This window comes from Mytilus trossulus, chromosome 4 (genome assembly GCF_036588685.1).
Source record: "Mytilus trossulus isolate FHL-02 chromosome 4, PNRI_Mtr1.1.1.hap1, whole genome shotgun sequence".
NCBI lineage: Eukaryota > Metazoa > Mollusca > Bivalvia > Mytilida > Mytilidae > Mytilus > Mytilus trossulus.
Genome location: NC_086376.1, coordinates 76,300,585 through 76,372,673, shown reverse-complemented (window position 1 = coordinate 76,372,673; position 72,089 = coordinate 76,300,585). Strand labels below are relative to the sequence as shown.

Below are 72,089 nucleotides of genomic sequence, written 5' to 3'. Positions count from 1 at the left end.
CGATATTTATTTCATTCTAAAGCAGTCGTGTATACGCAAATGACAGCTAAAACCAAAAAGATTATGATTCAAATGGAGGGGTCGATAATTACGATTTTGTTTTAATCTCTTTTTTATGAATTAGCCAAATACTAAAGTCTACACTTTGCATTGTTATTATCCAAATTTGTAAATACGGCAACTTTCTTAAGTTTTTACAAAGAAAATATACATACAAGGAAAATACAAATACATGTAGTTGAAATATGAAAAGTGAGTAGTTATACAGTGACTATTGACCGAATGATTTATATATATATATTTGTCAAAACCTTTCGGAATTTTGGTCCTCAATACTTTAGTAATTTATTGTTTTCCCTTTGTTTTTGCTTGTATTCCCTTTACATCAAACAAATTGAAGCCGTATTTTTATTTCTCAGATCAACCAAAATATACAAGGATAATTTTTACCGATTTGTTTTAATTCTTTTTCAGAAATCCTCAGGAATCACTAACAAAATTTGGCCGAATATTACAAAAGTCTGGTTTGGTAAACAAAACGTAAATAGATTGACTTTTATTGAAGTGGTTTGTCGGCAATACAGTTGAAGAGGATCATTCTAGCGCGTTGCTTTATAATATGGGTAATAATATCCCTTTACAAACTTCAGACAATAAAAACATACTTGAAAATGAAATCAGACTTAATAGAACAACGTACAATAAAACCGGCAATGGTGTCAAATGCTTCACAACTCTTTTCCGTTTTGATGCCAGGAAAAGCAGCACAGTTTTCACGCAGTAGATTTTTCGTTATAAATTTGTTTCAAATATACTACCGAAAAGTATGTCTTTTTCTGTTAATAGTATAATTGCCAAGAATAATTTGTCCCTGTAGTTGCTTGTTTTAATTTGACGGTACATGTATTTCTATAGCAAAGCATTTGTGTCATGTTGCTGAAATTCAAATGTGTTTCTGTATAGAGCTTTCTGCACTGTTCAAATGAGTCGTACGCAATCAACATTTTTATTACTGGAGATGTTCAACCCATGTTCTTTAATGTCCTGTCCAAAGGCATGAATATAGCAGTTGTTATAAGTCGGTTTCTATATATTAAGGCGGTTTTTTTTGTAGCAGTTCATTGTTTCTGTTATTCAATTGTTTTACTCTTAAGGTATATGTGTTTCCCTCGGATTTGGTTTGTGACTCATATTTGTTTTCCCTATAATCCAATTATGACTATTGAACAGCGGTTAACTACTGTTGCCTTTATTCAATTGCATGTTTTGAGTTTTGCAATTTCAATTTTTATCTTTTTCAAAGAGTTTTGATTTAATTTCCATTGACAGTTTTAGATGTGAGACAATAAAATTTTATCATCGATAACCTTTTTGTACTACATTTGTTCCCATGTAGTAACATTATTGTTCAAGTCATTATCAACTATTCATTTGTATTCATGACGTAGTAAACAACAAGTAGTTTAACAAGTAAAATGCTGTAATTAGTAAAGTACAAAACAATATATTTATTCGTCCTCAAACTGGTAGTTGCCAAGCAGCCAACAACATTTTATTCTCTATCAGGATGTTGATATCTGCCATACCGAATTGATTGGACAATAATAAATATAAGTTGATTTCACTGTTCAGATCATTTCCCATCATTTTATTTCAATTATGATTTCTCATTCATAAGATTTAACATAACCTAAATTACAGAAATGTAACATGAGGATAATTGAAACTGTGATGAACGACTTTTTATATAGTAAAGATGGTTAATATTAGGATAGTAATCAATTAGTCTTCATATCATTCTAGGCAGACTTGTAAAGACTGAGCTGTTGTTAGGTTTCACTGAAGAATCTTTGCATGCTCTTGATTCTGGTATCATATTTGCGCATGCTTATCTGATGAAAAGATTTGTTTTTTAAAACCAATTTGCTCGTTCTCCATGAACAGTGTTTGAAAAGCCATATAACCCAAACTTATTAAAGAACATTTAAGGGTGCGGGAATTTTACGTTGCATTGAAGACCTGTTGGTGACCTGCTGCTGTTGTTTTTTTCTATGGGCGGGTTGTTGTCTCTTTGATACATTCCCCATTTTCATTCTCAATTTTATTAGGTGAAGTTATATTGTTGCCTTAACATAATGGATGAGTATTGAAACAATTATATCCTTGAACAGATTTAGTGAAATTCTTTAAAATAAACTTTCTTTCTTACACTTTTTTTTCTATCTCCACCCTTCCTGAATAAAAGAACATATTGGTATGGGTTAACAAAAAAAGCCAGAAAATGACAAAGAAGAAATCCCAAATGAAAATCTAGAACTGAAAAATTAAAGACTTTCAACAACAAATATATCAAGATACGAGTCACCAAGGGTTTATAATTAAACTAGTATACAAATACGGATATATCTTTGATTGTCAACGCAACAAATACATATCTACCAGAGTAACAAAGAATGACATGGATTTGAGCAAGAATAACTAAACCGTACGGTCTTCTACCATGAGAAAAATCTATACACTATAATTAGCCAGAAAGACATCTACATGGCGATTGTTAAACAGTCCAAACTAGAAAACAAATAATGCTCTCAAAGGTGAAAGTAAGATCATAGTACTTTACCTGTTGATTTAGAAACCATGCCATCATACGATGTTTAAATTATTGGGGTCATCTGATAAAATGATCTCTAAGTTGACACAGAACCACTCTGCTCACATAAAATAAGTATTCCACATCTTCCTATATCTATTGATAAGATGAAGATAAAATCTAGTTACAAAGTAAAACATTGACAATACAAAACGGTTCTTCTAAATATTTGCTGTCACGAATTCTGATAAACTATTATTATTTGAGACCTCATACGAAAATCATTGAACGCATTGAAAACAGTCATTTTACGATTAGTGCAAACATAAGGGTACATTACGACGGTCCCAACTTACTAATTTTTCAAGTATTAAATATTCTTGGTAATATTTTCGTTACAATACAAAATTTTTGTTTTGTTTAAAAATATATACCAAGATTGCAATTTTGTGCACCATGATCTAATTAATTAAGTCTGACGCAAGTTTAGTCTACACCAGACATACCAGTGGCGCTGGAATATAAACAGTTGAAAGAAGGTACAATTTATAACGAAGTTGAAGATCATTGAAAAGTATAGATTTAAAAAAAGTTATCCAATTTGGCAAAGCGTCACCAACAAAGGAAGTTGAACAAGCGACATGAATATTTTCATTTTTGGTACCAACAATGCATTTATCATATGAGCCAGTCCATGCAAAAAGGTATAAAAAGTCCTTTTGATAAACTTTACAGGACACGTTATCAAAGTTTGTTATAATATTTTTGAAAAACAATTTTATCCGAAAAAATAATTACATAAAATTATAAACATTCTTTTTGGTTTTTGATCAAGTGTAAAATCATTTGTTGCCCGGACCATGCTATACTGACCAGAAACTTTAAAAAAAAAATACGATACTATAGAGACTAAAAAGTCAATTATTTTCATCAGCGCTACAGGTTTAAGGAAAGTAAGTTAACATTAAAACATGAGGTAATATACAAAAACTATGTCATCGTGTGTTTTCGAAATTTAAGTTAGGTTAAGATTAAGTTAAGTTAGGTTATTTAATATTATATAAATCAACCGTCGTTGCACGGATTCGAACCGTTTCCCAGTTTGATTTCAGCATCATCGTAAGCGAGAGCCTTATCCCCACTGCTTCCGGAGTAAACATTATCATTTAGCAAGTCAAGCCTTTAAACTGTACTTTGAAAATGATTGAAAGATATATAATACTTCATTAAAAATCCTAATGAAAATTAAGGGGGGCTCATCACTTGCAGGTGCGTATAGCTCACAGCTTTAGGATATGAGGAAAAGGAAATGTCTACCTACAATAATTATGCAAACACTTTTAAGAATTTCGTAATGTTGTTCGCTTTTGTACCTTTTCACATGGACTAGCTCATATACTAGTAGCTGATTTTGAAAAGACGAGCTGTGTTAAGGTTGATATTTCATAACTAAATTTTGTGCAACAGTTAATTTATGCAATTTATTGTGAATATATAGATATTCTTTCTCTCGTTCTTCTATCTTAAGTGAGCAGTCGTTACCTAAATAACTTCATAAAAGTTACACCAGAGTACTATAATAAAATAAATAAAATGGGTAATAATGGTATCTCAATGTGAATCTTCCATGACGTCTGCTAATAGAGATTGAAATATGTATATTTTTATTTCAAGCAGTTAAAAAGAGAATCTTATCTCAAGTTAATTTGGTAGGGTGGTAACAAAACGATATGGAAATTACTGAGGACGGAAGAAAAGAGTAAAACGTTGATTTTTCTATCACTGTTATCGCATCTTCAATTGCATTTAAATCAATATATCTGGAAAGTAAATGATAAAGTTTGCAGTTTAGATTAGACTAGATTTAGAACTAATTACACAAATGCCTATGTAAACAGTAATTTCCCTCATTAATCAGCGGCGCATCAATGTTCACACCTTGTTGCAACCACAGCATGTTCCTGACAGATTAATCTATCAACAAACATGCTTGGATCATTTATATTATCAACGACAAAACAGTCTATATTTTTTGCATTCACTTGTAATTTCATTACTAAGAGTTTAACTAACCACCCGCGTCGATCCAATCTTTTATCGTAACTTAATTTGCAACTGAAGAATTTTATTTCATTTATTATGTTTTGTATCTCAAATTGAATAAAAGAAAGTAATACACAACATTTTGAAACTTTGTTTTTATTATTATTTTAAATGAGAACATAAACACAACTTGATTGGTAAAGCAGATATCAAAATCCATGAAATGATTTCTTTTTGACATTGGAAACACTGTAAGTTAATCGCATTAGAGAAAACGTTTACATATTCGTGTTCATCTTTGTTGGTGCAGCAAGTTCAAGATTTTGTCAGATGAAGTAATCTTGATAACTGTATTAGCTAAATGGTAACATTGACTAATGCTAAGTCAATACAACATCTATTAAATAGAGGTGTTTGGGAGTGTCTTGTTTACCTGATTTTTCCTTATGAAGAAGCATTTACAACTGTACATAATAACTTCCTATTCAGCGTTTGAAAATGTGATCCCTCCTCCTCCTCGATCCCGAGCCTTGATCCCACATAAGTAAGTTACATTTACGAGAACGTATTTTAAGTGGCTGTTCACTATAGTTTTATGCTTTATTTGTAATGATGAACAAAAAAAGAAGTTAAATAAAAGTGAAATGTCAATGTGAAAGCAATTAAACAAAACACAAAAACAAAAAAAGTTGACAAGGGATCGACAATTTGAAGGGTGTTGAACGTGTCCATGGGGATGAACTTGGAATTATGTGAAGAGTCAAACTTGCAGAAACGGTGCCCACATTATCTTTTAGCAAACATAATTATTTCCATGAAAAATACTGTTTAGGCCACAACAATAAACTGTTTTAAAAGAACTAATATCTTAAGAAGACCAAACATCTTTGTATTAACCATAGCTGAGCCTGTAAAAAACCAGACTGCGCTGCAGTTTATTGAGAAGATATTTTGTGATCATAAAACTTCTGATTTCAAATTTGGTATGTAAACGTAGTGTTGATGTTGTTTGTTATATGTCACATCTAATGTATTTGAATATACTGATGAGTGATTAGGTTCAAAGTTTGAAAAAAACCTTGAATTTGAGTTTGACAGTTCCTTTAACAGTTAACGTTAACGTGGCTCCGACAGTCTTCGCTTCCAAGCTGTCTATTTCTACCTGAACTCGTGATATTTACACTTTCTGTATAATAAAGGTGCGTTATGGTTTGTATATTGCTTTTAATTAACAACCAGTTGAATAATAAACATGAGCAACATACCGAATTAAAAATAATTAAATGCCAATTGAACGGGTGCTCTTTTCATTTGTGTTACGTTTTACACGTTCTGAAGCGTGGTATAAACCAAATCTTCGGATTTCGGGCATTTGTTTACTTGCACTTAAAAATATTAACAATTAAATATATATTTGTAATTGTCTAAATGTAAAGCTATCCTACAGACAAATAAAACATCAAAGATGGAAAAGACAAAACATATTTTAAAATATATTCAATCAGAAAAATCAAAACCTTCTGATCCTCTTTTTTTATTCTGATATTACTGTTCCTCCACCTTATATAAATGTTCTGGATGATATATAATGGTTTTTTTTTTTTTACCGATTGTGGATTTAAAGTATACATAATGCTATATGCAATCTTAAGAAAATGTGATAACCAACCAATCAAAATAATTCTCTTGTAAAAGATTAAGATTTTAATTAAAACAAGTCATTATATTATAGATAATGCATATTTTAAGGTTTTCTTGTCGTAGAACATCCCGAGGGGTGTCCGGATTGATCAAATAAAAAACCGACCTTATAGAGGTATTTCTTTGGACAATCCTAACACCCCGATGTGTGTTCTGCGACAGGAAAACCATTAAAATATGCATTATCGAACTTATAAACCGTCAAAAAATATTAACTTTTTTAAAGATTTGCAAAATTTAGTATCTTATTTTACCGAACAGACTAAAGAGTGATATTCCTTTCTAATGGTTTAGGTTTAAATACGCCCTACGGCTCAGTTAGATTGTGAAAAAAAACATACTTAATCTAGATATAAATCATTTAAAAATTATTGTCCATACACAATAAAAAATACTACTGTAACTCCATAGAGAAAGAAAAATGAATTGTTACCATCGTATAACTGGGTATGTCAAATACCAGACATAGTGTTAGTAATTTATTGTACCAACTTAGATAAGGGTGTATGTTATTTTGTGAGTTACGTGAATTTAGTTCAATAGAATATGAAAATATCTTTTGATCGATTAAAAGGAATACATAAACTTAAAAAGGTTAAGAACTAACACGAAGACGAACTTAAATACATGTAGGTCACGGTATGATTTCCTATTCAGTCTGTATCGTCCTGAACATGCATGAAATATTTGCCACTGGACTTTTAGCAAGCAATCAACAATCAATAAACCAATTCAGTGTGACTCAATAAGATTTCAAAATCTTACATGCGAATATGTTAAACCTGGCTTTATTTTATGAAAGCCTACATTAAAATTCATCTCACATATATGATAATGTTTCTGCAATGTAGCAAGAAAGTAACAAAATTTCACGTTATATTTGTTCATAAAATTAAAATGGGGCAAAGACGATTTCTTATACACCTATCATCGTAAATAAATTCCCAAATCGGCAAGAAAAAACTATCAGACGTATATGATTTGAAGTGAATTATAGATTGCATTTTTATCAAGGAAAATAATGACCTCATACAGGTAATTTTTTATGCCCAAATTTCATTGAAACATGGTATCGTCCGGTTGGTTCTGTAAAAGAATAACCTATGGTTCTGAAAGAAAATAACTCCATATAGGTATATAAATTGATATTTCAGTCTTGATGAAGTAAAAATTGATGGTGCTACCGACGCAGAAACAATACTTAGTGCTATCTTCATTTTAGGGTTTCGTGCTGCCTACTCTAATTCTACATTCAAATGTTCAGTTTTTTAGATTTTCAGCGAAGAACGAAATCTAATATGTGTAATTTTCATGTATTGTTCGGAAACTTTTATAAGTGTGTATCAAATACATTACATACATTTACCCTCAGTTCAAGTAGAATTTATGTTGCATTCGATGCATGCATTCTGTGAAATTATTCAGAACGTTTATTCTGTCATAAAGTTAGTGGCCTTCTAAAAGAGGGACGAAAGTTACCGAAGGCACAGTCAAACTCATAAATCCAAAACAAACTGACAACGCCATGGCTAAAAATGAAAAAGACAAACAAACAGAAAAACAGAAAAACAATAGTACACATGACACAACATAGAAAACTAAAGAATAAACAACACGAACCCCACCAAAAACTAGGGGTGATCTCAGGTGCTCCGGAAGGGTAAGCAGATCCTGCTCCACACGTGGCACCCGTCGTGTTGCTTATGTGAATACAAATCCGGTAAATAGTCTAACTCGGTAGGTCACATTCATGAAAGGGAAGGGGATTATAGTTACGGCGTAAGGAACATATCCGATATCATTTGTGAAACGGTTATTCCATAACGGTCAACCAACTCGTGATGGCGTCCGTAAAATTTACGAAGGGATGATTTCAACTTCACCATTTGGAACTCTTGGTTTAATAGCTTCCTTGTGAGCAGTAACCCTCTATCAGGAAAATCATGATAGGAAATGCAAGCACGGGAATATCGTATCAATTGGGAGATATATACCCCGTATGCAGGTGCTGCTGGAATTTTGCTACTTAGAAATGAAAAGTTCACAATAACTTGTTGATCACTTGGATTTTCTGTTTTGCTGTCCTCTTATATTTCACACGCCCGTGATATTTATTATTTTAGTTACAATATACATAACAGGAAGAACTTATCCTACTGGAAAGAAATTCATTGATAGAAATTTTGCTGGTATCAAATTACCGTTTTTCTAATCATTACAATAGGGAACATCTTTGTTAGTGAAATGGTTCTCCGGAAATGATTGGAAATTTCAAAGTCGATGGTCTTTTTTACTGGTGCCGGTCAGTTGGAGGAGAAAATAAATAATTTGCTAGTACGTGTAACTGAGTGGGGTATAATTGGATTGGCTGATAAAGGTACATGAAGCTCACCATATGTTCTAGCTAATTCATGTATATTATCTCTAATTAACAATATGGAAGTATTAACCGGAACTCTAGTCAAAATAGAACATTCGCAACCCCGCTAATTTCACAAGAAAATAAAGCATTTCGCTTTATGATAAGACGTGTTTTATCGGATATACGAGTTGCCGCCTTCGCTTTTTGGATGTTCGAAACTAATTTATTCACATGATTTGATATTGAATGTCTTTATCTATCTACTAAAGTGCAGAAACACGGAAATTACCCTGATAGTTTTATATAGATCAATTTAAACATAGCGTCAACTGTGTCTATTTTTATAACAAAAAGAAGATAATTATAAAAAAAAGTTCGAAAAATTGTCAACAATAAAAATCCATTAGAGAAGAAAGAATATAATTGCTTTTAATGCGATACTTTTGTTTTAGTTAACACATATAACGCGTTTACAGATTGGATTGATAAATATAAAAAAAAAACGAAAAAATAAATCACCAACTATTTCAACATAAAGGTACTAAGAATGTTCATGTGCAGAAAAAGGATATTAATAAAAAGGTAACATGAATTGCTTCGTGTTTCTTACGTATTGGTGCTACATGTGGAGCAGTATATGCTTACTATTTACAAGCACTTGGGGTCACCTCTGATTTTTATGTGGAGGTGGTGTTGTACAGTTTTGGTACAGTCAGTTTGTTTTTGACTTATGTTTTTGAATGTATATGTAATACCTTTCGCCTCTCTATACTGCAATGTGGAAAAAGGTAAAATCCAAAAATACTGAACTCAGAGAAAAATTCAAAAAGGAAAGTCCCTTATTAAAAAGCAAAATCAAAACTCAGTCAAATCAAACGAATGAAAACAACTGTCATTTTCCTGTGTAAGAATTCTGGAATAAAGCTAGCTAAACCTCTCTCTTGTAAGACAGTCGCATCAAATTCAAAGTCAACTACAACAACCGTTATGAATGTCGAATACTTTTTTTTAGATTAAGATTACTTTTATTTCTATAAAAAGTAAAATCACAAAAATACTGAACTCCGAGGAAAATCAAATCGGAAAGTACTTAATCACATGTTTAAATCAAATGACAAAACACATAAAAAACGAATGGACAACAACTGTCATACTCCTGACTTCGTATAGGCATTTTCAAATGTAGAAATTGGTGGATTGAACCTGGTTTCAAAGCGCTAAACCTCTCATTTTGTATAACAGTCTCATTAAATTCCGAGAGAAGACTTTATAAGTTTGATTTACTTGTGTCTCATCCTTTTTGCACATTTACGCAAATAAAATATGTTTAAACTAAAAAAAAATCAAATTCCGTTATATTTACAACGATGCGTGAATTAACAGACATAATAAATAAAATAGTCAAAATATGGGTAAAGCAGTTATCACAGTGTAACAATTTTAAAAGAAACAATTTTACAAAAGAAATGAAAAGCTTCTATCAAAGAATGTAGCTATTATCTCTGTAAAATATTTTACAAAATTGTTCAGACTTGAAAAAAAAGATGCATGTTGGTGTTTAGGGACTGATTTGAAGATCCTTAAGTATTTCTAATTAAATCAATTAGAGAATGTATCAGATATGTTAATAGATACATTTTATTAAACTCTTTACTTTTTGTTTTCGCAAAAGAATAAAAGGTCACTTTTTTGCGCTCATATTGTAATTATGTCAAGACCTAACGCGTCGTTAATGATTCTTCCGCATGGATTCTTTGAAACCATACATGTGTGTGGTTTGTTTGTTCTTTAAGGCTGATCGAAAAGTTTTGATGTCGATAAATCATCGACAACTAAGTTTAAATCATACATAGTTATAATTGTGTAATTTATTGAATCCCATCCAAGTTCAGCAATTACGGAAACCCTCAAAGCCCAAATACTAACAAATTGTCAAGATAATCAATATAGTTCATATCTACTCTTATTTTCTGAGCACGATTTAAAAGAAATTGTGAAAAACACATTTTGATAAAACAAAATGTATACCAACAATTCTCAGATAAAAAGGCATGTTTACAAAAATGATATAAGAGTAAACAAGAACTGTATTTAAAAAAGATATTCGACGTATTTAAATTTGAGTATATGTTTAAAACTATCATTTCGATAATCTTCACAAGCACTAGAACTTAGTGATGACGGACCTCTTTAATTGAATTTTCAGTATTCTCGGTCCTCGTATCTTTCTGTTTACATTCACCAAAACCCCGCGGAAATCTCACATGCGTAGGTACGTTCTAAAAGTCATATACGTTTGTACAACAAATTTACATTAAAAATCATATACTTGTCCCGAATAAACAGCTGTCATGGATGCAAAGAGCTATCGGAGAAACAATTATTTTTTATATTTTTTGTAATGTGTTTATTGGCAAAGAACTTCATATATGCAATATAATTATAGTAAATAAGTTCATAGTACATCAGCAAAATCGAGACGAGTACATAAAGTTGATATTTTGAATCCTTCTATAAACGTATATTGATATTATTAATAATTTTAAAAAGGAATAGAAAATCTAAATCTAAGGTAGCATGGATTGGGTAGATATTTTTATTACATGAGAGTTAGCTTATAAAATCATTCTATTAGTAGGAGCCAGGGGTTCCAGCAGGTGTATGCTCTTTGCAATGGTTTATTTTTATAAAATATTATTTTTTCAATGAACAAATTTTCTTTAAGGTAATTTTTTAAGGCTACACTATTTACTTGTCCACATTGCATTTTTGTTTTGTATATATAATATTTGGTTAATAGTATTATGAGATTTCTTATGTAGTTTTTTTCTGCTTTTTCTAATATCACAAATAAGACAATATCTAAATTAAGTGGTAGTTCAATTTGGACTTTTGCAAATATCCATTTATTAAGTTCTTCCCAAACATCAAAAACTTTTGGACATGTCCAGAATATGTGTTCAATAGTTTCTATTGAGTCTGAACAGAAAGTGCATTTATTGTTTTGTGAGATTTTAATTTTGTAGAGAAATTTATTTGTTCCCAAAATTCTGTGATTAATCCTGCATTGGAGCCACTGTAATTTTGAATTTTTAGTAATGTAAAATGGAAGTCTGTATATTTTATTCCAAATAATATTATGTCTATTTAGGATTAAAGACCACTTTTCCTGTGATGTGATATTGGTTATTTTTTTATTTAAAACATTATACATGTCTTTTGATCCTTTTGTAGATTTCATAAATATAAAAATAGTAGTTGGTATAATTGGCCGATAAGGCTTCATAAGCTGATTATTTTTAATATTAAGACTTTTCATATAGAAATAAACAGCTGACATTACTCCTTGAAATATAAGAAAGTTGGTATCAACATCATATGCTTTTTTAAATTCCTGCCAATTCATTAAATGTCCATCATTATCAATTAAATCATTTATTAGCCAGACACCCTTTTCAGTCCATTTTTTATACAGAGGGGTTTGATTACCAATTTTAATTTCTTTATTATTCCAAAGATTAGATGCGATAAAATCATATTCGTTCTTAATAGCTACTTTGGTTTGTAGTTCAGTCCAAGCATTAAAAACCTCCAGCCAAAAAGGATTTTTAACTTGTGTTCTTGGACCTACCAAGAATAATTCATTTAATTCATTTTTTTCAGTACAAGTTAGTAATTTACAATAGTTATTAGTTTGTTTGATTATTCTTCTTATCCAAGTTAGTTTTAATCCTTTGATGTATTGTTTTAGATTTAACATGTTAAGTCCACCCAGTTCATATATTTGAGCAATTGTTTCCCTTTTAATTTTGTCTGGTTTACCATCCCAAATAAAATCAAGTAATTTTTTTTATGAATTGATTTAGTAATCCATTATTAAGATTTGGTAAAGTTAAAAATAGGTGATTGAGCTTTGAAATTATAAGACTTTTAATTATTGTAATTTTTCCAATTGGGGATGAGTATTTGTTAGACCAGCTTTTCATTGTTCTTTCTATCTCTTTAAATTTGGGTTCAAAATTTAGTGTTTCCATTTCTTGTAAGTCTACTGAATATTTAATACCCAAGAGCGTACATCTGTTGGAACCCCACTCCAATCCCCACTTTACACACATAGTATCTTGGCTATATTTCTTTTTCCCAATCCAGACTACCTTTGTTTTCTCTAAATTCATCTTGAGACCAGACCATTCAGCATATAGTTCTAAAACACAAAGAGATGCATCTAAGGATTCTGGTGAACCATCTAAAATAAGTGTGGTGTCATCAGCATATTGTGATATCAAAAATTCAGAGTCTTCAATAGTAAAACATTTTATGTTTTCGTTTTTCCTAAGTAATATTCCTAAAATTTCTGCACATAACAAGAAAATGTAAGGAGATAAAGTATCCCCTTGTCTGCAACCTCTTTCAATTGTAAAAAAATCTGATAGAAAATTATTCTGCGTTATTGCTGATTTAGTATTTGTAAAAAAAGTTTTAACCCAATGTTTTATGGAATTTCCAAAGTTGAAAAAGTCAAGAACTTGTTCTATATAAAAATCCAGGATATTGTATCAAAAGCATTTTCGAAGTCAATGAGGAGGAGAATGCCGGGGATATCATTTTCTTCAGTGTAGTGTAGTAAATCATATATTAATCTGGTGTTTTCACCAATAAATCTACCAGGTATAAATCCGGTCTGATCATTATTAATTAAAATTGTTAAAACTGACTTTATCCTTTCTGCAATGCAACTTGATGCTAATTTATATATATTATTTAAAAGACTGATTGGCCGCCAATTCTTCATGTATTGTTTTGGTTTGTCACCTTTTGGAATGCAAGTTATAATTCCTTGTTTTTGGGTAATAGACATTTCCCCTTGATTATAGCCATATTTGATTGATCTATGTATGAACTTACCTATATCAATTCTCAAAACTACTTAAAGTGGAATGGTGATGACCAACAATACGTGCAATTGTTACAGCGACATCCCTGCTTCTCTCATGCTGATAATCTGCCATCTTGCTGCAGTTAAGAGTTGTCGAGGACCCATTACAAGGTGCCAATCACATTACTTTAAAAACTTGGTGATATAAAGTTTTGAAAACAATGAGAATAAAAACATCTGTTTTGCTGTTTACGGGTACAGAAGCTGCATTGCAGATAAAAACTTATCGAGTCGATATTTTTTTTATTAAACTCAGTTGTTACTTAAATAATGTTTAACTAGTTATATTTTCCCAAATTATATCACAAAAAAATAAAGAGTGTTTTTTTAATTTCAATTTCAATTTGGTGTTGCAATACTTTTTTCCATGTGTATATATTACAACAGTGTTTATCTCAGTAAACTAATATACAATGTAATGCATAGTCCTCCAATAAAACAGATGATGTTTAATACACATAAATGACTAACATTTGAATAAGCACATGCAATAATAATATGTGTGTGGATATTTAAAGTTAAATGACTGACATATCAACTCTTTTACTTTGTAGTACTGACATTAGTTTTAACTATCTATCTAAAAGTGCCCGTTAATAAATAATGAAGTAATAAAGAAACTAAAATTTCAACTTCCTGCGGCAGGGTTTGCTTTAGATGGATTTGGTTAGTTGTCTAAGATATTCGGGCGCATGCATTTTATAACGTGTTGTTTTTATTATTTTTCTTTATTAATATTCATGTAGTCACAACTATAAACATTCACACACACACACACACACACACACACACACACACACACACACACGTGTACTTTCATTATTTTGAAGCCGACTACACAGAAACACACCCTGATCCTAATCGGTAAAACAAATACACATAAAAAACTAAAAAGATAATATATTTATCAAAGGTACCATGATTATAATTTAGTACGCCAGACACGCATTTCGTCTACATAAGACTCATCAGTGACGCTCATATCAAAATATTGATAAAGCCATACAAGTACAAAGTTGAAGAGCAATGAATATCAGTGCTCATGTCTCTTCGATCCATATGCTGAACAAACATATTTGATGTTTATATATCAGAATAACACGATGATCTTCAATGAGGTAGAAGTAAGTAACTAAAGGTCACTTGAGACTTCAAAAGTAAACACAAACGTAAACCCCATAGAAAACCATAATAGGCTCCACGACAACCTGATATATAAACAATGAAAAATTCGATACATGTAATGAAATCGAGTGGACATAAGGACAAAACTAGTTTATGTACTAAATATCACAAAGTTTTGTAACCATTTACTTTAGTTTTCGTATTAACTTTCAATTATATCTTTTATCATATTAAATAACGTATACATGTCTCAGACACGTCCTAAGACCATCCTAAATAATGTCCTAAGACCTATCTTAGGACATATCCTAGGATACTTTCATTGACACGGCCCCTGATTAGCTATTATACAACATATCCTTATTCTTAGAAGGTATGAAGGTTGTAAGGTGACCAAATGTTGTTTACATTCTCGATCTTTTGTCTATAGTTGGATAGTTATCTGATTAGCTATTATACAACATATCCTTATTCTTAGAAGGTATGAAGGTGTAAGGTGACCAAAAGTTGTTTACATTCTCGATCTTTTGTCTATAGTTGGATAGTTATCTGATTAGCTATTATACAACATATCCTTATTCTTAGAAGGTATGAAGATTGAATTTTCAATTTGTTTCTTTTGCAGTTTAGATATTATTTCAATAACCTCAAGGTCATGAGTCAAATAAAAGAGTGGAAAATACCGAGGTAAACTGATCGACCGGATATGACTTGTACCCGAATGATTAATTGATCTATTGAATGATTGATTGATTGATAGATTGCATGCTCTGAACTGCACTCTGTTTTCGTTATAGGCACACTCCGTACACTTCCATTATTTTTAAAAGATATTAAAATGAAAGGATAGCAGACGAGAAGACTAACGACAGGGGAAAAAGTCTGAGATGCTGTTTCAAATAAGAAACGACGTTTACAAATAATCAAGATGCGTGCATAGATGAGTGAGATAGCATTACAACACATCGTTCCTATTCATATTTGGACCCCGATTATTCCTTGATAACACAAGTAGATGTATTTTTTTTATAAGTTAAAGGTCATTCCAACGTTATAGTACCGCGAAATGATAGTTCGAACCAAAAAGTGGTTAATGTCTGAAGAGTGACTGATTTGTTATCGTTACAGAAAATGAGATTCAGATTGGATATTGAACATTCTTGTTATAGTCTCTGTCATGTGAGCCATGCTTGTAAGCGATTTTGTTGGCCAGAAATCATTGGGAACAGCGAAGTCAACAATGTGTTGCATATGATCAAGTAATGCAAGCTAGAGCAAACATTTTTTTAGCCAATTCCTGCATATTATCTCTAATTTGTAGTATAAAGTATAACAGGAACTCTGACAAAAAAAGCACAATCGCAACCCAATTATTTTCACAATGTAATGAAACATACCACCTAAAAGTATGATTACACGTGTTTTATCAGATCTGTGATAATCTGCCTTCGCTCTTTCAATGTTTGAAATTAATTTAATCGCATGATATCAACTGTCTTTATCTACCTACTAAAGTACAACAACACTGAAATGCCTCATAGATCAGTATGTATATAATTCGCGTTAACTGTTTGTATTTTATTGTAGCCGACCGTGCAAGGGCTGTATAGCCAGTCAAGGTCGTTAAAAACTTCCATTTGTTGTTTGTATTTTATTAAAAAAAATCTTTAAAAATTTTAAAAATAAGTTTAAAATCCATAAGAGATATGGTAGCCTAACAGGTGACACTTGTTTTAGTATTACACCTTTACAACCTCCGTTAATAAAGAACAAAAGATAAATGAAATCATGTCCTCAAACTGTCGTTTCTTGAAAGCATAAAGATACGAAGAATTTCCAAGTACTAGCGTCAACTGTTTCTATTTTTAAAGAATAAAAAATTGAAAAATCATCAATAATAAAAAAAAAATCATATTATAATAAGCAGAATTTGTTAACCCTTTCAAGGTATCTTGGGTCAGATGTGTTTGTTTTGCTCAGTCTTGCGTGTCTAATACTGTTAGTCTTTTGATAGTTTTGTTACTTTTATCAGTTTGTTTTCGACTTTAAATATTCATTAGGTATGGTTTCGATTCACTTTTCAATTTACATTCCAATAGCAGTTGAAATAGGAAACCAGAAAATAGAAACTTTCTGGAAATATAATTGTTAGATACTTTTTCAGTAGTTTTCATTTGAACTTATTAGTAGCACAAAGATTCAATTCATTCAGTTCTAAAAAAATATTGAAAAAACACGTTCAACGATTTCATGCGTCCGAAGCGCTTTTCTGGATTCTATAAATAAGCTTATCTGTACATCAATAAGAATGTTTGACGTCACTTTTCTTTCTGTATAAAATTTTCAAATTTTTTGAAACTATGAATCAATTTACGAAAGCAGTGATAGGTGTAAGTATTTTGAAAATTAATTTGTGAACCATTTGCGTAGGCAAAAGAAGAAAAAACATTTTTATTGGCGTGCAAGTTGTAATGATGTCGAGATCCAACGCTTCGTTAATGATTCTTTCATTTAAATTCTTCGAAACCTTACATGTTTGTTTCTTGTTTGAACGTTTAGCAACATCGATAAGTGTTGAGGTTTATAAATCATGGGCATCTAGGTTTAAAGCGTATATAGTAATACTTGTGTAAATGATTGAAACCGACCAAGTTCAATACTAACAGAAATCCGGTAAAGCCCAAGTACTAACAAATTATCAAGATAATCAATAGTTCATATTTATCCTTGTTTTATAAGTATGAATAAAAAGAAATTAGGAAGATCTATATTTTATCAAAAATGTATGTCTAAGCCTACTATGACAAAGTAATATTAACAAAAACGATAAAAATTTTTAGTGAAATGTTTTGTTTCAATTGTTTTGGCATTATAACTTATGTATTGAGCATTTACTCATATCTTAATCTATGGTATGCATTCTATGAAAAAGTGTATTATTCAATTCATAAAAGCAACGATTCAATCATTGAATGATTGTTGTTATCTTCGTCCAGTGGCAAATATTCCACGAGTTCAACTTTAATTTCAGACGTCCTTGTTGCAAAGATATATGTTTTAAAATATTTCGTTCAACCAATGCAAAAATTTGAGATTGTCGGATTTGATATGTCAATATAACTATATTTGTATTCCTTAGTTAGGACTTGGGTTGTTTAATTGGAGGGAAAAAAACGAGTACTTGTAAACAAAAAAAGACATTGTTTGCGATATTCTGCTATAGTTTTTCAAGAAAAGTTCCAACTTTGACATAATTATTTGCGGAAGTGATATAGTGAACTGAGGTAGTCAGACCCATGTCAGACAAGCTTATGATGGAGTTTTTTTGCATACATTTACAATGTTCTTTTATTCTATATATGATATTGTATTGCATTATATTGTATTGAATTGAAATGTATAAAAGTATTACTTGGTTGTATTGCTTGACCCTTATGGGTGTAATTTTGCTATAAAGATTATATAAATAACATGTGTTAGTTTTATTCTAGCAAAAATCACGGAAATTGTTGGTTTCAACAATATCCTAACAATTTTGATATTATATGTTGAAGTCGTTCTTCTTTACATCTATTACGATCATAAAAAGTCCAGACATTCTAGAAAATAATGCCTTATGCTAATCAAATAAACGACTATATGGAACCAGACAGTAATATCTTACTTTGAATATTGACTTTTATGACCAGTGATTTCTTTATGATAATTCTTTTATATATCCAGAAATCGGTTTCCATTACATAGGTTAGCTATATTTAGGTTGCGTGTATACGAATAATGTAAGATAAACACAAACTAAGTCTTCAAAATACTTTCCAAACAAACATTAGCTGAATTGAATTATTTTAATGTAATAAGAATATCATAAGATGCATCCTTCATTCATAAACTTGCTCAGACAAATTGTATGCTACTAAAATGCTTATCTCAGTAGTATACAATGTACATTGTAATATAAATATACAGTATTTCAATAAAACAGATGATGCAGAACCTACTAATAATCACACGCTTTAATATGTGTGGGCGTGGGTGAAGGGAAAACGGTACTATCTATTCTGCCATAGGCGACAATATTAACATTTTCTGAATTTACCACTTTTTAGGATAAAAACATGGATAAAACAGTTATATGTGGTGTTAGTACTTTTAATTATTATTCTGTTTTAAAAATTAAAGCCAATAGTATCATGACCAACTTCCAACGGAGCTTGTTTATGTTATCCATGCCCACCGTCATCTTCGTTTGCACCAAATTTATCAAACTTTAGAAGTCTTTCCGAATAATTCTCTAGAAAATATTTCAATAGGTTTCAAAATTTATATTGTAAATATACACACTGCAGTTATTCATGTTTTTCATAGATACATACAAATTTATTATATCCTTACATCTAATCTATTTCATTTCGCGTTTTCGCGTTTTTGCTTTCTTAATTTCTCGATTTCGCGTTTACCCTTCTCGATTTCTCGATTTCCCGATTTCCCGATTTCTCGATTTCTCGATTTCTCTATTTCGCTTTCTCGATTTCTCGATTTCCCGCTTTCCCGATTTCTCAATTTCTCGATTTCGCGTGAAAGTGAAAGGAGAAAACGCGAAATGGCCGCATCCGGCCACCATAGTGATTAGATGTAAGGGTATAATAAAAAAAATGTATTTATCTATATTTAAGGCCTTGTATTACATATTGGCTTAAATGGCAACACTCCGATTTAATAAACTTTCTAAAAGGTTTTATAAATATACTTGAGTACTTATATATACTAAGGTAATAAGGTAAAGAAAACGGACAAGAATACTTACAATATATAGACAGTCGAAGGATCTCACACAAGTAAAAGAAGATGGTTACGACCAGTCAACAAGCATCTACAGATCAGTGAGACTTCATTATAACGTGTCGTCTATTCCCATATTTACCAAGCAATTTAAACAAAATTTGACATAATTTGAAAACAAATGAAGAGTTATGACGCTAAAGCGAAACTCAAATGATATGTCATAAAGAAAAAAGAGACCCATGTTATATAATTTTGTTTTAAATAACTTAAACGTTCTATGGTCAACTCGTTTTGACGCGAACGGTAACCGAAAATGAATGACAACTAAATAAATAAACTCGTATGATGCTGCAGCGAAACGGATGAAGGCGTTCAAACGTTGGACGAGAAGGACCTTCACAACACTCCTTAATATCAAGATTTGCCGTGACATTGCCCTTATGCGGAAGGTGAACTTTATATTTTTGTCATTAGTTGATACCAAAATGGATTTGTAATTGTTTGTCTATTTTTTGTTTTGTTAATTTTTTTTCGAAAACTTCTGAAGAGTGTCTATTTTTGTTATGGATATTCAGATTTAAAAACAATTTTGTGATTACGGTTACGCAAAGTATAAATTCACATTCTAAGGAATTAGATGATTAAAATCCTTACATTATTATTGTATTGTGTTCTGACCGAGTAATACTTCGTATATAGAATTGATATTGTAGTATTTGTTCTTAGCAAACCCAGAAGTGATATTCAATATTATATAAAGCATTAAAACAACAAAAGGTAACGAGTAAGATGCCCCATTAGAACTAAGTTTTAACACTCTATACAAAAACCAAACAAAAAAGCAAATGTTTTGCAAAAATTAAATCGTTATTACAAACGAAAACACAAAAAGTATATGAAATAAAATGCAATAAAACATATTAGAAATAGATCTCTTAGTAAGGAATAACCGAATAACTGACGGCAATATATATATGTTGATATTGAAGTCACGCCTTCTAAAACTTCAATATACAAACTCTCATCATCTTTGAACATAATATCCGTACGCTATATATGAACAAAAAAATGAAACTATATCATGTTCATTGAGACGGTATTCTATCACGCTTCTAATTTTGAATGACACACTATAATAGTGCTACCCTCCCCAAACACTGACAGAAAACAGAAAATGTTATAAAGAAAAAAACATACAAGGTTTTAGGAGATAAGAAATAGAACAATTCGAAATTTGATAAAACGAGATTCATATTTGATAAAAAAAATTGAGATTGCGGTAGGGAAAAGTATATTTTTCCATTTTAAGATATGAGATGTTAAAAAAAACCTTACATTGCTATTGTAAATGCGTTACGACTGAGTATTCATTCTTATATAGAACTGCTTTTGTATGATTTATCCTTAACAATACAAGAAGCGCACCATTAGAATAAACACTCAATACAAAATATTTTTATTGTAGACGAGCAAACAAAGGCTCTACAAAAATGAAATCGTTATTACAGTCGATAAAATAAAAACAATATACGTTTAAAACGTTAACAAAAACTTATTAAAAATTTATCTCTTAGTAAGGATTGACTTCAATAAACAAACACTCATTTTATTCGTACAATATATGAAAGTGAAAAACAAACGATACACAATCTAAATGTTGATACTACATAGTTTTATCAAACTAACGAAACGAGATTGTATTCCATATAGCTTTTAATTGTGACGAACACAAAAGTCATCAGAATAGTGATACCCTCCCCCATGTGTACTGAAACAGTGAAACAACAATAAGTTTAACGAGCAAGATAAACCATTAAAAGTCACTTTAAAACAAAGTCTCAATCCAAAAATAACTTTATAACAGACGTAACAATGAAGGCTCTATTACATTAAATCTTTTTTACAAACGAAAACATAAAAATTGTATGAAATAGAATGCAATAAAAAAAAAAAAGAGTTTAAAATAATATACGAACACATATCTTCTTTAAACAAACAACATAGTCGTACATTTTGTGAAAATAAAACGACAAAAAACGACTAAAATTTTCAAAAATGATACCACATAATTTTGTCTGTGGGCGACCCATCAAAACAAGATGGTTTTGAATCACTCTAAGACTGACACATTACAATAATGCTCCCCTCCCTCTTACATTGGCAGACGATATGACGTGTTATACGGAAGATTTTTTTCGTACAAGATTTTACAAGAGTAGAAATTGTACAATTATTGCATTTCTCTAAATAAACGCCTTATCGACTTGATAAGCAAAACTTCAATGATATTACTATCTTAATTTGAAAATAATGGAAAGAGTTTATTCTATAACACGAACTAAATACTCAAGTGACAACTGTTAAAGAGTTATATGATTACTCAAATAATACATCCATTTATAGCATGTTATATTCTCAATTTAAATGCAAATTACAAAGTAAGGGTCTTCAAGGAACAGAAAATGTGGCAAACAGTATGTCATAGGCATCGTTGAAAAGATCAACGACATAAACACTTTCATTGGTTTTGGTTATTTTTCAATCGAAGACTTACAAAATATAGGTAAAATGCATGTACTAGTATTGGTTTTTCATTTTATCAAAACAGTAATATCTCACTTGGTATATTGACATTCATAAACAGTGATTTTCTTTATGATAGTTCTTTCATATCCATAAATCTTTATTCATTGCATATTTTAACTATATTTAGGTTGCGCTTTTCAAAAACTGAAAGATAAAAACAAAGTTAAGCGCTTCGCATTCAATTTTAGTCTTCGAAATACTATTCAAATTAAACGTTTCTGAACTAAGTTACTTAATCAAATGAAAATGATATCAGACGCATCCTTAATTCATACACATTGGATCTGTGCATTGTATAGACATATTGCTGCATTGCTTATCTCATGAAACTAATATACAATGTACTTTGTGATATATATATAATATATATATGGTATTTCCACGTTTGGATGACTATTAGAGGCATACAACTTTCATTGATCATTGTCGTTTCTTCATCAAAATACATGATTTGTTCTGTTTGAGACGAGGGCACTGATTCTATTCAATATTTAGCTAGAGATTAAAAGTTCAAAGTAAGCCCCCTAAAAAGTAACAATATATCATAACTTTAATTAGTACACCAGACGCGCGTTTCGTCTACAATAAGACTCATCAGTGACGCTCATAAATTTTTCAAAAAACTAAGGATTTTCTTATCCCAGGCATAGATTACCTTAGCCGTGTTTGGCACAACTGTTTGAAATTTTGGATCCTCAATGCTCTTCAACTTTGTACTTGTTTGGCTTTATAAATATTTTGATATGAGCGTCACTGATGAGTCTTATGTAGACGAAACGCTCGTCTGGCGTACTAAATTATAATCCTGGTACCTTTGATAACTATTTAACTCTTTTAATACGAAAGTGTCGATAACATAGGAAGTTCTAGAGAAGCAATACGTCGCTTTGGAATGTCTTTTTTTTTTTAATGAAGTTTCAATTTTCAAAACGCGCAGACATATAAGTATCAATGTTCAGTTCATGTGTGTATTTCAAAGATGACAATGGCATTCGCAAGTGTTACAACACACGCAACGTTATCAGGAAATATAAACGTGATGACACGTTGAAGACAAACAAATTGCTCATGAACATCCTCAATGGAGAAGACTATAACAATGTTTGACTGAAATGTTTATAATTACTCTTTATGTCGATGGAATTGATAGTTAAAATACAATTCTGTCACTCGATGCCACTTTAGAAGTTATCGTGTGTCAACACAATCTGATTGTATGCAGAGGTCAAACTTTGGTCACGGAATTACTGAGAATATTGATACAGAGTATACTTAATAAAGAATATTAAGCTTCGTTCAATTACAATTCCCAATGGTATTTATTTTGCAAATTCCAGAAGAATTACATTTTCTGTTTCTCGTTCTTTTCAGTATAAATACAAATTTTGTTACGCCAACTTTTGTTTGTTTTTACTTCCTGTTGGCTGGATGGAAATGGAATTGGAAATGTATTTTTGAATGTGCTTTCATTTGCACGAACTCGTTTTACTTTCAACAAAGGAAAGCACTCTAAAAATAAGAACAGGTGTGATTGGTATCTATTTTTACTTAAATCAAATGTTTGTAGTCTCACTGACTTAGTTTTGTTTTTACTTTTTTCTCTCGAAATGAACCGTATTTCAAAGACTAGTATCACGAAAACATAATTGATGAATAATTTTTATATTTGATTTATAATTTATAGCTTATTAACTGAAATTTAGATATAAAATATCTCACTTCCGATTGATCTACAGCTAAAATTATTTGATGCGTTGGTGGTTCCTATTTTGACTTATTCCTCGGAAATATGGGGGTTTGAAAATAAAAATAATACTGAAAAGTTACACCTACAGTTTTGTAAGCGCAGTTTGGGTGTGCGATCATCTACGCCAAATTTTATGGTATATGGGGAACTTGGAAGATTTCCACTTGAACTGCAGATCAAGTTAATAATGGTATTGTTTTGGCACAAGCTAGCAACAAATGATAAAAAAAACTATCGGATAAACTTTATAAGTTACTTTGGTACATGCATGAGCATGAAGGTTGTAATTTTAAGTGGTTTAACTATGTAAAATCTGTGTTTAATGATTGTGGCTATTGTGAACTATATAATTTTCCGGAGCAAGTTGATTATAATTATATTAAAATTAATGTAAGGCAGCGTCTCTAGGACCAGTTTATTCAAAAATGGTTCTCAGATATAAACAATTCATCAAGGGGGGGATTTTATCTACACTTTAAAGAAGAGTTTTGCTTGGAACCATATCTGTTAAAATAAAGACGGGGTCATAGAGTAAACATATGTAAATTAAGGGTATGTAATACAAAGTTTCCCATCGAAACAGGAAGATGGAGAAATGTACCACGAAATGAGAGGATTTGTCCACTTTGTAAAGCTGGTCTTGGAGATGTATACCACTATATATGTAAATGTACCAACTGTGAAGTTAAGGATTTAAGGGGAAAGTTCAGACCTCCATATTATTTAAAATATCCAAATGAAAAAAAAGTACTTGGCATGCCTTAATATAGTAATAGTAATGTGCTGTCTAAGCTGTCAATTTTTATTCAAAAGGTAGAAAAGATGCTTGTCTAATTTAAAACTGTTATAAACACAAACTTATTTTTGAAGATGTTTATATACATATAAATATGTTCCTGTAACGCAGTCTTCTGTGGCTGAGTTTTCTCTAATAAACTAGAAACTATAATGGTTTACTTTTTAAATTGTTACTTGGATGGAGAGTTGTCTCATTGGCACTCACACCACATCTTCCTATATCTAGAAACTAGAAATGTAAATTCGTAATTTGATACCTATTAAAAATATAATAATCACCTGAAATCGAATGAAACCTCACAGAATAACTGAAGTTCGCTCTAGCCCTGAATTATATAAAAAAAAATACTAACGTATTTGCCTTGCATTATCTTATTATAACTTCATTTAATACAAGAAAGTTGGAAATGAAAAGAATAAGAATTATAGTTTCAATGTTGCATGTATGTGTACTGATTGATACGTTAGTCTTGGGAAACATGCTTGATTTATGAGGTGTAATTGGCGTTGATCTAGCTTTCAGTAAATGAAAGTAATGTTATAATCTGTATTTGGCCCTTTTTTGTTTTTATATTATTTGATATTTGTGCTTTGTATCGATATTAAGAGTTATATCATTTCAAATTGATTTTTTATAATAGAATGAAATTCAAAACAGTGTGGCTGTCGCCATTGATTGACACATTTAATTCACCCATTGACTAGGACAATTTAGGTGAACGTTTGTATGTAACGACCACTGCTCACTGTGCACTTTTAAAAGACTCTTACACTATTGGGTCACCAAAGGTTCTCAACACCTAAATAAAGTAATTCGAAATATTAATCAGAAATAGCACGATCTTTTGATTTATATCAATTATATAAATCAAAACATAAAGATTATTCCTGATTAATTTTTGAATTATTGTATAATTAAAGGCGTTTAGAAACCTTTGGTGACCCCACATTTTAAATGTCTATCGTAGGTACGTCGTGAACAGTGGTCGTTTCAGACAAACGTTCACGTAAATAGACCACTTTCGAGTTCATCCGTCACCGGAAAAAACTCGTCAATTATACGCGCCTTTATCATCGTCACTTGTGCGTTTAGGGGCGTCGTCACTTCCTTCCAATGTTGAGCGAGTGGTTGGAAAACTATAATTCTATATTGTACGAATTATTCGGCAAATTGAATTCTCAAAATTGACAATCAACACTGCTGTCATTAGGGGAATGTCAGTAGGTACCTACAGAGCAACCATTATTTCTAGTTTATCCTGCACAAAGACGATCACTAAGACGCTTGATGAACGTAAATAGTGCAGGGATACAGGCGAGCCCCTCTATCTGGTAAATGACGTCATAAAGGCGTGTATAATTGACGAGTTTTTGCCGGTGACGGATGAACTCGAAAGTGGTCTATTGTCCCAGTCAATGGATGAATTTAATCTGTCAATCAATAGCCACAGCCACACTGTTTTGAATTTCATTCTATGTTATTATGTTGCACTGTGACACCATGGTTTCATTTTACTCTTAAACAAATTAACTTCAATTCAGCCTACATGTTATATGAGCCTGTAATGCAGTGGTTGGCGTTAGTTGTTGTCTGTCATTTTTGTTTTTTGTTGTTTTGTTGGGTTTTTGTTTTTTTTTGCTTTGCTGCGTAGACTGACTATAATAATAATTTCCTTCACTGTGGTGCACACAGAAGGATTACTGTAACAGAAAAATAAAATAAAAAGAATGAACTAAAAAGATTTCAATACAACTACGATCATAGAATATAAAATATGCGATCCGTCGAAACGAAAAAAGTACAAAGTCAGTTTTAATAAGTACAAAATCCGCATCTGTAAATCTTTTTGAAAAAGAAATCGAAATTTTGAGAAAACCGAAGTCTAGCGCACATGTATTTTTCCAGTTATTTTATATAAGGAATTCCTTACTTGTAGTCTTGTAAAAGCTGAAATATTTATTCAATAATAACTGGTTAACCATTTTCTCGTGTGAGACTTAGTCTATTGATCTAATAGGAATATACTTCTATAAAACCCATAGATAAACTGATTTGTAAATATTAGAATAAACTTTACTTACGGCTATTTTCTTTTTCCTCCTGGTTTATATAATTATACATTTATTCGAAATTATGTATTGAGCTACACCATCCAGCCAACTTCTGTCGTAGATGTGGCTATATTAGAACCCTGACAAGTTTTTTTTTTTTAGATATAATCAAACATATATTTACCCAGTAAATTGTTTGAGCACCAATTTATATAACATAATACTGTATGTTGTAATTATGGTCTGCTTTCTCGTGGACCTAGAAAGCTGCTTTGTAAAATGAATATGAAAGTTGCATTTAAAATAAAATTCACATGTCCCAATATAATTGGCATCTAGTTTAGATAATGTTGTTGCGAAGTGACAAAATGACATTTTTTGACTTTTTCGTTATAAATCACCAAAATTACAGAAGCCTAAAAGGCACGGAGCCAGAATATATATAAAAAATAGGAAATATTAAACACTAGATAATTGATTATTGCTGCTGTAATTTATGAAAAAGTAATATGACTTCTCAATAATTTTGGATAACAGTGCAAACGCAATAAGAAATCAATCTTAGGATAACATGACACAATTAACGATTAGTTCTCTCTCATTGGTTGCTTGGTAGTAACACAATTCTATTCCACTTTTCGTATTGATATACGGAAATCTCTTACTCAAAGGTTAAGCACCAATTTCTCCGCCTGGGAACTAATATGAAAATAAATGTTTCAAAGTAAATAATCTAACACTTGTATCTCTGTACTTATTGGTCATTATATCAGAAAGTGATTTTCTCTAACGTTCTGTGTAGAGAGTAACTATTATTACAATGAAATAAACGAACAATATGAAAATAAGAAGATGTGGTATGTTTCGTTTGAGAAAAGAGAAAAGGTTTGTATTGGTTGATTAATTCATGTTTTCATAACGTTTAATGGCATCCATACACTAAATTTTTGTTAAGAGTCCAGCCAGCGAAGCCCGACTCGGAGTGCAGGATTTTTTTGCTGTGTTAATGACCCATTGGTGGTCTTCGGCTAATTTTCTACACATTCCCCATTTCCATTCTCAATTTTAGTTTGCATGCATTTTCAGGAAGAGATAGAAAAAATAAAATAAAAAATAAACTGGCATACGGATATAGACTTTCTGAAAAGGACCAAAAGGACATGCGACTAATTCTAACTTCACGACATCATGTCATGTAGCAGCATTATGCTTTCCTAACAACAAGTCACATATCCCTAGTTATTGTAAGGGTAGTTAAACTTGCTGAGAAGTCTCAATCATCGGATATGATGCCCACGTCCGATCTTACATTGCTGCATATTAAAAAATGATTCTATTTTATTTCACGAGAAAATAACTCATGATTTTGCTAACTTGACAAAGAATATTCCGTGTTTTAACATTGATTAGTCGATACACCACTCTTTAATAAGGTTTATACAAGTACAACTTCACCATGACAGATAAGGTGTTCGTTCCTTCTACTCTTTTATTTTTTGTTTCGCTATGGCTCCTTACAACTTGAAGAAATTTTATAGTCTTATAATATGATTTATTTTTACTTCCCCTATTTCATTTCTTCAATAGAATGTTTTTATATGTTTACTTCGGCATGGCACTGACTTTGATTGATGTTCGCTTACACGTTGTATACAAACAGAATAATGTGCTATCTTACATTGTAAATAAAAAAAAACAATCTAATATTAATTGGGAGAATATGACAGTTGCTATCAATTCGTTTGATGTGTTTGAGCTTTTTGTTTTGCCATTGATTAAGGAATTTCCTTTTTGAGTATTCTTCGGAGATCGGTATTTTTGTCATTTTACTTTTTTCAAGTTACATCATAATAATTTAATTTTGGATGTAACACGTCTTCTGATTGACTGACGTTATTTTGTTGTCAGCCCATAGGCATAATTTAGTCATGTGATCGTGACGTATTAAATGTTTTTCATGGTTTTCTACGGTTTAAAATGGAATTAACATGATAAAAAAATGTTACGCGCGTTATTCAGTGTGCACCACATTTTTATGTTATTTAAGGAATGACTGTAATATTTTTTCTGTCTATTCGAAACAACATAAAAAAAATTGGTGCACACTGAATAACGCGCGAAGCTGGTTATTCAACAGTGTGCACCACATATTTTATGTTATTTCGAATAGACAGAAAAAATATTAAAGCCATTTCTTATAATTCACCGGTGTCAACTTACATGCAAGTGTCCACAATGTTATTCTCTTATGAGTACTTCAATTAACATTCAAAATGGATTTACTTTGATATGAAGTTGATATATAATCATTCTCCTGATACAGACCAAACCTTTCACTGAATAAAGCAAAGGAAGGTATGAAGTTACATTATTTTGATGACCTTTTATTGGTTTTAAATTGTTGCCTGGCCTTGTTTTTTCTTAATTAAACTATGACTATTAAACATTGCTAGACTACAGATGCGGACTTAGAAGGAGGGTCAAGTTGCTCGCATCACCTTTTTGTGGGGAAAATTTGGTCGATTGTATAGGGAATCAGTTAAGCATGACTGTAGCGGGCCTACTCTTAGGCAGCCAGTCTCCATCCTTTAATGAAAATCTCTGGATACGCAACTGGACAATTGTTGCCTATATTTACCATGGGTTGGCTATTTATGTAAAGAATGACAAGTTGAAATAGATGGAATACACGTTCACATTGAATTTTTCAAGCTACAAATCCTTACATTTCTACGGTATATGACATGTATTATTGAAGATAATCGAAGAAGTTGTTTTAAGCCAAACATATCAATAAGGGATCTACCATTTGATTTTTATAGGGGGGGATAAAAGGCCGAAAAGGCAGCACAGGAGATTTGAGTAAAAAATTGACGGATGAACATCTTGACCAAACAAAAAGGCAGGATGCAATAAAAGCAGGACCGAATAGAGTAAATATAATTACGCAGGATAGATTACAACATATAATATACAGGACAAAATTATTCATCCTAACCCCTCCCTTAAATAAAAATCAAATAGCTCCCTTCATTGACGATTTCATTGTTGTTGTTTTTTTCATTCAACAGATATGATTATACTTCTAAGTATTTTATTTTTTTCAACCTCTCCTTTAAAAATCGTAAATCTGTTAATAAAAGAAACTATAAAGTCTGAATTCCCCAAAATTAACAGATCCTCGAAAGGTACTACTGTCCATATAAAGTGTAGGGAAAAAATGAAAAAAATCTTCACTCTTAACAAACTTGTCATTTATAATATGAAATGTCCTATACCTTATTTATATAAAACATATGAAATCAATATAAAGTTGTAATCTCCAATGCATTCTAATATTGAACTAGATACGAAATAAATACGAAATCTCGCGAATTCATAACCATTTGTACACTTACCAATATGACGTTACCCTCCCCTCAGTGATCGTTCTTCATTATTATCACAATATCAGCTGATAACGTACATGTTTTCGCATACTAGACAGCTTAATGTGTCCTAATTTATCAGAAAATGCTTCGTTGGAACAGACAGTTACGATCATCTTAATTTAACGTTTTTTCACGGTTTTCTACGGTTTAAAATAAAATTTAGAATTAAATTATCACCGGTGTCAACGTGATGATCGTAACTGCAGTTACGATCATCCATATATGGCGGACACAAATATAGGGAAATTTTATAAGGCTGATTTCTCCACTTAAACAGCTAAGAAAAATCTTTACAAGCATTGCAATTGAAACATTTTTTCGGACCGGATGGAAAAGCAACAAGAAGAATGAAAATCGAGATACAAAAAATCACGATGATGATCGTAACTTGTATTTATTTTTATCAACGACGATCGTAACTCTTACTTATTACTATACAGATGTAAATTATAAAAATTAAAATGTAGCAAATCTAAGAAGAAATGAATTAAGATTTGAGGCAATATGAATTTAAAAAGAATCGGCATTTTAGCCAAGGGTTGCGATCAGGGGAGAAGAGGACTGTATTGTAATTCTTGGCTAGCGAAGATGAGTGAGACACAAATGTGTTCACCTGATCTTTCACTTCAAGATAACTCCAATCACCTACCTGCCTACGCTACTCATATATTATACTAGTTTTTATTATTAGCCTAACCAATGGAAAACGAGACACTTTTTTTTTTTTAATATTTTTTCAGTATTGCAGCGTAAATCTATCGTTTTATATATATCAAAATAAAACATTTCTGTTCACAACCTTTTTTGCATTTACCTTGTGTAACAGTGAAGAGGGATTAAAGTTCAGATCTAATTGACAAAATCAGGTTGTACTTTCAATCATGGCTGATCCTATACTAGTTTTCATACCTGCCCACTGTAACTATTTGCGGATGATTTCCCCCATGAAAGCTCCCACATGGAAATTTTAAAAGAACAATTCTGTCCACAATTATAACAAAACAGTTAATCTTACAATGGCTTTAGGCTTTTAAAAGTATGAAGAAGCAAAAAAAAAAAAACCAACATAAAAATACATTTGAAGGCCTCCTTGAAGGTTTTTCTGGAGTATGAAAGCCAACTTGCACGTAAAACCCCCATGGTCATATTGAAAAGTTGGCGCCGAGTTATGAGTTTTCCTACTCAGCTTCATTTATCACAGACAGTTGAGCACTGTCATAGACTGCAGCTCTGTCATGTTGAAGAACACTTGTTCGAAATAAAATTCCTGCACCCATTTAAGGTAAAATGTCTATATATATGTAAAATATATAAATCGTCATCAAAATACAGGTGAAAATAAAAATAAAAAATCGTTTCGTTTTTTTTTGGTCATAGATTCATAGATATCATGACCAAAGAGAAATAACTCTATATTTTCAAAATCCGGAAACAAGTCCGTCTTTTAATGAATTATAATCTTTTGTGTATTTCCGCCACCAACCAATGCGAGCTGAAAAATTGTGAACGTGACTGTGAAGGTTGAATTATTGAACATGGGACAGAATACCTCGACTATTACACAGACTTACGAAGTTGCACCAGGCACTCTGTCTAGATCCAAAGTTCCATATCCACCATTCGAGCTTGGAAAACCTCGGTTTGATCAGGTTTGCTTCAATTATGTAAAAAAATATATAGACTAGAGAAGTAGAGTACTTTTATGTGAGTTCGTGGTCTAGTGGTTAAGACCGATGGCTACAGTGCTGAAGGTCCCGAGTTCGATTCTCACTCGGGGTGCTAAAAATATCAGTACATTAGAAGGGTAATTTTCACCCTCTCACACACATCTCTGGTACCCAGACCGGAGTTTAAACTAGAATGGGTACGTTGGGGGCCTCGGTTGGTCAAAGTGTCCCTACTTTGACCTGGAGATCAATCTTCTGATATCTCTCTGGTTTGTCTGTTTCCACCGAGTGGCCCGGTGGTTCTCTCCGAGTACTTCGGCTTCCTCCACCACAATAACAGACTTCCCGGTGTCCTAGCACTCCCTGTGTGTTGAATTGGGTGGGGATTGATTGTCCTTGTAAAAATAATTGTCGTATAAATATACGTTAGTGACACATCTCCATTAATCCCGTTAGGGAGTGTACATGGATGCCACTGTACCCTCGCAGCTTTCGAGGGGTTCTTCGGATATCGGAGGCATTTACCAGTACATACATACATACTCCTGTAGTACTGGACATACTTATAGTCCTAGGTAAAAGTGAGTGTAATAAAAATATTTGGTAGGTACTGACCCTTCATATCAGAGTCACACAAAGACATCAGTTCTGATCATGGGCACATAGGTCAATGTGAAAGACTAAGTCCATATCCCCTGATTAAGTCATCATGGTCATCTAAAATTTATATTTTGCACTTGTGGATTTTATTTCAAGTTTAACATTTTGAGTTATAAGATGAATGTTGCATAATTTACTGTTGTGTAATGTTTGTTAGCAAGTATTGTCACCCTTATTAGTGTAGGTTTGAAACCACATCTGGATACATATAAATTTCAGGTCAAGTTTATTAAAAGCTATTTATAGATCTATCAAACATGATTGTCAAAGTTCACAGTGTTTATTATCATATTTAAACAAAAACCATTTGATAAGTCAAACAATAATTTTCACTGGCAACAAAACTTGTTTGATTTATGTACATGTATAACATGAATAATATTCTTTTATTATATTATTTACAAATCTAAGGATCATGTACCGGGTCATGCAGGTTGAGTGCTTGTTGAAGTTAGGAGCTAATTATATAAGTGTTTTGCATTTTGAACTTGGTTTTCCTAAACATAGCTACATGTAGGTAAAGTGCAAAACAGATATTTGCAACAGTCAAATCAAGTTTTACATGTTTTATGAAGGCCAAGCATTTATCTTTGTTTCTCTAATTCTATGGAAATTTATCCCTTTTCGAACCCATTGTATAAAAAAAATTAATCAACGTGTGGTTGCTGGTGATCTCAGAAGATCATTGGATGATTTTAAGGGTCATGACCTTTTTTGCTGACTGGATGAACCAAAATATGATAACAGGTGTTAATGAAATTGACAACTTCGTGCAATGTGAAAGGCACTCGAAGGGGATTTTCGGTAAACAAAAAAAGAAAATGTCTTTTTAATCATTAGAGAAACAGATTCTTACATAGTTACTCGTGGATTATCGGATTTATCCAATCTCGATAGTTAAATTATAAATTTTAAAGTACTCGCCGAGGCGGCTCGAACTTTAAAATTGATAATTTAACTATCTCGATTGGATAAATCCGATAATCCACTGGTATCAATGTAAGAATCTATATTTAATACATGTACATGTATATATAACTCCAATTAAGTAAATATTTTGTGTGAAAAATTCATAAATTAAAATGTCTGAAAAAACTGACATCTAAACAATGTGAAGCAATAAGAATATGATGTCAAACATAATTAATGTATTTATACTTTTCTGAACACTTCTGTCAGAATGGTTTTAGTATTGACCTTGTAGACAAAAAGAAGATATATATAGGGACAAAATGTGACTTGTTTGTTAATGTTTTGAGAAATTGCATATGTTTGTACATTGTACAGGTACGAAAAAATCCAAATTTTAAATGATGGCTTTCCTAGTCACTGACTGGTAGAATGTGGAATCTAAGTAAACCCTTCAAAATATTTGTAAGCGTCCATGACATCCAATGAAAATGATCATTTCAAACAGATTGCATTAAAATATTATTGTTACATGCATGATTGTTGAATTAATAGATATACATGTAGGAAGATGTGGTATGAATGCCAATGAGACAACTCTCAATTCAAATAACAATTTATAAAAGTAAACCATTATCATGATTATAGGTCAATGTATGGCCTTCATAGTCTGAATGACTTTCTGTTTGAATTTTAATTTGAACTACATGTATTATAAACAGCATTTCTGTAAATGCATCATTCATACTACACTGGTCTGCTGTGACATGTAACATCAATAAATCAAAAATTAATAAGTAAGAGCTACATGTATACCATTTATAAAAACAAATGGATAAAACTTATGTTAATCATGTTAAAAGCTTTAAAATATTAGGTCATCAACACTTTGTTTTGGTAATTGCAGTGGTTATACTTAATGGAAATGTATTTTAATTCACTGTAAGTTTTATTATTTGATGACGGCTATCTAATTATACCTATGTGAACAGTTAACTGTTGTTCTCCTTTTAATCCTTCCTTTTTTAGCTCACCTGGCCCGAAGGGCCAAGTGAGCTTTTCTCATCACTTGGCGTCCATCGTTCGTCGTCGTCCGTCGTCGTTAACTTTTACAAAAATCTTCTCCTCTGAAACTACTGGGCCAAATCAAACCAAACTTGGCCACAATCATCATTGGGGTATCTAGTTTAAAAAATGTGTGGCGTGACCCAGTCAACCAACCAAGATGGCCGCCACGGCTAAAAATAGAACATAGGGGTAAAATGCAGTTTTTTGCTTATAACTATGAAACCAAAGCATCTAGAGCAAATCTGACAAGAAGTTAAATTGTTAATCAAGTCAATATCTATCTGCCCTGAATTTTCAGATGAATTGGACAACTGGTTGTTGGGTTGCTGCCCTCCAATTGGTAATTTTTAAAGAAATTTTGCCGTTTTTGGTTATCTTGAATACTATTATAGATAGCGATAAACTGTAAACAGCAATAATGTTCAGCAAAGTAAGATCTACAAATAAGTCAACATGACCTAAATGGTCAATTGACCCCTTAAGGAGTTATTGCCCTTTATAGTCAATTTTTAACAATTTTCATTAATTTGGTAAATTTATGTAAATTTTTACCAAATATAGTTCTCTGTTACTAATGGGCAAAGTTCATGATAGATATAATTGTAAGAAGCAAAATCATTCAGTAAAGTAAGAACTTCAAACACATCACCATCACCAAAATACAATTTTGTCATGAATCTATTTGTGTCCTTTGTTTAATATGCACATAGACCAAGGTGAGCGACACAGGCTCTTTAGAGCCTCTAGTTTTAGATGGTAGTCTAGCTGACAATTATATCATTCATTGTCATATACAGGATATAATCTACATAATATGTTTATATTCCATTAAGTTTCATATCAGACTACAAGGATCGATGTAACAGCTCAGTCTCCCAAGCATATTAATGTTGATGAAGTATCTTTTTATATTTCAGAGTACATACCTTGGTCGCTTGACTCACATATTAGATACAACAGACCCAAAGCTTTTGCTGACTCCAAATGTAAGACTTAGCTAAGAACATATTTTTCCTATTGCATAGCAAATTTGCTTTCAATATAACAAAGAAGATGTGGTATGATAGCCAATTAGACAACTGTCCACAAGAGACCAAAATGACACAGACATTAACAACTGTACATGCTATAGGTACCGTCCTTTTCTAATCCTTTAAAATGAGTTTATGCAAGCATATCATGTAAATTACTTCTAAGAATTAAATATTTCTATCAAAACATATTGTATATATGTATATTGTATATTAATGAGATAATTTTTATTAATTTTTAAAAGCAAAAACTACATGCTACTGTAAATTGAATAAATTTTGATTTTTTTTTAGAAGCAAAAACTACATGCTACTGTAAATTGAATACATTTTGCTTTTTTTTTTTTACTGTAAAACTTCCTCAAGGTAAGATTTGAAAAAAATAAAACTTCAATTTTTGATTTCAATAGAATGTTTGTCTGCTGCATTTCAATTAATGTCACATTAAATTATCCATTTTTGACCACATACAATAGTTTCTGACATTATATTAGTCTAGTGGTAATTATAATGATTAGTAATACTGTTTACATGTACTGTTTTCAGGAGAAGGTAGAATGTGCTGTAGAATTTTTAGAAGATTATAAAAATGGAACAGCTCCTAAATATTCAGATGAGCAGTTGTGGCAGTGGCAGCGAATTAAAAATGTAAGATAAAATGGAGTACAATATGTTTGTCATCTGGTAACACACTTATCTTTTTTTATTTAAAAAAAAATATTGTTTTCAGTACTGCATTGATTTTTAAACATTGATTTATATGATCTTTCTACAGTTAGAACCCTGAATTCAAATCAGTAAATAAATCACGTCTTCAAAGCATGATATATTTGTGCAATAGAAGTAGTGGGTCGACCTATCCCTATATGAAATTTGCATGAAACATTAGCTGGTTAATAACACTTTTACAGTATAAACTGTTTTTTCTTGTATGAATATAGGATATATACGATGTGTTTACTCTTCTTTTGGGGGAGGATATGGGATTTTTGTTATACAGATATGTAAATTTATATACAAGTATCACTGTTAAAAATTGATTTTTGAAGACTTTAGATTTTGACTCCATCCTCTGTCTGTCCATCAGTCAGTCCGGCAAAACCGTTTTCCGTTTTTATTGCCCCATTTATGAGCCAGATGTTTTCTGGTCTGTGCTTCTGTCCATTTGTTTGTTCGTCTGTTCGTCTATTCGTCTGTCTGACACGCTTTAGGTTAAAGTTTTTGGTCGAGGTAAGTTGAAGTCCAATCAACTTGAATCTTAGTAAACATTTTCCTTATGATATGGTCTTTATAATTTTAATGCCAAATTAGAAATTTTATCCCATTTTCACGGTTCACTGAACAAAGAAAATGATAGTGCGGATAGGGCATCCGTGTACACATTCTTGTTGTCTTCATGCTTGAAGATATTGATTTGATGTTTGGTATATTTTAATCATGACAAGTTACAGATCAAATTCAAAGTTTGTTCCGGTGTGATAATTTGTGCAGAGTTATGGCCCTTTGAATTAGAAAATTCATTAAAATAATCAGTTTTCTGCACTTTTTTGTCATCCTTGAAGATATAATGCTTTTATAATTGTAAGTACAGCCCGTAACAGAGTAGTGATAGAATTCACGTTTCTTTACCGTCAGAATAAGTTACGTTATCGACAAACTTATTTCAGAAGTGATATAATTCAATTTTTCTTCATCAACAAAATATTTCATGTCCAACGTGTAAGTTTCATTGTTTAAGTCGAAGTTTTTTGTATCACAGTAAAACATTTTTTATAATCGACCGCTTTCATTGAATTGGCATTTTCGTTTTAACGGTAAAGGATCAAATACAGGATCTCCGAAATTATTTATGGGATTCAACACTGTAATAGTTTTTCTTTCGTCTGATACAGAATATCCCATATCTTTTTTTTCATACCTATCTGTTTATTATGTCCCCGGCATTATGTCAATCATTCATTGTTGCAATACCGACATGCTTGTACTTTGTCACAGAAAAAACTGAAATAAATTTCCTTCAAATCGAAGTAAAAAATACAAATGTACCCTTTAACATTTGAAATGTTGAAGACAAAATTGCTCTATATCTTAAGTTATTTCGGTGAAATTTAAACCTCTATAAGATGTGATGTACGGCATTTCATTTTATCATTGGTAATGATCCATATCTGTCAGAGAAGAAATATTCATAATTCTCAGAAAGTTTTCGTAAATATTGTTAGATACCACTTATCGTTCCAACAATCAAGACAACAGAGACAAACAGGGAAGAAATATGAAAATGAAAAGATATGACTGAAGTGTTAGTATGTTCAGGGAGACGGCACTCAATTTACCAAAAAATAATTGATGTTTTAAGGAACTGAAAAGGTCTCCACAGGTTTTCAACAAGGGTAGAATTCAAAACCTTGAATATAAAAGTCTCGAGATCCATGATACTTTTCTGTGCTGTAGTTATATCTACAAAATCCAATCATGTACACGACATATACATTCATACATGTAAATTTATATATTGGGAATTTATTTTTGTTTCCAAACAGAATTATAAAGTTATGTATAAGTGCCTTCGTTCACTGCACAATTGTAAATTATCTTCTTAAAGACCAGCAAAAATAAATGGCACAAGTTCACGTAGTCATAAAAAAAGTCGTAAAATTTACGTTATCGAACAAAAAATCAGAAATACGGAATATTATATGTGAATGGTTAGGAAATCTGTTTCCCCTACATGTTTTAAAGTCAAAGAAAAATGTTTTCCCTGATACTAACGTTTTAAGAACCAGCTTTTAGTAACCTATAGACAAATTCGACTGTACATAAGGAAGTTAATATTTTTACTCTGATTTGAAATTATCTTTTAGAACTTTTTTAGTAATTGAGAACCTATGTTGTTTATGGGTAATAGGTGAAATGTTGCATAATCCCTCAAAATGACAGCAAGCGCAGTTTTCCGGACGATTTTCATTTGTACACTGCTAAAAACTGTCAGGTCCTGGCCATGGTATATTTTGGAGAAACTTTTTTTTACTGATTTTTACTAAATAAAAATATTCTCTGTGTGTACTATTGCAAGACTTGAACGGTTTTGCTTGTTATTTTGTCATATTAAAAAAAATTCTCAACAAAATTTTCCCGTTTAAACTGTACTAGAAAAAAGTTTGGCATTTGAAACGGACGAAGACATATTCTAACAGAAGTACAAATACCAGTCCTCCCTCTTGTGTATACATATGAGGAAACATTTTAAAGTTATTGATTGAATTCAAATCCATCACACATACGGTACCCATTGTAGTCCAAAAAAATAAAGGACTTCAACCCTATCAAACACTTTTTTAATTGTTTACCAGTATATTTCTTTTTGTTTTTGGTAAAATTGTAAAGAAAATAATACTATCAAGACGTCCTTCCATAAATCTTTTTTTTTTCTGTTCTGACTTTGAAGAAATGACTACTTTTCCCCCCAATCGAAATGGTGCGTGGACATATTTTGTTTCATTTTATTAGAATTATTTTCAATATTATCGGTATAAACTTGATTATCGTCACATGAAAGTTTGTCAGCATTGTCAATCTTTTTAACGTTAAGGGCATACCATACAGTTTTGAACCTGTATTTATAAGTTCATGAAAATTTGCTTAAAGGCTATTTTCAACCTTATTAAATCAAATATGTAATAAAAAATATACCTTCATGTGCTACTTTTTTAGTAAAATGAGGTCGAAATTTTGTAAATTTGCTCAAAATTCAGATTTGTGGCCGTAATTTCTTTTTCAAAAGAAAGACATAACTTTTTTGTTATAAAAGTTAAACACAAATTGTTTTTGTTAAATAATCGGTAATTTCTGTATTTTATAAATATCCTAATAAATGCAATTTTTTATTCAGAAATAACTCACATTTATCAAATGTTCATGAATTGAGGAAAAAACGTAATTTTTTACTGCATGTTTAGCAAAATTAAAAAAAATCCTCTATTTACAGTTTTATGAAATTTGGGTCACATAATCTTCCTGCAAAATCAAACAAAATGCCATTTTGAAAAATAGGGGTCCATGAACTCGTTTTCAAATTAAATCAGTTTGAATGATAAAAATTAGTCGAAAAATGCATCTTTTCCCAATATGTCACAGTTTGACGTCGCGAAAATAACAAATTACTTTAGCAACGCCATTACCTTCCCTGTAATAATAATAATAATAATAATAATAGCTTTATTTAAAGAGAGTAACTTATTTGGATTAAACCAATTTTCAATAAGGCTCTCTATATATACATCACGGCTGGTAATCTACATACGCAGAACATTTGGTTCTGCAATGAAAATCGTGAGAGGAGCAATTGTCACCGCTTCAAAGGGTATAGACATTTCTAAATCGCAATTTTCTTATTCGACTGATCAAAATAATGAAAATCGGAGAATGCTATGCTGTGGTGAATACTTTAACGAAGAGATACATGTATCATTTACTGTTGTACGTGGAGTTGAACTCCTACAAAATCAGTTGCCGCACGAGAATTTGCCGAAAAAAGTGACATTTAGATTTTGAAATGGTTCTATTAACAGACCTACAAGTTCAAATTTACTTTTAATTCGGTCAATGGGTATGAATGTCGTTTTGGGCGGCGTGTACGCTGTCCGGTGTTGATCGACATCTTAATAAATCTAAAAACCTCATATTTTTATTATGTATTGCGTGAGTGGATCGGTTCTGATTGAGGACATCGTAAATGCGTGAGGGGACGTGAAATCATAATATTATTTCCAAACTATGAGTCTTTATAAGTTGCCTAAATGTGGTCAGATTGTTCATAAAAAAACACATTGGTGTGCATACAAAATTAATGAAATAGAATTTTGAAATACATGTTGGGAAGATATGTTTTACGAACAATAAAAGGAAAAAATATGTCAACGATTTGTTTCTAGCTACAAATAAAAGTTGAAAAATTTCATATCAGCCCATCAGCCCAGTATATATTTTTTACGAAAAGAGTTAACTCCCCTTTTATTGCGTATTTTAAAAAAAATGGATTGCTTAAACAAAAATTTTGATATTTGTTTGAATATTTTGATTCATACAATACATCACAAAGTTTTCTGTTTATGAATAAACAGTTTAACCAATAAATTGCAAATATATCTCAAATAAAGGCAACAGTAGTAAACCGCTGTTCGAAATTCATAAATTGATTGAGTAAAACAAATTCGGACTACAAACTAAAACTGAGGAAAAGACATCAAATATAAGAGGAAAACTACGACACAACAGAAACACAAGTTAACATTAAACTTTAACACACACACTTGGCACAGGACATTTTAAGAAAAATGGTGGGAGGAACCCGGTTTTGTAGCATGCCAAACCTCCCGCTTGTACGGCATTGGTAAATATATCATTTAAAGACAACATTACATGACAGGACTACAATTCAAATAAATGAGAGAACATATAGGAAAGAGAAACACGCCAATTACAGCTAACAAAGGGTAACAGGTTAAAAAAAAACTTATACGTCAGACGCGTCTTTCGTCCACACAAGGCTTACCAGTGACGCTCAGATGAAAAAAGTTCAAAAGCCAAGACAAGTACATTGAGGAACAAAAGTTCCAAAAAGTTGTGCCTAATACGGGTAGGGTTTCTGCCTGAAATAAGAACATCTTTGTTATTTCGAATAATTCATAATTTTGCAACCAGTGAAGTTTGATAAAATGACTATATAATAGATATACATGATAAAATCGAAGTGTTGACTAACTACACAATAAAAACGGATGCATAAAACAACCTAAACCATCACATCCGAGTTAGCCATACCATCAACGCACAAAGTGACATGAATTTCTTAAACAATATTCCAAAAATAGGATAGACGAAATTCAGGATTAGATTTGCAATACTGATATAACAATGAAAATTACAACATTAATTAATATCAAATTGTGGTAGTAAACTATACCGATTATTTGCCCAAATCCACGAATTTGGAGACATATATTTGAAATTTATTGGTTAGACTTTTATTCATATAAAGAAAACTTGGTGAGTTATTGTTATTTCAAAATTCTATCTCATAATTTTAATTAATGCACACAAAGGAGTAGGTCCAGTAAGACTTCTTTTTGGCCCCAAAATATAGCAGTTTTACAAAATTGTTAAAATGTAAACTTATAGTTATTTATTGGAAATGCTTCTGCTACTTGAATATGGGCTGTTTTTGACAATAAAATGCACATATATCGGGTAGTAGCACCATTAAGTCATGCTAAATTACTGAAATCTCCTCAATTTTAGTTAAATTTTTGACGGTTTCCGTGTAAAACGAAAGTGGCCGCATTCGTCTTTATCCTTAATATTGAAATGTAAGTTGTATTTGATGATAATACATAACATATATAAAGGTTGTGGATGAACACGGATGCAGCCAATTTCATTTTTCACATTTTTCGGACTATTTGGTAGTTTTTCATATTTGAGCTTAAATGGGATCGTTTCTTATGACTAAATCAGTTAAAATCTTTCACATTAACTAATTGAATCAAATGAAATAGACACTTAAGTGTTTAAAAAGCGGTCATAATCTTTCAAAAGATAAACCTGAAATTTGAGGCCAAAATCGTTCCTTACCGGACCTACTCCTTAAAATTGTTTTTTCATAAACAATCTAAACATATCAAGGCAACTTTCAACGACTGATAGCTTATATATAAAGATATAATTCCAAGTCCCCTCACGCATTCACGATGTCCTCAATCAGAACCGATCCACTCACGCATGACAAAATGAAAATATGAAGTTTTTAGATTTATTAAGATGTCGATCAACACCGGACAGCATACACGCCGCCCAAAACGACATTCATACCCATTGACCGAATTTAAAGTAAATTTGAACTTGTAGGTCTGTTAATAGAACCATTTCAAAATCTAAATGTCACTTTTTTCGGCAAATTCTCGTGCGGCAACTGATTTTGTAGGAGTTCAACTCCACGTACAACAGTAAATGATACATGTATCTCTTCGTTAAAGTATTCACCACAGCATAGCATTCTCCCATTTTCAATATTTTGATCAGTCGAATAAGAAAATTGCGATTTAGAAATGTCTATACCCTTTGAAGCGGTGACAATTGCTCCACTCAAGCACAACCGAAAAATCCTCTCACGGTTTTCATTGCAGAACCAAATGTTCTGCGTGTGTAGATTACCAGCCGTGTACATACAATGTTAACAATATAAATAAAACATAATTAATCTACTATTACACACATGTAAATAATAGACGTATAGAAAGTCAACAACACCTATATGGTATACATTGTGGCTTAACTTAAAATTTAACACTTTTCAAAATAAAATGACTTGTAAGAGTTTTTAAATGCAGATATACTTTTTGATTTTTTAATTTCACTGGACAATGAATTCCACACTTTTGGACCACTAAAAGAAAAACTTGATTTGTATAATTCTGTATTTGATTTAGGTAACTGTATCGTATGCCCTGAAAGTACATATAGTTCGGTTGACTATTCAATTAAGTTTGTCGATAACGTAGCTAATTTTGACGGTAAAGAAACATCAATTCGATCACTTCTCTGTTACGAGCTGTATATGTAAATAGTTTTATTGTAAAGCCTGCAACTTTTGTTGCAGAAAGCTCGACATAGGGATAGTGATCCGGCAGCGGCGGCCGTGGTGTTGTTAGCTCACTTCGTAAAAGCTTAATATTTTAGAAGGTAGAAGACCTGGATGCTTCATACTTTGTATATAGATGCCTCATGTTACGAACTTTTTGTCAGTCAACTGTCCAATGTCCTTGACCTCATTTTCATGGTTCAGTGACTACTTGAAAAAAAAGTTTAAATTTTTTGTAATGTTAAATTCTCTCTTATTATAAGTAATTGGATAACTATATTTGGTATGTGCGTACCTTTGCAAGGTCCTCATGCCTGTCAGACCATTTTCACTTGACCTCGACCTCATTTCATGGATCAGTGAACAAGATTAAGTTTTCGTGGTCAAGTCCATATCTCAGATACTATAAGCAATAGGTCTTGTATATTGGTGTATGGAAGGACTGTAAGGTGGACATGTCCAACTGGCAGGTGACATCTGACCTTGACCTCATTTTCATGGTTCAGTGGTTATAGTTAAGTTTTTGTGTTTTGGTCTGTTTTTCTTATACTATATGCAATAGGTCTACTATAACTAGTGTATGGAATGATTGTAAGGTGTACATGCCTAGCTGACAGGTGTCATCTGACCTTGACCTCATTTTCATGGTTCAGTGGTCAAAGTTAAATTTTTTAGTTTTGGTCTATTTTTGTAATACTTTATGCGTTAGTTCAACTATATTTAGTGTATGGAATTATTTTATGATCTATATGTTGGTTACGCAGGTTTTATTTGACCTTTACCTCAGTTTCACGGTCCATTGCTAAGTTTTAAGTGTTTGTGTTTTGGTCTGTTTTTCTTTATTTATAAGCAATAAGTCAACTATATTTGTTGTATTGAAGAATTGTTGGCTGTACATGTCTGCCTTGCATGGTTCATCTGATCTTGACCTCATTTTCATGGTTCATTGATCAATGTTTCATTTTCTTGGTTAATGTTGAGTTGATGTGACAGTTATAATAAAGCTTTATATTTAGGTTTATCAAGATAGTATCAAGGATTAGTAAAGAAGGCGAGACATTTCAGTGTGTGCACTCTTGTCATGACAAGTTACAGTTCCAATTTGCTTGATGATATTAACTTAATATTTGTTATATATAGTTTACACCATTACAATCTATAGCTCAAATTCAAATTTTGTTCCAATAAAAAGAATTTTTAACTGGTAGTGGACTAGCTGACTATGAATTGCCATGCAGTACTCACATAATGCTTGTTTATCCATATTTCCCTTTATACATTTGTGATAATTTTCAGTAATATAATCGTTATCTGTTTCAGTCATTCTTTCATCCAGACACAGGAGAAAAAATATATGCACCATTTAGAATGGCAGGTAAATATAGTTTTAAAACTTTAGATGTTGACAGTTATAATGGATATAGCTTTGCCTAAAACTAAGCATATATAAAATTTTGTTATTGGCATTGTCATTTGTATATTTGTGTTTATTGAAACATTGTTATAAAAAAAGAACTCATCAGTTGTTATAACCTTGCAAAGGAGGGACTCTCTTCCTGAATGCATAATGATTAAACTGTGTAAAAAGGGAGATGAGGGAAAACTTCATTGAGACAGCATCCAAACAACATAGTCAAAAGATGTCTAGAGGGCATCAATGGACAAACACAAACAAACAAAAAGATAAGAAATCAGTGACAAAATTGAATGGTTTCTGTATATTATTACATAAGTTCACAGTACCAAGAGTTCCAAATGGTGAAGTTGAAATCATCCCTTTGTAAATTTTACGGAAGCCATCACAAGTTGGTTGACCGTTATGGAATAACCGTTTCACAAAAGATATCGGATATGTTCCTTACGTCGTAACTACAATCCCCTTCCCTTTCATGAATTTGACCTACCGAATTAGACTATTTACCAGATTTGTAATCACATAAGCAACACGACGGGTGCCGCATGTGGAGCAGGATCTGCTTACCCTTCTGGAGCACCTGAGATCACCCCTAGTTTTTGGTGGGGTTCGTGTTGTTTATTCTTTAGTTTTCTATGTTGTGTCAAGTGTACTATTGTTTTTTCTGTTTGTCTTTTTCATTTTTAGCCATGGCGTTGTCAGTTTGTTTTAGATTTACTAGTTTGACTGTCCCTTTGGTATCTTTCGTCCCTCTTTTAAGTTATGTTGGTAGATTGTATCTGGACTGTACGGGGTATAACAGATACATTTAAGCATCCATTAAATTATGTAGGTATAATAGCCTAGAGATAACTATCTATTAGAGTATAATGATCTAGATGTTAGAAACTAAGGTCACTGTAAGGAATTTGTATATTAAAGAAATCAAAACATCCAGTTTCAGTTATACTGGTACCAACATTTGAGAAATGTTAATTGATACTATTAACTCAGAAATTATTGCAATGTTTTTATTATTGCAATTAAATGTGACTGGGTTATAATTGCAATTATCATGATTATTGAAAGTTGATTTTGGAATTTTTTATATGAATTATAAACATGATTTTTCTAAATATCGCAAAAATTCAAATCACATTTTGCTCTAAAATGACAAAATCGCAATAATAAAAACGTGCATTAATTTCTGAATTTTCAATAGCTTCACAATATTTTGGGATTTTTCTTCTGATTTGATGTAAAAAAAAAAAGAAAAGAAAAAAAGGCCTTTAATTACATACACTGTATTGAATATTATAGATTTGATTTAATTTTAAATTATGTCAGATATCATGTTTATTTTGTTAAATTAAAATTTGTCTTTATTTTTTTATGCTTCAGGTTTTGTTCCATTTGGATCACCAATTGTAAGTTATAATCCGAACATTTGGGTCACCTATTGTAAGTTATAATCCTAACATTTGGGTCACCAATTGTAAGTTATAATCCTAACATTTGGGTCACTAATTGTAAGTTATAATCCTAACATTTGGGTCACCAATTTTAAGTTATAATGCTAACATTTGGATCACCAATTGTAAGTTTTAATCCTAACATTTGGATCACCAATTGTAAGTCACCAATTGTTAGTTATAATCCTAGCATTTGGGTCACCAATTGTAAGTTATGATCCTAACATTTGGGTCACCAATTGTAAGCTATAATCCTAACATTTGGGTCACCAATTGTAAGTTATAATCCTAAAATTTGAATTAAACATTCATATTGTAGCGGGCAGGGGCTTGAAATGCTTCGACCCAAGAGTTTTTATTCAAATATTATGAGTAGTTTGTAGATAACAAAGTCAGTATGACAAGATATGAGCTGGTCAGTATAGGCAGTTACTAAAAGTCACATATACAAGTTTTCTATATTTTATTCATTTCAAGAATCATATATTTTCAGTTATATTCAAGATATGACAAGATTCTATTCAGTATAATACATCTAGTAATTTATCTCTAAACTCAAGAGATATATTCTTATTTATCTCTACACTCAAGAGATATTTATTAACTTATCTCTACACTCAAGAGATAATATTCAGAAAAATACATAAAAAGGCTGAGTTCTGCTATCTTACTAACAAAATAAATTACCTAAGAGAAAATCCTTACTTCAAGTGAATTTAGTCAGAAGACCTCTTTCTGACATTTTTGTAAGTGATACCTCATCAGTTACATAAAAAAATGTTTATTATTAGTTATATTCAGAACCTTTCCTGAATAAAAACTAACAATTAACTACAGTTTATAACCTTAAATAAACTGTTTTGTTTATCATAATTTCCAGACCTTTAGGAAATTATCCCTTAACTGCCTACTTTCCTATTAAATTCTATTTATTACAAAAATACAAACGTTAACAGTAAACATGAACTTCAATGAACAATTTCAATAATCCTAACTTGAACAAAATATAAACTAGAAATAATTAAAGCTTTAAAGAGTCGGCTAAAATGAAATATTCCTTTAAACTTTGAAAACGCTAACTTTACTATTTTCCTTTACAAATTTACCTTTAAAAAAATAAAGTTTCCAAGAAAAATTAACCATTTTGACTAAAATAAAATAAAGAGCAAATAAAAATACCAACTGTAAGAACCAAAAGTTTTAGCAGAACTGACGTCCAAGCGTCGAAATTTAGTCACTGTTGGATTGTTGGATCGCGTGCTTGCTGTCCAACTAAATATTGAAATTCTATAATAAATTACAAAAATCACAATAAAATACAATTTAAGTACGCTTTATATAATAAACATTTTATGCATGGTACTAAACAAATTTCTATGGTAACAAAAATACAACAATATATACAGCGCCACCGGAAGTCACAATACGTAAACAACACTGCGAAAAGTTTGAGTGTCACCAGCGGATCAAAATGTGAAATATCAAAGAAAATGAACATTAACATCAACAAAACATTGAAGACGTTGACTACAAATACTAAAAGGAATTACCAGGAGTATGTGAAAACAGTTGCCAATACGTGAAAATAGTGTTTTTATTGAACAATCGTCCCAAGTGACACATGGGTTCTACTGCGCATGTCAATACATTTCATTCATAAAATTCTAGCACAGGTGCGTGGAATTTACTACGATTTACTACAGTTTCTACAATTGGATCTTCACAAAAATACAAGACATACAGTTGGATTATTCAGTGGATTATTATTATGAACTGGTAAATTATAACATGAACTTCAATTTGTTTATCAAATATAGAAATGACAGTAATTCAATATTTCTAGAAAACTCGTAACATTGTAAATGTTCTTAATATTCTTATTAAATGTCAATCAAAACTTATTTGGTTCCAATTATCCTATGTTCCAGACTACAAGCATTACAAGAAGTATAATACAAGCTATTTCACACAGTTACTGTTTCGTACATAATAACTTTCATGAAAAATACAGAATATTAAACAGTATGCTTTATTAATACCATTTTAAAACATACATCAAAATATCTTACAAGTCTATGTACTAGACTTGCATGTCTATAACACGTCACATTAAAATACATGTACCCTAGTCTTCGTACTCTACAATATTATAAAATTGAGAAAGGAAATGGGGAATGTGTCAAAGCAACAGCAACCCAACCATAGAGCAGACAAAACCGTCTTCAATGTAGCGAGAAACTCCCCCAACCGTAGGCATCCTTCAGCTGGCCCCTTAAAAAATATGTATACTAGTACTGTGATAATGGACGTCATATTAAACTCTTAATTATACACAAGAAACTAAAAGTAAAAATATACATGGCTCTGATGATTCCAGGATAACATATGTTAAAAATATGAAGTTGGGTACATACTAAATTCTTAACAATCTTTTCTAGATAGGTCTGAACTATATTGTTGCTGATGTTATTGATAGGTTGGGGAAATCTAACAAAATGTTTGATAGTAAACTTCAGAAACATGGAACTGTTATAAGTTACAACCACCAAATTTAAAGAGTGAAAACAACAAAACACAAACAGTAAAAGTTTAAAAATAGGAAAAAAGTAGCCCAGTATTCCAACTTTAAAAGACTGTATTTAAAGTATCTTGAAAATACATATTTTGTAAGGATTCAGGTCATGAATGGACAGTGGTAACATCTACTACATCAAAAGCTTTCTTAAAATCCAACAGGACTGCTAAGTTGATATCACCATCATTCATATCCTGTATCCATTTATCTATGATATTGATAAGGACAGTTTGGCAAGAGTGTTCTTGTCGAAACCCAAACTGTGCTGGGTGTAAAAGATCTAATCTTTTTAGATAGTCAAACAAATGTTTTGAAACATGCTTTTCTAAAAGTTTTGATAAAACAGGAAGTACAGAAATTGGTCTATAATTTGTTGCCATGAATTTTTCACCAGCTAGATAATAACAATGGCAAGTACTCCAGCATTTATTGGGTAAACACAAATTTAGGGTCCTCGCATGAGGCAGCTTAAACTGCCTAAAAAAAAATCTACAATATACATAAATTAATGAAAAGGATTCTGACTGACTTACAAATGTGATGTTAATATTTTGATACATTAGACAAAGGATATCTCAAGGGAATATTATCTTTTTGTATTAACATAAGGGACGACATCAAAAGATCAATGTAAGATAAAAAAACTTAATTCAAATAGTTGGGGGTGGGGGGTTGAACTGCTGCATGATTTGGTTATCCGACATTGATTTTTACATATATCCATGTGGGTCAATTTTTTTCCCAAATTAAGTTTAGAAGGGGGTGGGGGGCTCACTAAAAAAACTATGTGAATTAAGTATTTTATCCTTCATTGAACTTTTGATGTTGTCCCCAACTCTGCACTGGTTATACATACACTTTGCATAAAATTAAATGCATTATAGACTTAAAGATGATTGTGTTTTAGAAGTAATTCAAGTTTTGACTGATCAGTTGTTTGACAAATAACTTGAAAAGGTTTTTCAAGATATAAATGAAATTCAGATAATTAGAGCCTTGTGATTTTATGTTTTTTCTCTCTCTCATATATCACTGAGTTGAGTAAACCACAAGTTGACATACAATGTATATGATTTGTCCAATATTGTTTATGGATTACTTCAGCATCCAGATATGTTTACTTTATATAGTTTGGCTTCCTTGGCAGTACTGTGTCCATATTTCGTACATCCTATATAGAGCTGTCCTGTTGGAGAGAAGACAAGAGAACATGGATGTTCTATTCCATTGTCTGTTGTCTTTATGTATGTAATGAGTTGTCCAGAGTTGTTCAGGATGTGGAGGGTATCAGAATCCATACCAACTACAATGACATTGTCTCTTGGTGTTGTCACTATTCCTACTGGTTCAAATGGTACCTTCTTGTTGATTTCTGTATTTCCTTCATATATGTTTATCACATCACCTCCCAGTCCTATCACTACCACTTTACCACTGTCTTCATCAGAATGATAGTCTGCCACATGTATGTTACCATTGATGGTTGTAGTAATACTGGTGGGATAAATAAATATTGGTTTATTATGTTGGTTATGTTCATATACCGCTTCTTGGTCTCCATTCTTATTTATTACAAACACTGCTCCTCTTCCTTCTTTATGATAACCTCCTACTATGACCTGATCATCACTGCTAACATGAATGTCTATAGGAAGGAAAGGGTTAATGTCATACACACTGTCTGTTACTTTACCAGTGGAACTGCTCATCATTTGTAGTCTAGAATCCCCTGTTGATACAAGTAGATCATCAGATGCAGTTATTGCCATACCAAAGACCGGGATGTTGAATGTAGATATTGTCTTCAGATTGGTTCCTTCAGGTTTTACTTTCTGTAATATCTCGTCAATGGGACAAGTTATCCACAGTGAACCATCAGGACATGGAGATAAATCACAAACCAAAGAAAGATTAGTTTGATATTGATTAACAACACTAAGAGAAACCTTTACTTCCGGTAATGGTATGTCTACACTTTGTAGAATTCCAATGTTAGACTGAGTTACCTCTCCAGGAATAAATTGTAGTTTTGTTCTGCCTGATATTTTAGGTTTTGTAACCCATACCTCTGTTGATTTCTCAATTCTGTTGACATTTTGGAAAAATTTAGAAATGTCAGTGGTATGAATGAAATCTTGAACATCACTATACTTTTCGTCTATTTGTCTCTCGCTTTTTGAAATGGCTTTGATACATTCTTCATTCACTTTTGAAGAAGCTTTGTGGTTCTGCTCTAACTCATTTCTAAGTTTTTCTATATGTTTTTCAACTGCTTGCTTTAAAAAATTCTCATGGTTAAGAATATCTGCGCTTACTTTGGTATAATTTGTATTCTCAGCATTTTGAAACTGGTTCAGTTGATCCTTGGTTGCAATGATTTCATATTTTTCCTTTTGCTGGTTACTTTGTCCTTTCTTTAGCTTTTCTATCTTCAAGGTATATGCATCACTTATTTCAGTTAGATCATGTTTCTTGTGAATCTTGGAAACACAAGTAGGGCAAACAAGTTTGTCACAATTTGTACAAAAAAGGCAAGAAGATTGTTCTGAATGATCTTGACATTTTATGTTTGTAAAATCCAATTCCTTGACAAGCAGCCCGACGTTCTTGATGTCTACCACCTTATGATCCTTAGCTATTCTCAGATGAATTTTATCTTTACATGTAATGCACATTAAAACTCCACAGGTCAGGCATTTCCATTTGATATTCTTCTCAGTTTCACATAAATTACAGTTTATAGGCATCTGGCTTCTAATTACTGATTTAGAAAACGCCATTTTTGAAACTATTCTACTTCCTGGTTCGTATCCAGGTGACTTCCAAATAAACCTGACCAGTATATAAAATATATAAATTTAAATGCACCTTAAACAATTTGAGGTTTTATTACAGTTGTGTAAACAGTTTAAAGTTCTTCTTAATAATAAAACTATTCTTCCTTAGCAAAAGAATTATTTATCCCATAATGTACTGCTTTTTAAAATATATATATATATATATATATTTAAAAAACAATTTCAATCCATTTATTTGAGGGACAAAGGGAATGAATCTTATATTTTTGTCTATTGAAGGGAAAAAAGATATTTTTAAAGTTAAACTCTGTAATATGATTATGATATTATCAGTACCTGTACAAATACAAAACAGTAGATGACTAGCATTTTTCAATGTTACTTGATAGAGTTATGTTTTGGTAGGACAACCCTTACAGCCAACCAACATGGCCCACATGGCCAAACAGTAGCAACAAAGGGTTAAAATACAAATTTTGTCTATAATTTTGAAAACTTCTATCAATAGTAAAAAAATTGAAAACTTATTCCTATAGAGTAAACAGCCTTTGTATTTAACAGCCAAATCAAAAGTGAGTAGCTGGAAGTTTGCAATTGTAACCTGAGAACCGAATCAGAGGCAGATTTAGGGGGGTGAGGGGCCGCCCCTCCCTTTTCAGGGAAAAACTTGGTTGGTTATATAGGGAATCACTGAAGCATGACTGCACCTGGGCCCCTCTTAGGCAGTCAATGGGCCCCACTTAAAAAAAAATCTGGATCTGCCACTGCTAATCCCTGATATCAGACAGACCAAATTAGGCACAACCTTTGACCTTACAACAGAATCAACTGCGCCATCTCATGGAAGAAACCATTCCATCTGAATAAACAACACAAAGGGTTCAAATACATTTTTTTTTTTCTATAATTTTGAAAACTTCTATCAATATTAAAAACAAAAAAGATATGAGGAAGCTAAATGTTGAAAATGTTGAAATTTATTATTTGTCCATTTTCATCAAAACTGTCAGAACACCTGTTATAATTGTACTCTTTAGTGACAATTTTTAGCCACTTTTAAGTGTTTTTGTCTTATAATTATTTTTAAAATTATAGAAGACATATAGACACTTCAAAAAAGCAAAAATTATCAGGTAGGCAAGATTTACTTATGAGTTAAACTTAGCCAAAATCATTAAAAGACTCTTAACAGGAGTTATTGCCCTAAAATAACTATTGTTCACCCTTTTATGTGTTCTTGGCTAAAACTATAGAAAAAAGATAAACTGAAAACAGAAAAAAATGATAGGCAATTCCAGATCAACAAAAGAGATATTTTTGTTATGAATTTATTTCTAGTCTGTAGTCCATTGTTAAAGATACAACTAGATAAAGGTAATCATGGTAATAGACCATCCTCCTAAGAATATCTGGGTTTTCTTATTTCTGCAGAACAGGGGTTGATTTTTGTTACATGACTGTAAGTTTGGCTAAGATGTTTATATGTTAACATTATCGTGTAAACCCATTTGATATAATGAACTATTTTCTAAGTATTTATTATAAGTCTGCACTGGATTTGAAATTGTATATGTTCTGAAACCAAAACAATTGAGTAAATATGTTATATTTTAATTGCAGGTAATAGATTCGTCATGCCATAAATGAAGACTAATCTGTAGATATTTTCTAATTTGATTACAGGTTATAGGTCTGTTATGGCCTAACCCCAGTTTTGCAGCCACCATATTTTGGCAGTGGTTGAATCAGACACATAATGCTTGTTTTAATTATTCCCACAGAAATGCTTCAAAGGTAAAGTATAATGGTGTCAATATTCTCCAACATCACACCCATGTTCCTGTCTTTTGCATAGAATTTACCTTACATTTCAATTCTACATATAAATAAGATGAGGTATGACATCTTCTCACAAAACACCAAATGACATAGAAATTAACATTGAGGTCAACATATGGCCTTCATCAAAGCCAAAAACACATAGTCAGCTATAAAAGGCTATGAAAAGACAAATGTTTAATGATACCAACTAGAAAACTGACGGCCTAATTTATTTAAGAAATAATGAACTAAAAACAAATTTTAAGATCTGGTTTAAATATTATTATGAATGCACTCTATTATAATTTATGTTTTGACTTGGATGGAGAGTAAAAGTTACCAATATTAAAAAGGACAGGGCAACCAAAACCTGTCACCTCATTTCTGTGCTTTCTACACAATATAAGGTATTGTAAGGTATTTTAAAGGTCTAGATCTTGCAAAGATGTTCCATTATAATTTTAAATGTTTTTTGCAAGCATTTCCAATCACAATCATGATTTGTCTTTTGTCACCAACTTTACCAAAAACATATTTCAAACTTAACATAATGTCATTTAAACTCTGGTGGATAGTTGTCTCATTGACAGTCATGCATTAAAGCACACATCTTTCAACAAATATGAACAAGTAAACTTTTTGTTTTACATTGCAGCACACCCCTTTTAACAAATATTTAGAGGGATATGCTGGGGCTGTAACCAGTGCTGTTACTATTGCTGTAAGTACAATACACATTTTAAGGTTTGTTTATTTATTTATTAAAGGAGGTTTCATAGTCATATTTTATTTTACTTCCCTTGATATTTTATTGCCTTAAAAATAGGCTCCTTGATATTTTATTGCCTTAAACATAGGCAGTGCATTTAAAACATGGTACAACAATTCATATAGTTGTGCCCTTATTGTCTTTAAACTTTTCTTTTTAAATCTTCACCTCACAAACCACAAATTGTAAATGAATTCAAGTCTTGGTGAATTGTCATTTTCTTTCATACTGATATCAAGTTTTGCTTTTTAGGTTAGTCTTCAGGCACTAATAAAGAGAGCTCATGTGTTTAGTCCAACAACCAGATTGTTAATACAGAGATTTATACCCTTTCCAGCTGTAGGTAGGTGATAGGAGTTAATATATCAACTTAAGGCATTTTAGCCTTAAATCCACTAGTTCATCCTTTTTTTAATAATTTTGTTTAGGAGAAGTTTCCAGAATGATTTGATGGTTAGCAGTTAATTCGGCAAGTATAACCAGAGTCTTAGAAGCAGACATTTTATATAGGTTCATAAAGTTAATATTTTGAAATAAAACTGTCTATTAAAAATATCTAGTCAGAATTATGTGTTTAGGTAGGGTGACATGTCTAAACTAGCATGTTCAAAATTTGGCTTAGCATGTTTATCTTGTACAAAGCAGGGTAGTATTTATAATATAAGTTATATGGTTCGCTACTGACCCCCTACTGATCCATAGAGGGTTAGTAAAATCCATAGGGGTTGAGGCCGAATGGATCCGTAAGGGATCAGTATTTAACCCTGTAACAAATTTATCGCACGCTAGACTTTTTGATTTTCTGTTGCATTTTGTTGGAAAATAAACAATGAAACACAACAACATTAATAGATGAAATCACCATTAAGGCGTTATGAACCCCCTAAGGAATTTACTAACCCCCTAGGGTCTCATTGGGGGTCACCACATGACGGCGTTAAACCAATCACAATGTGATAATTCACCCCCTGTGCGATAATGTATTAATATGCTCTTCTACTGAATATGCATTCAATTTGTGATTGTAATTTAATCAGCCATCTCTCATCACCATCTAGATATATATTAATCCCTATTTTCTCCAATGAATTGTCTCCTATTTGTGTAAGAATTTTTGTTCTTGAGTAAATTTCCAATGTACTATGTAGTTGATATGATAGATCATTTATGTTTGGATAAACATTTAAAAAAAAAAGGGAATCAAACATTAATGCCTTGTTCATGTGTACATTTTATTAGAATCGAACTCACTAAGTGAGTTCACAAACTCTGCTTTTTGTAATTCGAATTGAAACTCACATTATCCAATTTGCATAAAAAATGCAATTTCATTAATACAAATAAGAGAATTTGCATTATTTCATATTAAACTGTTGTGTAGACACTTTCTAAATTGTAATTGGAATAAATTATAATAAATTAATTGATATTGCGAATTAAATGTTGATGGACCAGTAAAGCGAATTTGACTCACATTGCAATTGGAATGAATAAGAATTAATTTTCAGATATAAAATGTTTAGAAGCGACTTAAACTTATTGGCAGTGATTGAAATTATTTAATGCAAATCAAAATTATGTTTAACTCAAACAGGTCACACAATTGAAACTTAGAAGTAGTTTGTCAATTACACACAATTTTTTAGAATTTCTTTGAAAAAACTTGCTGAAAACAAATTGAAGGTATATTTTCAAAACTAATTTCTATGTAAGTCAAGTATTTTATAGGTTGCACTTAGTTAAAACAGCTGTTTCATTAAACATGCCTCTTTTGGGGAGATCTTGAATATTCTTAGAAAATTAGTTTTGTTTACATACTGGTTCCCAGTTATGCTCTCTGTGTTCCATCTCACAGAGACATAACTTGGGAATGTTACCAGTAAATATACATATGCATATTGTTAAGGTAGCACAATACAAAGATTTTATAACTCCAACTCCCAAGTTTTAAAATGCTGTAACTTTCTTAATAATGCTTGAAAATTTATAAAAGTGGTGGTTTTGGATAGCTAACAGATTACTATTTTAAATTAATGCAATGTTAATATTATGCAACAATCATGTAATCAATTATAATGTAAACTGTGTCTAAAATATTTTTCACAAAATTTCCACTTTCAAATGAAATTAGCTTCTGCATAGATATCTCTATAGGGTTGATTTTATTATATGTTGTTCCTATGGCCATTATCTACAAAAGGGTGTCTCAGATTTCAGATAGAATGTATAGAACAAATTTTATACCTAATTAAACATTATCTTCTTTTATGTTGTTAGGATGTTTACACTAATTAGAGATTTATTAGAGAATGGAACACCATAGAGACAATCTGAGACACCCTTTTGAAGCCCATGATGTGTTGATTAAGATTTTGTCAAAATTTTCCATATAGTTAAATAGATGATAGAGCTAAATTCATTCGAGTGAACTAACCCAGATTTTGCCGCTAATTACATAATAATGGATTACATAATGATTGCATAATAAAAATATTGCATTCATTTAAAAGATTAATCTATTATCTATCTATAGATACCTCTTTTATTATTTACTATGCATTCATAAGAAAGTTATAGCATTTCAAAGGTTAGTGATTGGAAGTAAAAAAATCTTTGTATTGTGCTACCTTAACATTGAAATCTGTGATAACCTTTGATTAGGGGTAGTTAAGAAAACTAGTGTTAGTTTAAACTGTGAGAAGTTCCAGGCATATAAACGTTGAAAATATGCCGCACAGCCCTATATTTTGACCTTTGGAAAAATTGTGGTGCATATGAACTTTCAATTCTAGGATAAGATTTTTTTTCAAAACTTCATAGTAAAAGTGGTACAGTTTTAGCAGTAAAAGGAGTTCCTATGGGAAATTGCATTGTCAATATTTACAGAAATGCAAACTATAGTCTACAACAGTGCTTCCCTACATCAAGGAAATATATATGCGAATAATGAAGTGTCAAGAAAGTTTTTTTAAATTTTTGGACAACAGTTTTTAAAGGTATTCCTCTTAGTGAATAAACATTATCTTAAACCCCAAATAATTGACTACAATATTTCAGCTATATATTCAGTATTACACTAACAACAACAAATTCTTTTACAGCCTCAGCAAACATATGTAATGTAGTATTAATGAGAAAAAATGAACTTGAAGATGGGATAGAAGTTTTAGATGACCAGAATAATGTTGTTGGTACATCAAAAATTGCAGCTAAAAGGGTATGTAGTCCTTATGTACCATAGAACTGTATATCTGGGTATTTTTTTCAGTCTGTTTTTTTTATGGTTCAGTCATAAAAGGAGGGTAAGTGAAATTTTTGCTTTTTTCATTTTTTATGCTGTATGCATTGAATTTAAAGTGAAAGTAAAATGTTTGCTTCGGGAAAATGTCTAAGCATAAAGCTTATTGTGAGTATAGCAAAAATACATGTGCATCATATAACTTGTTTAATTGTGAATTTTGTGTGAAAGATAATTTTTTGTAGCTAAATTTAAAAAAAAATCCAAAATAGTATGACCATTTTGTTGATGGAATTTTGATGATAAGTCTCATATTAAATTTAATATATCCCCTTTTAAGTGGGCTGTATATTGTGATAGGGATCATGTTGCTTATTCCTTAGTTTTCTATGTTTTGTCATGTGTACTATTGTTTGTCTGTTTGTCCTTTTCATTTTTTAGCCATTGCGTGGTCAGTTTATTTTTGATTTATGGGTTTGACTGTCCCTCTGGTATCTTTCATCCCTCTTTTACTGTCATTTAGTCCATCTATTTTTTTTTTTGACTGATTTTTATTGGCTGTCCATTTGGAACATTGTTTTTAGCTCACCTGGCCTAAAAGGCCAAGTGAGCTTCTCTCATCACTTGGCGTCCGTCGTCTGTCGTCGTCCGTTGTCTGTCGTCCGTCGTCGTTAACTTTTACAAAAATCTTCTCCTCTGAAACTACTGGGCCAAATTTAACCAAACTTGGCCACAATCATCTTTGGGGTATTAAGTTTAAAAATGTGTTTTTTTACCCCGCCAACCAACCAAGATGGCGGCCACAGCTAAAAATAGAACATGGAGGTTAAATGTACTTTTTGGTTATTACTCAAAAACCAAAGCATTTAGAGAAAATCTGACAAGGGGTAAAATTGTTTATCTGGTCAAGATCTATCTGCCCTGAAATTTTAAGATGAATGGGACAACCCGTTGTTGGGTTGCTGCCCCTGAATTGGTTATTTAAAGGAAATTTTGCTGTTTTTGGATATTATCTTGAATATTATTATGGATAGAGATAAAACAGCTGTAAACTGCAAAAATGTTCAAGTAAGATTTACAAATAAGTCAACATGACCATTTTGGTCAGTTGACCCCTTTAGGAATTATTGCCCTTTATAGTCAATTTTTAACCATTTTTCGTAAATCTTAGTTAACTTTTACAAAAATCTTCTACTCTGAAACTACCGGGCCAAACATAGCCAGAATCATTATTAGGCTATTTAGTTTAAAAATTGTGTTTTGTGACCTGGCAAACCAACCAAGATGGCGGCTACGGCTAAAAATAGAACATAGGGGTAAAATGCAGTTTTTGGCTGATAACTCAAAAACCAAAGCATTTAGAGCAAATCTGACAAGGGGTAAAATTGTTTATCTGGTCAAGATCTATCTGCCCTGACATTTTTAGATGAATTGGACAACTTGTTGTTAGGTTGCTGCCCCTAAATTGGTAATTCTAAGGAAATTTTGCTGTTTTGGGTTATTATCTTGAATATTATTATAGATAGAGATAAACTGTAAACAGCAATAATGTACAGTAATTTAAGACTCAAAAATAAGTCAAAATGACCAAAATGGACAATTGACCACCTAAGAAGTTATTGTCCTTTATAATCAATTTTTAACAATTTTCATAAAATCTGTAAAGGAGTAGGTCCGGTAAGGACCGATTTTAGCCTCAAATTTCAGGTTCATCTGACGAAAGATTTTGACCACTTTTTAAACACTTAAATGTCTATTTTATTTGAATCTATTAGTTTATGTGTAAGATTTTCACTGATTTTGTCATTAAAAACGATCCGATTCAAGCTCAAATATGAACAATCCACCAAATATGCCGAAAAATGTCACTTTTCAGATGGTTTTTGTCAAAAAATGAAAGTGGCCGCATCCGTGTTCATCCTCAACCTTTATATATGTTATGTATTATTATCAAATACAACTTACATTTTAATATTAAGGATGAACACGAATGCGGCCACTTTCGATTTACACGAAAACCGTCTAAAATTATACTAAAATGCTAGAATTGTGAAGATTTCAGTGATTTAGCATGACTTTATGGTGCTAGTACCCAATATATGTGCCATGTTTTGTAAAAAAAAAACGCCCATATTTATGTAGCAGAAGCATTCTACTGTCCAAATAATAACTAAAAGTTTACATTTTAACAATTTTGTAAAACTGCTATATTTTGGGGCCAAAAAGGTGTCTTACCGGACCTTCTCCTTTTTATACCCCTGCTGTTATACCCCAGCTTTAAAAAAGGGGGGGTACACTGTTTTACCTCTGTCTGTCGGTCAGTCCGTCCGTCAGTCCTTCAGTCCGCCCGTCAGTCCTTCAGTCCGTCCGTCAGTCAGTCCGTCCCATGAAACTTTCGTCACATTTTTCTCAGGAACTACAATACAAGGATTTCTGAAATTTGGTTTCATGGTTTATCTAAGTCAGCTATACCGTGTGATGCGTTTTCAGATTGATCACTTGACAACTTCCTGTTTACCGAACACTTGTATGATTTTACACATGATAGCCAAGTTGAAAATTTTCGTCACATTTTTCTCAGGAACTACAATACAAGGATTTCTGAAATTTGGTTTCAGGGTTTATCTAAGTCAGCTTTATGGTGTGATGCGTTTTCAGATTGATCACTTGACAACTTCCTGTTTACCGAACACTTGTACAATTTTACACATGATAGCCAAGTTGAAAATTTTTGTCACATTTTTCTCAGGAACTACAATACAAGGATTTCTGAAATTTTGTTTCAGGATTTATATAAGTCAGCTATACCGTGTGATGCGTTTTCAGATTGATCACTTGACAACTTCCTGTTTACCGAACACTTGCATATTTTTACACTATTAATATTATCCACTTGCGGCGGGGGTATCATCAGTGAGCAGTAGCTCGCAGTTTACTTGTTACTAACATTTTCCACTGAAACTACACGGACAAGTTCATTATAGATAGAGATAATTGTAAGCAGCAAGAATGTTCAGTAAAGTAAGATGTACAAACACATCACAATCACCTAAACACAATTTTGTCATGAACTGTCTGCTTCCTTTGTTTAATTCACATATACTAAGGTGAGCGACACAGGCTCTTTAGAGCCTCTAGAGCCTCTAGTTTTATTTTATTGATAATTAGTCTAGTCTGTCTACCATTGTCTACAGAATCAATCTAAACAAATTGCAACAGAAAAGATTTTTTATATATCATATTAGATTATCATAGCACATTACTGTTAAAAAAGTCTAACAAAATCGTACGGTCGGAAATCGGTGAAAATTGAAAATAAAAATATCGGTGATGTGCCTGCCGATTCATGTCAGAAATGGTCCGCCATATTGACAAAGGGAGAAGACTCTTACATATGTGAATTTATTGAAACCAACTGAGAAGCTGATATCACTGAAAGAATCGCTTACATAAGTTTATGTTATAATAAAAGTATGCTGGTAAGTGTTTTTTTAACATACACTTATGTTTTACGTGTATTTAGATATTCGAAAATGCGTCAAGAAATGAATTAGACATACGAAAGTTCTTGACGCAGGTCAAACGACAAAGATCACTATATGTTTGTTTATTTCAAAGAAAATAAATAAAATCAACTACCTTTACATAAAATCAATTAAATTTAAATTAATAAAGTCCAAAATATAGCAATAAAAATAATTTGAAGGGACGTAATAAGACTCGTCCCTAACGAAAATAAAAAAGTATGGAACGCCAAATTAACAAAAATGGACAGAAAAAATTGCAATTTTGTCGATTTTGAACTTATTACTATAGCCAAAGCATTTATTCTTATCTTCTATTGCATTTTCTTCAAATAGATAATTTTAAATAATTGTTTCTTTCCTTTTTTAATGAATTATTGTCGAAAATAACTATTTTTTAATTTTATTTCAGCTTTCACTTGAAGAAACCTATGTCCGATTTAGCGTCATGATTTTACTGGAGCTAACCACAGTCACTGTGCTCATTGTTAAGCACACGGATAATTTCTAAATCAGTTACTATATTATATTTTTCTGCATTGCCTATTTCATTGAAAATATTTTATCACAGTCAGGTCAAAACTATTTGATTACGTACCTTGTTCTAGCAAAAGTCAATTCAAACCAAATTCAAATTCAAATTCAAAATGAATGGTCAACTAAACAAATGTACGGAATAGGTTACAATAAAACACAATCGAAAATTTCCAAGTAGGGAAAACATCGAGCATAGTATACTTTTTTTAATGCTTTACAATAAAATTGTACTTAAGTTCAAGATGCTCGTTTTTGTGTGTACTTTGTATAGTTTGTCTTGTTTGTCTTAATGTCCTTTTCGTTTTCTCGGACGTTATTTAAGCCTATTGACTACTTTTCTTGTCACCCTTTTTGACACTTTTCAAATAATTCATTATCTTCAGTAGTGCTAGAATTCATAAGAAGTTGAGAAATGGACAAATGAATTACAGCTTATAGTCACACTAAAAAAGAAACATCACACGGACAAGAACACATTATTCATTAAGAGTCGATGTTGTTTATTCTTGTTGTTCTGAATAATATTTTAATGTGTATTGATATGTTATATGACATATATAATGATTAAATATGTAACAACAAATGATTTGTGTACTATTTCTTTTCAGCTACATCTATACTATGGAGAAATGTATTGTGTGCCTAAAAGATGACCACCCAACAACACTGATCAAATTGCGACAAAAAGGTTGTCTTGGAATCATCAAAGCTAGCCAGGAAAGAGGAGACTGTTTGTCCGCATAAGGGGGTAATTTTGTCCATCAACTCTGCAGGAAAACATATACCAATCCAAATGACATAAAGAAATACAAAAAAGAAAAACTTGTTCTGAGAGAAATTAATACAAATACTCCAAAATTACGATCCAAGTCCCATTTTGATTTTAAACATCATTGTTTATTCTGTGGAAATGAAGCAACAGACGCCAAGAAAAAAGACAAAAATGTATTTCAGGTTCGAACTGATGATTTTGAGAGTCGCATACAAGATGCTTGTGATCTTCGGAATGATGATTGGGCAGCCGAGGTTCGCGGAAGACTGGAGAGCGTAAGCGACCTCCATGCAGCGGATGCTGTTTATCACCAGGCATGTAGTGTAAACTTCCGCACGTGCAAAAACACTCCTGTATTCCGTTCTCCCATATCACCAGACGCAAAGCCTGAAAACAAAAGAGGAAGGCCAGCTTTGCAAGAAGACGGCTTCTACAAAATAGTCGACTTCCTTAAACATCATGACGACGAACAGATTTCCATATCAGATCTTGTTGAAAAAATGGACGAAATATGTGATGGGAATGCTTATAGTCAGATGTATTTAAAGAAAAGATTAAAGCAACATTTCGGAGACGAAATCATTATTACAGACATACCTGGTAGAAAAAGTGTTGTAACTCTACGTGAAACCGTGACTTGTATTCTTCAGGACTATTACCAGAGACCAAGCAATTTAAATCCAGATGACGAAAAGAGAGCTTTGATCAGAGCAGCTGCCAAACTGATAAAAAGCGACATCCGATCTGTAGATACCACAAAGTCTATCTATCCAACTCCAGCCAACATTGCATCAGTTGATAATAATCTATCATACTTACCAGAAAGCCTGCAGTTATTTCTTTCTAATATATTTTCTGAGAAAGACCCATCGGTGAAAATAGCTTCCATAGGACAAGCAGTAATGCAAGCCTCACGACCTCGAGCACTTATAACACCGCTTCAACTCGGTCTAGGAGTACAGGTGCATCACAACTTCGCTTCACGATTTCTTGTGTCCACATTGAACAGCTTAGGATTTTGTTCCTCATACTATGAAGTCAAGAAGTTTGAATCAAGTGCTGCAGCTGTACAAGGAGTTGACCTTCCAGGTGATATAAGCAGCAGCTTTGTACAATTTGTAGCAGATAACGTTGACCACAACACAAGAACGATAGATGGCCTCAACACTTTTCATGGCATGGGCATAATAGCTGGAATAACGCCTGGTACGAAGAGAACACAACCCATTCCAAGAATAGCTTTTTCTACTGATGAAATAAAGGCATTAGCAAAGATAGAGATCAAATATTACAAACCTCAATCAGATCGTATGGCTGAATTAAGTTATGCTGAGTTGAAAAACTTAAACACTCTGGATAAGACTTTCCGTCTTGATCTGCTGTCGGTTATTGTTTGGCCTTTAAAGTATCCAATACCAATGTGGTCTGGCTTCATGCAGATGGTTCAGACGGGAGACTACCCAGGAAAATCCTCAGTTTCATTCCTGCCTATGATAGATTTGAATGCTTCGGACATGACATGTATTTATTCTACATTGAACTTCGTCGCCAACCAAGCAAAGCGTTATGACATAACAGCGATCTTGACTTTTGATCAACCTCTGTATTGGAAAGCCTTATCAATTGTTGAAAACGAAAATCCAGGAAGCACCTTGAAGTCTATGGTTTTACGATTAGGACCATTCCACACAGAGATGAGCTTCCTCGGCTCAATAGGGAATCTTATGAGTAATACTGGTTTGAAAGAGATGTTAGAACTCATATACGCTCCGAATGCCGTCACGCATATCCTTAGCGGGAAAGCTGTAGCTAGAGCGTTTAGAGGTCACATGTTGGTGGATACAGCACTTTATTGTTTGTTGATTGCAGATATATTTAATATTGACGTATCTAAACTTTTGGAAGAACCAAATTCAACCCTTGAAACAATTGAAATGAAGGAAATTGATGAATTATATTCTCAATTATCCTCTGGAGAGCTGTCAGCTTCAGAAGCGGGTGAATCAGATGTCTTGAAAAACCTAGAAGCAACGGTCAAGAGAAAACAGGAAATTTTAAAGCAAAGTCGTACAGCAAAGTTGTGGCTGCAATATTCAGAAATGGTCCAGGTTTTAAGACAATTTATTAAAGCAGAGAGAACCGGTAACTGGCCTCTTCATTTGCAAAGCATCAAAGAAATGTTGCCTTTTTTGGCAGCATCTGGACATAATTTGTACACGAAAACAGCATACGTCTACTTAATGACAATGCAGTCTTTAGACGAAGACCATCCTGATGTTTATGCTAGTTTCATTAATGGGAATCATGTCATAAGACGCAGCAATAGGTACTGGGCTGGAATATCTTCAGACTTATTTATAGAGCAAGTTCTAATGAGAAGTGTGAAAACAGCGGGTGGATTGACGAGAGGACGAGGAATGACTGAAAGCCAGCGTTCCCTTTGGCTTATGGCCATGCCAGCATGTGCTGAGATCAATCAAGCCATGCAGGATTTGTCCGGAGTAGGATACTTTTCTAGTGAACAACACAAAGACGAAACACATGCAAGACAAAAAAAGGACACTAACGACATACAAACTCTTCTCACATTCTTGAAAAGTCGTAATCCATTCATTGATTCAGAGGTAGACCGTTCACTACGAAACATTGAGACAGGAGTAGTAGCTGATAAAACCGTGAATGTGGATGATGCAAAAAAAGTTGGGACTTTCATTCTACAAGAACTAGTAGGAAAGAATATAGCTGACCACACGTTTAGGAGAAAGAAACAAGCCATTACGCTTGGCAACAAAGTTCAGGCGAAACTTGACGGCGAACCTCTTCGAATCGATTCACAGCTCCTTTTTCAGAGATGCACCACTGCGGCACATGGTATTTTCGAAGATATTTCAGAGATATTTCAATTTAAATTATGTGGAGTTCCTTCGTCAATATTTGAAACCACTGGTCTTCCAAGAGAGCCTCAAAAATCAACCCTTGCCGAATATATGTGGAATTTGATTGGACTTAAACCAAAAGCACCAACTGAAACCCACTTTGTACTTGATGGTGGTTCTCTTATACACCGTTTACCATGGGCAAAAGGAGCTACAGTTGACACCATATGTATGACTTACGTCAATTATGTTAACAATCACTATACAGATGCAACTGTTGTGTTTGACGGATATCCATTAGTTCCAACTACAAAAGACGTGACTCATTTCAGACGTACTTAAGGAATCCTATCTCCAAAAGTCAATTTTAACAATGACACACCAATCAAAACAAAAAAAGACGAATTTCTTTCAAATTCAGAAAATAAACAGCACTTTATCAATACCCTTGGAGAAAAACTTAAAGACGGACATGTTCAAGTTATCCATGCAGAAGATGATGCTGATCTTAAGATTGTGCTTACAGCAATAGAAAAGTCGAAACAACATACAACTACCGTCATAGGAGAGGACACTGACCTACTCATACTGCTCTGTTATCATTCAAAAGATGCCATAAACAAGATTTACTTCAAATCAGAAGCCAAGCAAAACACTCACAAAATAAAGATTTGGGACATAACAGAGACAAGGAGAAAAATTGGACCACTTGTTTGCAATATTTTGCCATTCATTCACGCCTTTAGCGGATGCGACACAACATCTCGTATTTTTGGTCAAGGCAAGGGCACTGTTTTCAAGAAAATTAGTACTAACACTAAACTACAAGATCATGCAGCTGTCTATTGTCAGGAGTCCAATGTTGAGAGCATTCATAAAGCAGGAGAACAAATATTTGTTGCATTATATGGAGGGTTACAAGATGTTGAAACATTAGATATGCTGCGTTACAGAATATTTGCCTCTAAAGTTTGCGTTGGAAATATATATGTACAAGTGCACACTCTCCCACCAACATCTGACGCTGCTAAGCTACATTGCACGAGAGTTTATCATCAAACGCAAGTTTGGATTGGGAAAGGTGTTAAATTAGATCCAAAGGACTGGGGTTGGCATGTTGAGGACAATAAATTGCTTCCAATTAGAGCATTACTACCACCGGCTCCCGAAAAGCTTCTTAGGATAATCCGATGTAATTGCAAATTGAATTGTGACACAAAACGATGCTCATGTCGTAAACACGGAATAGACTGTTCCCCAGCATGTGGGGAATGTCGGGGAATGAATTGTTCCAATACAAGTAACATTACAGAAGCCGATGAACTTGACGATATGTGAATGCATCAATATGCATGTACATTGCAGAGACATTTAAACATACATTAGAAAGACTTATATCAAAATTGTCTGTTTTTTAATCAAAACAAAATCAAATAATTTCAAAGATAAATTTTTCAGAGATTGAATTTACCATTCTAATATTTTTTGATGATAACAAAAGTAACCAAGTTAAAACAAAGTAATCAGTTATTGAACAGTTTAAGCAATTCATAATAATAATTCAATGAATGTTGTAACAAAACTAACATTAATACATTTTATTTAGAAATTTATTTCATTTTTATTTTGGGGGAGGGGTAATTTTGGGCCAATTTCGATGACAGATAAATAGATTTTCAGTAGAACTACTGTTTGTTTTCTATTTCCTATTCGCAAATAATTGTAAATAATTGTGTTTAACAATGTTTAATGTTTTTATTTTAAAGCTGCCTCAAAATAAAACGTTTGAAAATAGCCATCTATGAATCTCAAATATATCGATTTTTTGGCATTTTTTGGTGATTTCATCATTAAAAGGGTTAATTCTACCAATAAGTTCTAACTCTGGATTGTAAGTTTTACTTCTGAAATGTTCTTTGTAGTTATTTTAGTCATCTTAATTCGTTTTTGACATTTGTTTGGCTAACATAGTGCTAAAATTCCGATTTTTATTTTTTTTCACAATTTTCATCGATTTTTGGTTAAAATTAATGTTTTTAGCCCAAAATGGGGATTTCCGATCGTACGATTTTTCTAGACTTTTATTATATGATTGTGTCATGCTTTGGTATTATAAAACTGTTGAAACCATTTCTGTTGCAATTTGTTTAGATTTATGCATTATTTGCCGTAGACAGACTAGACTAAATTAACTCATCATAGATACCATGATTGAAATTTTGTGTTTTAAGAAAGACATGCATGTTTTGTCTACAAAAGACTCATCAGTGAGGCTCAAATAAAAAAAAAGGTAAAAAAACCAAATGAAGTACAAAGGTGAAGAGCAATGAGGACCATTTATTCCTATTAGTTTTGCCAAATATAGCTTAGGTCATCTATTCCTTAGCTAGAAAAGCCTTAGTGTTTCAAAAATTCATAATATAATTAATAATATTTATTATTTTCAGGCTTTAACAGAAACAGCTATAACTAGAGTAGTTTTGCCAATTCCAATTCTTATTTTTCCTCCAATAATTATGTCAGTTTTAGAAAGGTAAGAGTCTCTTTATTATAATATAAACTTATGAATCCTGTTTTCTCTCACCATGTACCAAATCCTCCAGAATGAGACATGATGATCGTCATCAGAATGCAAACCAATGGAGGGGTGGGGTTATCACCATCAAACATAAAAGTTTTGTATAAAGCTCTTAATTTTTAACGATAGTAGATCTGGATAAACCTTATATTTCATACAGAAGCCTTAGTGTGTGAAGTTTCAGTGTGTCTTATAATATCCTTCGTCTTTACATCAATTTCATGGTTCAATGACCACAACAAAATTGTATGGTTTTTATATAGCTTTAATTTTCAGTAAATCTGTAAAATAAATTATATTTAGATTTTAGAATCATTGCAAGGTATTCATATCAGTCTAACAGGATTCATTTGAATTTATCTCATCTATCATCCCATTACACATTTGTAAGTTTGCCCTTTTTGATTTAACAATGATACTACACAAAAAAAAACATGGTTATGTTTGTTTCTTAATTATGCAATGGGTCAACTACATGTATATATGTATATTTAAAAAATGCTTAGCGTATTGAATGATTGGCAGGTGTATACAGGGGTTGAATTTAAGCTTTTTTTCGTGTATTGGCCAGCCGGAGCAGTGGACTGAAAAATCTAGTGGTCCTATAAAAATTACATTCATTTGACAAACACTAATATAAATAATAGATTTTTACTTTTATTTTTCTGGCTTTCTTTTACATATATGTTAGAAAAGAAAAAGAGAGAGTTGATCCTGATTTTTATAAATGCTTTGATAATCTCAATGATTTTCTTTATCAAAATCAGGATTTAGTACAAAAAATGTCAATATTGTCCTCCACATCATCACAACGACCATAGGATGGCTGACTTGGTTGTTTTGGGCACTGCCCAGAAAAAATTTGCCATTTCAATAACCTGGACAATATTTCATATGTTATGTAATTCACAACATTCCATTTGACTATGTTATTTAATGATTCACAATCTTTTTCCCAGGATATTTGATATTTACGTTTCCTTTTGTCAATTTCATAAACTTTATTCCAATCTTCCTCTTGAATGGCTCTTATTTATTCTTTTGTCCAGCTGTCCTTCCAAAAATTTCCACATTATATTAATTAACTCAATCAATTGTAATACTTTGTACCCACAGTAACTTGTAATTGATTTCAATGAGTTTTATCGACAAATTTATTCTGATCCGATGGACCACCAGCTGACAAATTCTACAGGTCCAACGCAAATTCCATTGGTACCAGACCAGCACCAATTTCAACCCCTGGGTGTACATGTATTTTCAATTTGGTTTATTCGACTTTTGACCGCATTTTCTTGGATTATGTTAAGTTTATGTGGTAGTTGGAGTAAAGCTTTATGTTTAGAACTATCAACATAATATAAATGGTTAATAAAGAAGGCAAGACATCTCTGGGTGTGCACTCTTGTCTGATGACGATTGAGTAAAAAAATCCTTGTGTAAAGTCATTTTTTTTTAAGATATCTACAATATTACAAAATTCTGATATATATAATGAAATATTTTATTTATATGATTTCAGAAGTAAATATCTTACGTATAATCGTGGAATGCGTATTTTCTGGCATTCAATAGTCGTTACAGCCTGTTTTGCCATTGCTCTGCCCCATGCAATAGCATTATTTCCACAGAATTCACAGGTAGGTATTTAATATTTTTCTTTGAATAAAGAGCCTTGTCAGGTACTACTAAAAGACAATGCCTACACTAGAGTGAACAGTAACTAAACATTTTCTATATCATCAAAAAAACAAAATATAGAATGATAAACATTATTCATGATATTTGCATGTAAACTTTGAAAAAGTTACATTTAAATTTCAAACTTGGTATATTTCAAGGGATTTAAAAATTGTGAAAAAAAACATCTTAGTTTTTTTAACTGAGGATAGCATTTTGACTTTAATTTATTTTTTAGCAACATTCTGTAGTAAAGATAATGCTATATCATTTCTTCTATAAAATTTGATATAAAATTTTGCTAATATGAAATATTATGCACCATCTAACTAACTGTAATATTCCTTATATTAAATAATTTTGATTTATTAAAAAACATAAATATAGTTTTAAAAGGAAGATATCTACAAAGACTTCATTTGATATAATCTGGTACAATTTCATATATTATTTTGTTCTTTTTTATTCTGAATACTTACTGTTGGAAAGTTGTCTACAAAAAGAAATTTACAAAAGAGGGACGAAAGATACCAAAGGGACAGTCAAACTCATAAATCTAAAAATAACTGACAACGCCATGGCTAAAAATGAAAAAGACAAACAGACAAACAATACTACACATGACACAACATAGAAAACTAAAGAATAAACAACACAAACCCCTGCTTTCTGTTATCCAGTTTGCCTTATTTTTTCCTTCTTTTGTAACCCATAATACAAATACAAAAAAAGTGTTAACTAAATCACTAAACTTAGACCCTAATTTTTAAATTGCTTTTCTTTATTTTAGATAAATGTCAATGAATTAGAAGAAGAATTTAAGGACAAAACAGACCAAACTGTACTGTTCTACAATAAAGGCCTGTAGTATTGTAATAGTGATATTTGTGACTGGTTTTATACATGTTTATATACAGATGTATTTTTAATAAATGGAATTGAAGAAACAGTTGCACAAATTATGAACTTGATTTCAGGAAGGAATGATGTGTCATGTTTTGTCTTTCCTTGCACATTGGGAAGTGAATATTTATATCATCAGTGCACTGTTTTGATTTGAAAGTCAGTTCCATAGGATTTTGTCATGTTAGAAATTGATGATATATTTTTATGCCCCCAACCCTCTACTATCCTAGGTAGTAGAGCGGCATTATGTTTTCTGGTCTGTGCATCCATTCGTTCGTCCGTATGTCCCACTTCAGGTTAAAGTGTATGGTCATGGTAGTTTTTGATGAAGCTGAAGTCCACTGAACTTGAAACTTAGCACACATGTTTCTTATGATATGATCTTTCTAATGTTAAAGCCAAATAATTTTTTTTTACCAAATTTCAAGGTCCATTGAACATGAAAAATGATAGTGCAAGTGGGGCATCGGTGTACTTAGGACACATTCTTGTTTCCTCAGTGATAAGATCTCTTTAAGCTAAAATTTCAAAAAGACCCCTGAAACTATAAGCTTATTCAGGGAACCAATTCACTGACATAAGTAATATTAAACACATAACTAATATGTTATTTATATTAGTTAAAACTATAAAGATCATAGTTCCTTCTTAAAGTGATTTATATGTACTTTGCAGTGCTCTTTAATAGTCTGGGTAAAATTTTAGAAAAATGATATCTTTGAATGAATGTCACCAATTTAAAACAATCTAGAGACCTTTTTATTATTATTTACTGAATATATAAAATAAAAAAGTAGAAGAGAAAACCCCATATTGGTCAATACTTTTTTAAAGCATATTATTTAAAAAATCAAAAGATTGTTGCTTTAATTTTTATATTAATCAAATGTTAATTTCTAAATATAAATATATCTAAAGCACATATTGAATTTCTTTTTATATTTTCTATTATATTAATGTTATTTAAATTCGTCATTGAAAAGAAAAGATTTATAAAAATCATATCAATAATTTTAGAATTCATTAGGGTACATTTACAGATATGTTTTTTTAGTGACAGCTAATGTGATAATCATAATGAATGATTCCCTTGTGTTGTTGAGTAGCTGAACAAACAACATATACCCCTGATTAAGTTATGTATACATTAAAGGTTTAAAATACATGGTATATGATGAATGCTTTGTTATTTACTCCTCGAAATAAGTATTATTTACTGCATTGAACTAAATGATCTATTGCAATGGATTTTTTTTGTAAAAAAGAGTAAGAGGTGTCTTTTGTTTTGCATCAAATCAAATACTAAGATTATGATAAATCTGAAGTCAAAGAAATGTCATAGCAATTTTGCAGTCATATTCAGAACAAAAATTAAGTTTCCTAAAATTGTTAAGAATTCTGTCTGTTTTAAGATAATCACATCATACATAATCATTGGTTTATGATTTGTTGTGTAACCACTTATTATGTACTAATTATTATTTGTTTTGATATAAATAATACAAAAGCTGTAATATTAATGTTTCTTGATTACTTAGAATAAGGAAATCTATTTTCCTTGTAAGGAAATCTATTTCCTTATAGTGCTGTAGAACTTGATCGATTTCATAGTTACAGCTAAATGACATGAGTGTGTAGGTAAAGGTAATATCTTTGGTAAGCATGCCTGGAAAGTGAACCATGAAATCATTATAAGGTTGGGTACACTACCCTCCTTTAAAAGTACACTAGTCCAGCATATAACCAATCCATCTGTCTGTAGGACAAGACTGCTCTCAAAGGAGGGTAGTATACCTAACCTAACAATGATTTCACGGTTTAGCTAGCAAGCAATGTAGCCTTTGTCACCTTTATCTACACACTCCGGTCAATTTGCTGTAAGGTGATTGAATATCTATGACTGCATATTTGATTTGGCCTTCCAACTGTTTTGTTTCTGGCGCCAGCGACTAGTCTTGTGTAGACAAAACGCACGTCTAGTGTACTATATTATAAGTCTTGTTTCTTTAATTAGGCCCCATTT

The 72,089-nt window shown here is 31.8% G+C and overlaps 1 protein-coding gene across 1 annotated transcript; it reads left to right on the top strand.

The window, feature by feature from the left end:
- The first annotated feature begins 31,607 nt into the window (after positions 1-31,607).
- On the top strand, positions 31,608-71,580 carry LOC134715988 (sideroflexin-5-like). The gene is made up of 12 exons (XM_063578619.1): positions 31,608-31,802; positions 35,375-35,443; positions 36,035-36,136; positions 44,448-44,502; positions 45,922-45,947; positions 53,049-53,159; positions 53,842-53,907; positions 54,208-54,298; positions 57,057-57,172; positions 67,350-67,435; positions 69,003-69,120; positions 69,951-71,580. Exons 1-12 carry the CDS (start codon positions 31,689-31,691, stop codon positions 70,026-70,028), a joined length of 1,032 nt encoding a protein of 343 aa, XP_063434689.1. The 5' UTR covers positions 31,608-31,688; the 3' UTR covers positions 70,029-71,580.
- The last annotated feature ends 509 nt before the right edge of the window (positions 71,581-72,089 follow it).

Excerpts from the sequence above, each read along its gene's own strand:
- LOC134715988 (XM_063578619.1), top strand. The coding sequence starts at position 31,689 with ATGGGACAGAATACCTCGACTATTACACAGACTTACGAAGTTGCACCA. Across the intron at positions 44,503-45,921 it reads TGCACCATTTAGAATGGCAG|GTTTTGTTCCATTTGGATCA; the intron begins GTAAATATAGTT and ends TTTATGCTTCAG. Across the intron at positions 67,436-69,002 it reads ATTATGTCAGTTTTAGAAAG|AAGTAAATATCTTACGTATA; the intron begins GTAAGAGTCTCT and ends ATATGATTTCAG.